At 45.5% G+C, this 69,142-nt stretch overlaps 7 protein-coding genes across 12 annotated transcripts in view; 5 read left to right on the forward strand and 2 right to left on the reverse strand.

The window, feature by feature from the left end:
- The window catches only part of kcnn2 (potassium calcium-activated channel subfamily N member 2), a 26,964-nt gene extending 17,356 nt beyond the window's left edge, over positions 1-9,608 (reverse strand). For both annotated transcript variants that reach the window (XM_028973953.1, XM_028973954.1), the window contains exons 1-2: positions 8,666-9,608; positions 8,420-8,515 (exon numbers count right to left, since the gene is read on the reverse strand). In XM_028973953.1, the coding sequence (XP_028829786.1) occupies positions 8,420-8,515; positions 8,666-9,415 (846 nt within the window). In that variant the 5' untranslated portion in view covers positions 9,416-9,608. The remainder of the gene's footprint in view (positions 1-8,419; positions 8,516-8,665) is intronic.
- A 4,530-nt stretch (positions 9,609-14,138) lies between these two features.
- Positions 14,139-25,704, forward strand: smarcad1b (SNF2 related chromatin remodeling ATPase with DExD box 1b). Of its 2 annotated transcripts, XM_028974699.1 has the most exons (23): positions 14,139-14,594; positions 15,335-15,470; positions 15,560-15,644; positions 17,391-17,427; positions 17,636-17,727; positions 18,093-18,191; positions 18,270-18,348; positions 18,757-19,196; positions 19,687-19,883; positions 20,220-20,310; positions 20,596-20,695; positions 20,946-21,005; positions 21,145-21,220; positions 21,574-21,709; positions 21,871-22,002; positions 22,330-22,425; positions 22,529-22,646; positions 23,320-23,435; positions 23,869-24,057; positions 24,170-24,288; positions 24,384-24,566; positions 24,648-24,757; positions 24,960-25,704. In XM_028974699.1, exons 1-23 carry the CDS (start codon positions 14,549-14,551, stop codon positions 25,019-25,021), a joined length of 2,799 nt encoding a protein of 932 aa, XP_028830532.1. In that variant the 5' UTR covers positions 14,139-14,548; the 3' UTR covers positions 25,022-25,704. The 2 variants fall into 2 exon arrangements, with proteins under 2 accessions (XP_028830532.1, XP_028830533.1); XM_028974700.1 differs by lacking the exon at positions 14,139-14,594 and having other exon boundaries at positions 15,334-15,470; positions 15,564-15,644.
- Positions 25,705-26,297: 593 nt separating this feature from the next.
- Positions 26,298-30,040, forward strand: ska1 (spindle and kinetochore associated complex subunit 1). Of its 2 annotated transcripts, none has more exons than XM_028971311.1 (7): positions 26,298-26,399; positions 27,756-27,847; positions 27,982-28,106; positions 28,200-28,297; positions 28,374-28,508; positions 28,775-28,944; positions 29,834-30,040. In XM_028971311.1, exons 2-7 carry the CDS (start codon positions 27,760-27,762, stop codon positions 29,980-29,982), a joined length of 765 nt encoding a protein of 254 aa, XP_028827144.1. In that variant the 5' UTR covers positions 26,298-26,399; positions 27,756-27,759; the 3' UTR covers positions 29,983-30,040. The 2 variants fall into 2 exon arrangements, with proteins under 2 accessions (XP_028827144.1, XP_028827145.1); XM_028971312.1 differs by having other exon boundaries at positions 26,343-26,403.
- An 898-nt stretch (positions 30,041-30,938) lies between these two features.
- LOC114785297 (solute carrier family 2, facilitated glucose transporter member 9-like) lies at positions 30,939-40,274 on the forward strand. The gene is made up of 11 exons (XM_028971309.1): positions 30,939-31,604; positions 31,712-31,810; positions 32,466-32,626; positions 33,039-33,163; positions 33,868-33,997; positions 35,223-35,371; positions 36,266-36,456; positions 36,598-36,708; positions 38,006-38,107; positions 39,256-39,331; positions 39,461-40,274. The coding sequence occupies exons 1-11, from the start codon at positions 31,581-31,583 to the stop codon at positions 39,790-39,792; spliced, it is 1,500 nt and encodes a 499-aa protein (XP_028827142.1). The 5' UTR covers positions 30,939-31,580; the 3' UTR covers positions 39,793-40,274.
- A 2,379-nt stretch (positions 40,275-42,653) lies between these two features.
- Positions 42,654-50,079, forward strand: LOC114785294 (solute carrier family 2, facilitated glucose transporter member 11-like). Of its 3 annotated transcripts, XM_028971306.1 has the most exons (12): positions 42,654-42,836; positions 42,922-43,020; positions 44,039-44,199; positions 45,274-45,398; positions 45,488-45,617; positions 46,420-46,568; positions 46,686-46,876; positions 47,493-47,603; positions 48,595-48,696; positions 49,200-49,275; positions 49,348-49,475; positions 49,572-50,079. In XM_028971306.1, exons 1-12 carry the CDS (start codon positions 42,813-42,815, stop codon positions 49,788-49,790), a joined length of 1,515 nt encoding a protein of 504 aa, XP_028827139.1. In that variant the 5' UTR covers positions 42,654-42,812; the 3' UTR covers positions 49,791-50,079. The 3 variants fall into 3 exon arrangements, with proteins under 3 accessions (XP_028827139.1, XP_028827138.1, XP_028827140.1); XM_028971305.1 differs by having other exon boundaries at positions 49,200-49,475; XM_028971307.1 differs by lacking the exon at positions 42,654-42,836 and having other exon boundaries at positions 42,937-43,024; positions 49,200-49,475.
- A 129-nt stretch (positions 50,080-50,208) lies between these two features.
- nt5c2l1 (5'-nucleotidase, cytosolic II, like 1) lies at positions 50,209-60,482 on the forward strand. Its single transcript, XM_028971308.1, has 18 exons — positions 50,209-50,402; positions 51,608-51,681; positions 51,760-51,877; positions 52,633-52,728; positions 52,813-52,904; positions 52,978-53,035; positions 53,316-53,409; positions 55,016-55,069; positions 56,004-56,087; positions 56,264-56,305; positions 56,804-56,911; positions 57,316-57,382; positions 58,098-58,268; positions 58,666-58,717; positions 58,790-58,850; positions 58,924-59,100; positions 59,254-59,328; positions 59,794-60,482. Exons 1-18 carry the CDS (start codon positions 50,347-50,349, stop codon positions 59,830-59,832), a joined length of 1,518 nt encoding a protein of 505 aa, XP_028827141.1. The 5' UTR covers positions 50,209-50,346; the 3' UTR covers positions 59,833-60,482.
- Positions 60,483-68,240: 7,758 nt separating this feature from the next.
- The window catches only part of sppl3 (signal peptide peptidase 3), a 17,780-nt gene continuing 16,878 nt past the window's right edge, over positions 68,241-69,142 (reverse strand). Inside the window, exon 10 of the mRNA XM_028974902.1 lies at positions 68,241-69,142. This exon is cut by the window's right edge and continues 1,526 nt beyond it. The gene's annotated coding sequence lies outside the window, so the exon portion shown is untranslated.

A 69,142-nucleotide genomic window follows, 5' to 3' on the forward strand; every position in this document is an offset into this window, starting at 1 on the left:
CCCCAGGTTTCTGACAACTGGCTGGAAGAGAGAAAAATCGGAACCTTTACGAGCTTCTTACTGACTTGAGTAGTTTGTGTAAAAACAACGTTTATCATTTTTCTTGTTGGTGAGAAAGTAAAAGCCAAAATGAGGTAAAGTTCAAAAATTTGCACTAAACAGGGCAAAAATATACCCGATTTAATTAAAAATGGATTTCTGAAACTGGTAAATCTCCTCCATATGCAGTGTGCGTGTTGAAGAATAAAAATTAAGACTAAGACTAAATGTGGTTTACAACATAAAAACTATACTATATATATTATAAATGTCATTTCATTTTGGTTGAGGAAAGTTTAATTGTGTTATTATTATTTTGCAGAATTTCTTTTTATTCCTGTGTCTGCCATCCAGTTGCACAAATGATGTCACTTCCTCAGTTTGCGGAATTATGTCGATTTCAGAACGCTTAGAGAGAATATTTAGGGAGAAAAAGACGAAGCGATGCAGAAAAAACATGGAACAAATCAGAGCATGTTCCATGTCTGGAATGGCTGAAGATCTTCTTGAGTCTATAAGGTAAAAATAATAACTGTGAAATGATTTTAACTAAAATAAAATTGTGTTTGTCTATTTTACCAGGTAATGGTACTATAGTGACTGGGTTAAATAGAATTACATTACAAAAAAAAAAAAAAAAAGACTAAAATACAATGAGTGAAATGTCATCAGTTTTTGTTGATAAAATCTAGACTAAAAGGGTCATGGATAATTCAGACTAAAATAAGACTAAAATGCTCAGACTTTTAGTCGGCTGAAACTTGACTCGAGGGTTCGTTTTCTCTCAAAAATGAAACCACAACGCAAACTTTTCTTTTTTTATATTTCCACTTGTCGTAATACTTAAAATGGGTACACAGATTATGTGGAACATCATCAAGTATTTAAAGAACTAAAGGTTTTGCAGATATTTAAAACATGGTTACCTCTTGTGTAAAATATTTACTAAATTCAAGACCAGTGACATTGTTGTCCCATGCATCACGTCCCGTGCATCACACCATCTTGGTCAATTTAGTTGCATATATTGGTATTGCATAAACATTTTTTATTGAAGTTTTAACACCCATTATACATTGAAATATTTCGTGCCATGACTTTTCTGAATGCTTGTCGAGTTCACAGAATTTTATTGTGGAAGTTCGATTAACAAGTAAGACTAATCACATGGCAAGTCTTCAAACTGCTTATATGGCTTTTGTCATAGTATGTCATTATATGGCTTTCTTGTTCATAGTTCTGACCACTACTTATCGGGATAAAGTAACTTGTGTGTTATCAAAATGTCCTGTGCATCTCATCGAGAATAGTCCTAGACTAAAATGAGTATGGACAAGACTAATAAAAACTAAATTGACAGACTCCTAGCAGAATTGCCCCCTTGTAAACGGTCATGCAACCCGGCTTTTATTACTATTATAAGTGAGAAAAGTCAAAATGGTCAAAATACATAACACATGAAGTTCTGCATGGGACTAACTAATTTAACCCAAAATCTCAGCTAGTATGCTAATATGTATATTTTATATATATTTTCATGCATTGACATTTGAGCACTTGAAGCAGGGCTCACAAAATTAACACGTTAATTGCTATATTCATTTTTTATATTTAACATAAAAATAAAAGGCCTTGCAGGGAAATTTAATTTGCTGGGAAAGATCATCGGCACTTTCTGCCTCAAGCACCACAAGCAACACACACTAGGACCCACAATCCAGTGCGGCGGCACGTGACATCACCCCCTTGAAAGTGAACGGGAAGGGCCTCGTGTGAACATTACGGCCGGAGCCACACTCGTGTGTGGGATTAATTAGTTATAGCTATAAAAAAATGACTGACAGCACTGCACTTTTCTAAACGCTGCCTTGCAAAGCGTAACAATACAGAATACAGACAGATTGTTGTTTTTGCATTCTGGATGCATTCTGCATTGCGCCCCAACCATGCTGATGTATATATATATATATATATATATACATCAATATCGACTGAAGAATAAATTAGCGTAATAGGAAGAATGGAACGGAAGCACCGCAGGTCGGCGAGACCCCTCCAGGTTAAATATGATTGACAGCTGGTGATGGGGGCTGACTTCGCTCCAGCTTGTCTCCAGGTTGCCCCAATTCGCCGCGTCTGTCGGTCAGTGGGAGTTGGTTACTGGTTTCGTTAGGGCCAATATAACTAATGGAGGGCAGCTCAATATTTAATCTGTGTAATGCGGAGATGGGAACATATATCTTGTCACTCGGAAAAGAAATCGCTCAATCTCATTAGTGAATTAGGTTGAGAGGTTCAGTGCAATTAGAAATTAATGCAATGGTTTATTTATGCTATCAAAGCGGGCCACTAAGAGGCCACTTTGCTGAGTAAATACCCCAGTTGTAGATTACATTTGCTTTCATAGGTTGGGAAGTGCGGGCGGGGTGACCACATGGTCACAGTGTCTGCACTTATGCTATCATGCTGCTGAGTTCCAGCAGATTAGGAGGAACGTTCAACGTGACGACCCAACATCTGTAACCCTGTCACATCGCGACTTCGTGCCGCGTTTAAAGAGAGGAAGAAGAAGAAGAAAAAATCAATGGGTCAATTTGCGAAGTCACCAAATACGGGGTTTTTCTGCAGAGTGACAATGCAGAGGCCATCGGTTCGGAGTGGATACGTGACACCTGTCTGGGTTCTCGGGTGGAAGGAAGATTTCACCTGGGGAGATGCAAAAACATCCCCTGCGGTTCACCGCGGCGAGTTTCACATCCCTGAGGCGTGTGTGTGTGTGTGTGTGTGTGTGTGTGTGTGTGTGCAGAAGAAAGTTGAAATCTCTTCCATCCAGCAGCTCACATGACAAAAACGATCTCTTATCACAGGACGCTGAACGTGGCGCTTTTCCCTTGAAAACTGCGGACTGAGACGAGTGAAAGGACGGATCAACTGATGTGAATTTACGGTGACGGATCTACGGGGAAAAGGGACTCTCTACAAAGGAGAAAATATTCATCTCATCAAACTGACCGACAGCTTTTTGGTTTTATGCCACAGAAAGTGACATTTTAAAGCAGGATCATCTTTGTCTTTGTCCAACGTGTCATTTCTGTCCCTCTCAAATGCATTTTTTGATGTCAATACCATTACAAATGACAAATACTCGACAAAACCGCAGCAGTCACAGTTTCATATGCAAATGAACATTGACAAAAGCAAGAATTATTTAGCGCTGTCTGAGGGCAGAAGAGGGACTTCTGTTGAGCGGCTATAGTCTTACAGAAGTGGACATGACAACCAAGCAGAACAGCAACCAGGAGAACGTAACTAAATCCTCACAGGAGCTGTTAATGGATTGCATCTTCAGCCACACTTTGTGGCTTCCCCGCCACGGTTTAGGAACTTCCTGTACCGTCATTTCCATCATCACCTGGATCCCAGAAGCACTGTCCATTGTAAAAACGTGGCGGAATCCTCACGCATATCCATCACTGTGAATAAAATCAGGGGCTTGGACCAGAGTTGCATGTCATTTATCAGCTCGCGCACCACGTTTTAACAGCGTGACTAGCGGCGAGCCATCTCAGCGGGGGTGCTCGCTCTAGTCACACCTTTGTTGTGACCCGTGTCCCTGTGAAAGCTGTGACAACTGCCATTCAGCAGAATAAAACATAATACGGCCAGGGCGTGCTCGAGCGTGTCGTTCATTAAACGGGTCCGTCTCCAGGTCTCAGCATTAATTGTATACAGGGGCTATTCTTCATAATGAAGTCCATGTGTAAAAAAAACCCATAATATCTGCAGCAACCAACTCCTCCCATAGGCCACGACATGTTGAGAAGGTCTGGGACGGTGGCAATAAAACCACAAGACTGTGCTTTCAGGCATCAAGAAGTTAGCAGCAGATCCTCTAAATCCACTATGGGTCTATGGGGATTGGAGATGCTTTTTTTCTCCTACAGACATGCGTTTCTCAACTGGACTGAGATCTGGGGAGTTAGAAGGCCAAGTGAAGTCAGCGTGTGGACCATGTGTATTATTTACCAGGGGATGAAGGTTCTCGCAGATGCAGAACACAGACCATCACGTTGACTTGTTCTACTGTAACTCTCTCCTGGCTGCAGCCTCTGCAGTCACCATAAAACCCACTCCAGATGATCCAAAATATGGCAGCCCGTCTCATCTTCAACCAGCCAAAATACACCCATGTTACACCTCTTCTTACCTCCCTCCACTGGCTCCTGGTAGCTGCTCGCATTGAGTTCAAATCCTTGATGCTGCCTACAGGGCTGTTAATGGAACTGCGCCCTCCTACATCAACACAATACTACCTAGCTACACCCCTGCACAGAAGCTACAATACTACCTCCTACATCAACACAATACTACCTAGCTACACTCCTGCACAGAAGCTACAATACTACCTCCTACATCAACACAATACTACCTAGCTACACCCCTGCACAGAAGCTACAATACTACCTCCTACATCAACACAATACTACCTAGCTACACTCCTGCACAGAAGCTACAATACTACCTCCTACATCAACACACTACTACCTAGCTACACTCCTGCACAGAAGCTACAATACTACCTCCTACATCAACACAATACTACCTAGCTACACTCCTGCACAGAAGCTACAATACTACCTCCTACATCAACACACTACTACCTAGCTACACTCCTGCACAGAAGCTACAATACTACCTCCTACATCAACACACTACTACCTAGCTACACCCCTGCACAGAAGCTACAATACTACCTCCTACCTCAACACAATACTACCTAGATACACTCCTGCACAGAAGCTACAATACTACCTCCTACATCAACACAATACTACCTAGCTACACTCCTGCACAGAAGCTACAATACTACCTCCTACATCAACACAATACTACCTAGCTACACTCCTGCACAGAAGCTACAATACTACCTCCTACATCAACACACTACTACCTAGCTACACTCCTGCACAGAAACTACAATACTACCTCCTACATCAACACAATACTACCTAGCTACACCCCTGCACAGAAGCTACAATACTACCTCCTACATCAACACACTACTACCTAGCTACACCCCTGCACAGAAGCTACAATACTACCTCCTACATCAACACAATACTACCTAGCTACACTCCTGCACAGAAGCTACAATACTACCTCCTACATCAACACACTACTACCTAGCTACACTCCTGCACAGAAGCTACAATACTACCTCCTACATCAACACACTACTACCTAGCTACACCCCTGCACAGAAGCTACAATACTACCTCCTACATCAACACACTACTACCTAGCTACACTCCTGCACAGAAGCTACAATACTACCTCCTACATCAACACAATACTACCTAGCTACACTCCTGCACAGAAGCTACAATACTACCTCCTACATCAACACAATACTACCTAGCTACACCCCTGCACAGAAGCTACAATACTACCTCCTACATCAACACACTACTACCTAGCTACACCCCTGCACAGAAGCTACAATACTACCTCCTACATCAACACACTACTACCTAGCTACACTCCTGCACGCTCTCTCAGATCAGCAAACGAAAGGAGACTAAAAATTCCTTCTTCACGGGGTCTCCGATTCCAATCATCTCTGTTCTCCGTTGTTGTCCCTGGCTGGTGGTACAACCTGCCCTCCTCCACACGACTACCACCGTGACTACCTTCAAGACTATCACCACTTTTAAGAAGCAGGTGAAAACCCTCTTGTTCAAAAAATATTACAGACAAATCTAACACTTACACACGCACATGCGTACACATTGCACAAACAATGCAAAAATGTAATTTTTCTTTTTTATAATTTTTCTTCGTCTAGCACCTAACAATCTCTGAGCATGCTCTTCATTGACAAGTCTGAGCCTTATCAGGGCTCTTAGTTTGTAAACTCAATATTCTATAGAAATCGAACGAGAATTGCTGGTAACTTCCTCTTGTAAGTCGCTTTGGATAAAAGCGTCTGCTAAATAAAGTAAAGGAAAGTAAAGTCATTTGACATATTTTGTATCAGGACAATCAACACACACATCCAGCCTCCACAGCATTTAAATGAATGAGTGAGTCTTCAGTGACCTTGGGGGCCCATGACCCTGTTTCGGGGTCACCAGTTGTCTGTTAACATCTGTTCTGAAGCAGTCATCAATATTCTTACTCGTTTCCATTTTTCCGACTTTGAACACAACTTCAAGCACTGTCACCTGAGAATGTCACCTAAGGTTGTGTCAGAGGTGATGGACAATAATCTGGAATAGGTTTTTCCAGGAAGTTCTCCAGTTTCCCAGAGCTTCCCCATCAAGAAACATTTGGGGGAAACGCCACTCCAAGCCCAACTCCGTCAAACAGTCCATATCACAGGAAGCTGTAGCCCATGTTCAGCATAATCAGAGACACAAGACCATAAAGACCAGCAGCTTGAGTTGACTGAAGGACAACAAGGTCTTGTGACTAATTCCCATCAGGCCTAGGATATAACAGAATTTATAAAGGCCCAGGATGGACCTCAAATCATCCAGACATCCACAGTTAATAACCTGGAGCAATAGTTAATCTGCTCAGAGCCTTAGTGCTCAGGAATGGATGGGCGTAAGGAAAGCCCATGAGGCCTGCAGCGTCCACACTTCATAAATCTCCCTCCTACTGCAGGGCAGCAACCACAGAAGCCACGCTGGGTTGGTTCCAAGCCATAAATGTGTTGTACTGGAGTACCCGGTTCAAAGACCTACACTCAAGAAATTTCCTCTTAGCCTGATGGGGTAAATAGGGCAAAGTTTCCAGTGACTGCTCCTCAAAGACAATGAAGGATCCTCACTATGGCAAATGATCAGATGAAGAAAATATCTCGGGTCCTTCAAATGCCTGTAGGGTCCTACCATGCTCTTCATTACGGGCATATTTCAAAGATTATGTCTTTGCAGTGTTTCCAAAGTACCCACAATCCTTTGCCAGTGTACAAGGGTACAAATGCACAGCTGCTTTCTTTCTCCTAAGGAACAAGCAGTCTTGGGACCTGTCTTGTATGGACATTTTACTCTTAAAAATTACTCTGAGAAGATGCAGAGCCCTATTGGCATTTGGCGTCCTACATTGTCTAGAGTCTACGTTTGGCACCTTGGTATACGAGGCCTTTGGTAGTAGCCTAGTGGGTAACACACTCGCCTATGAACCAGTAAAAATTAAAAGAAATCAATATCTCAGAAACCTATCAATATATCATATCACGCCATATCATGATCAGCTTTGAAGTGCCAGCTTCTTCACAGACATTCTTCCAGGAGACTTCACCCCCCAACCTATTTCCCTTTGAAAAATCCCATCCAGATCTCCTCTGTTCGGATCCGGCGATCTCCAGCGTCAGAGATGGAAATATTCCGCTGCTGCTTGGAAAGTGGCTTCAAACTCTGACACGTTTTTCCCTACGTTTATTCCTAAATGCCTGAGTATTTTTATTCCGTTTCCACCAGAAAGCCGACGTTCTGGTTTGATAAGGAGGGGACAATATGTGTAGAAGTACACTACACTACACTACACACCATCTACTGCATAACCCTGAACGTCTAAAGAAGCATCCGCGTAGCATCCATGGGCTTCAGGCGGGGCGGCGGGGGCCACTTCCTTAACCGCAAAATCCCGATCAGAGTCCCCACACGCTGCTCCCCGGCGCCTGTCATGGTGCCCACCGCTCACCAAGGCTGATGGTCAAATGCAGGGGACACGTTTCATCGTGTCACAGTCTGCTGTGCTGCTGTGTCTCACAACGACAAGCACTTCACTTTCAAGCCTAAAACTTCATGAGGAACTTTATGTAAAGCACAGAGACGGCCTCGGTACAGAGGAGGACGCGAGTGTCCCTACCGCACGCTGACCGCCACCTCCGGAACAGATTTCAGCCGCGTCACAGGGACGTAAACGCTGAATTGCACAAACACACCAACACAGAGAGAGAGAGAGAGAGAGAGAGAGAGAGAGAGCAGTGCAACGGCGCCCTGACGCAAGGTCATTAAAGTGACTTCTGTCCACGATCCGGAGAGACAGGCCGGGCGTACGGTTGACCCGTGAGAACCGGAAATCTGCATCACGCGCACGCACACGTAGGTCATAAAAACGGTCCTGGGAAGAAAACACGGCCTGAACCGGGAGGGGGGCGCCAACGCGGGAGGGGACACAAGGTAAGGCATAGAGCAAGCGGAGCAAGGTGACGATTACCACGCCGCTCCATTTCACATCGGGGGGGTCCCCTTACGTCATCAGATTCTCCGCAAAGTTTCCAAAGTTATCCGCTCCCACTTGGAAAATGAAAGGACAGAAAGAGACAGCGTTGGACACACAGGACGTGTAAAGAATAAAGGGAATTTACCTGGATCTCCCTGGCGTGATAAATGATAATCAGGCCGAGCAGGATGATTGTAGAAAGGCTTATCAGGCATTTTAGAGCTAATGAATACAAGGACTCCTGCAAGAGAAAGAAGACCCTCCTCATCATCCTCTTCAACACCCAGCAACTAAAACACAGCAACCATGCAAAACACACGTCGTCCAGAAGGAGCGTGGACTAGTCGTGACCTTGTGCCCCCCGGTCCCCGGTCCCCGTCCCGCTACGCACCTTTCCGTAGGCCCCCCACGAGAGTTCCGTCTCTATCACCATAACAACGATCCCAAACATCCCAAAAATCAGCGCGTAGTCGCTGAGCCGCTTCCTCTTCTCGAACAGGGCCCGCCGGTGGCCGAGCTTCTGGCCGATGTTCTGGTTCTTCTTCTTGCCCGATTTGCCCCCTCCGTCCCCCGCCGCGTACGGCATCAGGGTGGTGGAGTTGTTCTCCGGCTTGCGGGCCAGGCTGTCCGGCGCATCCGCAGTGGAGAGCGGCTGCAGCGGCTGCAGCGGCTGCGACTCGGAGTCGAACTCGTGCAGGTTCCTGCGGGACGAACTCAAGTTGCTGAGCGGCCGCATCACGCCGCCGTTATATCTGCAGCTGCTCATGGCCACTTCCCTGCAGGAGCTGGCGTCCGGGCTGCCCCGCTGCCGAGGGTGGCACTGCTGCTGCTGCTGCTGCTGGTGGTGCTGGTGGTGATGGAGGTCCTGGAGGTGCTGGTGGTGGTGATGGTGCTGGTGGTGCCTGGAGGAACTACCATGACTAGAGGGCGTGAGCTCGTAGCCGCTGAACTGGCAGCCTTGGCGCGAAGACGACACGGACGGGGACCTCCTCAAAGTTCCGAGCGGGGTGTCGGGCGACGTCCCGTCGGGCGCGCAGCAGTGCCGGTGCTCGGCGGGCGGGAACTGGCGCCGCTGCTGCCGCCGCTGCTGCTGCTGCTGCTGCTGGTATAAATCGTTCTGCAGCTGCAGCGGGGTTCCCATGTCAGCGCCGCCGGCTGGTGGCAGCGCCCGGCGCCTGGCGAGGGGGGCGGTGTGGCGAGCGCGGTGGCGGCGGCGGCGGCGGCGGCCGCGGAGGAGGGACCCGCGTCGGCTCCGGTAACAACTGGCGTGACGTCACGGGGGTTGCCAGGACCGCGCTTTTCGAGCGAGATTCCTTTATTAACGCCCCCCCCCAACACACACAGATATTTACATTTACATTTACAGCATTTATCAGACGCCCTTATCCAGAGCGACTTACAATCAGTAGTTACAGGGACAGTCCCCCTGGAGCAACTTAGGGTTAAGTGTCTTGCTCAGGGACACAATGGTAGTAAGTAGGATTCGAACCCGGGTCTTCTGGTTCATACGCGCAAGAAAATTGTATTACCTTGAAAAATAAATCGCATGGTCTGTTTATTAATACTGGTTTATAAGATTTTAGATTAAGATGATCAGATTTTCTATTTTTGCTGTTTTTTTTCAACAGATACAGAAATGTATTGTGGTCTACAATGGCGCAGTCAAAGACGTGCAGCTAAATTTCAATTTTCTGTAATATGGACGGGTAGTAGCCTAGTAGGTAACACACTCGCCTATGAACCAGAAGGTTCAAATCCCACTTACTACCTCCAGGGGGACTGTCCCTGTAACTAGTGGTTATAAGTCGCTCTGAATAAGGGCGTCTGGTAAATGTCGTAAATGTAAATGTCTTGACAGAACGTTGCCGACACGACCTGGCAACCCGGCGCAACGCCGTTTCGAACGTTGATCGGGCGCCGCTTAAGAAATTATAAGAGCGCCCGAAGGTGATCGATCGCGCTCGGCACTTCATTTTCACAACAGCCCGATCAATAAGGTTGTCGTGAGACAGTGTGAGGGGATTCCTGGGGAAAGCTGACTTCGCTCATTCCTAAAGGTCTCCGCTCGTCCCCATTCATAACGTTTTTGGATGGAAATAGACCAACATTCAAGCTAAAATATGAATGCCAAAATGTCCAAATGATAGTTTAACAATGCAATTTCCATCCACAAATAGTATAATCTATGGTCTATGTAAAACCCGTACTTTGGAACTTTATTTTTGGACATTTGTTTTAAGTGAATGTGAACTTTGGAATATGCATGAGCTGCATTCCAGAAACACTTCGATAACCAAGCACAAGAAACGAACCGGTCCGATCGAACGGAGCCGATAATCGAATCGCACGCCTCAGGAACGCATTTACCTAACACACACACAGCGGCATTATATAAGTGTGTGTGTGTGTGTGTGTGTGTGTGTGTGTGTGTGTGTGAGCTGCAGCAGGCTACCGCAGTCCCTCCCGCCGCGTCAGCACCATCTTCGTCGCCACCGTGACTCACGCCGACCTGGCGCCCGTTCCGAGGCTCGGACCCCCGTCAGCAGCCTCGTCACCGGACCCCCCCCCGGGTCCAGGGCGCCTGCAGGGACAGAGGACATGATATATTGTCGTGAAGAAAGTGCTCCACATGTGCAGCAGGGCGCTTTAATGGCGCGGCGATCAACTTCGTTTGCTGTGCAGCGAGACCAGAGTAGTACTGTAGTGGAAGCGCGTATCGTATCGATATTTCTCCCCTTCATGTCCCCTCGGCCACCTTCCAACCTGTTAGTGCCACTGTGGTTAAATCATCCAAATCTTAAAGTAAAAAAAGAACGTCCATCCCGGATATTTGACAGGGTGGGGAAATGATAAGAAATGAAATGTTCCTAAAGTCATTATTTTTTAGAACATTTACATTTACAGCATTTATCAGACGCGACTTACAATCAGTAGTTACAGGGACAGTCCCCCCCTGGAGCAACTCAGGGTTAAGTGTCTTGCTCAGGGACACGATGGTAGTAAGTGGGATTTGAACCTGGGTCTTCTGGTTCATAGGCGAGTGTGTTACCCGCTAGGCCACTACCACCCTAGTAGAACTCTAAATTGTGCAGCCAAAATAATTCTATAGATATTGAGCGTTAGTAAATGTTCAGGTGAGTTTGTGAGTGTATATATACAGTACAGGTCAAAAGTGTGGACACCTTCTCATTCAACGCGTTCTCTTTATCTTCATGACCATTTACGTTGGTAGATTCTCACTGAAGGCAGCAAAACTATGAATGAACACGTGTGGAGTTCTGTACTTAACAAAAAAAAGGTGAAATAAGTGAAAACATGTTTTATATCCTAGTTTCTTTGCTCTGGTTACTGCTTTACACACTCTTGGCATTCTCTCGATGAGCTTCAAGAGGTCGTCACCTGAAATGCTTCTCCAACAGTCTTGAAGGAGTTCCCAGAGGTGTTTAGCACTTGTTGGTCCAGCTCACCCCAAACCATCTGGATTGGGTTCAGGTCCGGTGACTGTGGAGGTCAGGTCTCCACTTTTTGTTAAGTACAGAACTCCACATGTGTTCATTCATAGTTTTGATGCCTTCAGTGAGAATCTACCAACGTAAATGTTCATGAAGATAAAGACAACACGTTGAATGAGAAGGTGTTTGTGTACAGAATCTACAACAGAGTGAATAAAAAGATTGTATTCATAGTTGGGGTCCTTGTGAACCGGAATTGATCTCTTCATCGATGGTAACATGGAAGCACGTTGTAAGTCGCTCTGGATAAGGGCGTCTGCCAAATGCCTTAAATGTAAATGTAAATGTGTCCAAACTTTTGGCCTGTATGTATATGTATGTGTGTGTGTATGTGTGTGTGTGTGTGTGTGTGTGTGTGTGTATATATATATATATATATTCATTCACTCATTCATTCATTTAATTAAACTATTCTGTTCCTTCTGGGAATAGTTAAAAACTTCCAACATTGCAGAAACTGCTTAGACATTGTGGAGATCTATGGAAGAATCTCTGGAGGAACGCTCCACTGTTTCAGCTTCTGTTATAAAGAACATCTGGAGGTTCCGTGGTGGAGTAATCACAAACATCGATCATGTAAATAAAGTAACGCAAACAGAGACGCGGCGCCTTACAACATCTCACACTCAGTCAGGGCCACACCTACAGGTATTCTGGAGATGACAATAATCAAAAGGGGTTCCCACTTTAGCAGACTTGAAATGGTCCTATACTGCTTAGTTCTTATACTGCCTGTCCGTCACAGCCTTGGAGTGAGTAACACGCCCACATGGGAGAGGATGTTATGAAGGAATTAAAGAGGTCATGGAAGAGAATCCTGGCTGTGGATAGTCCTGAAAATGTCACCAACATGATGGTCAGTCCGATTAGAAGGCTAATCATAAAAATCATTTTTTTTATATTTATGAATTATAATAAATATCCCTCTGTTTTAGGTCTTTAGTACTTTGTCTATTGTTTCTGCATCAAGCAACGAAACTATAGAAAGTTTTCACCAACTAACCTGTATATATTATCAACCCCCAGGAATTATGGAAAATCTTCCTAAACTTCTTCCCAATGTTTGCAGCGTTGTTGAAACCTTCACCAGAGTCATTTCACAGCTTTTGGTACATTTTGTAATATAAAATACATTTTTATGTTGGCTGTAATCTGGTGCAGTCAATTAGGTTCCTTACAACGTACAATCCGCACAAAAAGACTCCAAGGGACAGGGCACTTGGACACGTGAGTGGGACGACTGTTCCTCACCATGCATCGGCTCAGGAAGGAGATGGTAGACGCTCATGCCGACTGCCGTCTCCAAGCCCTTCGCAGCGTCTAGAATTCCGAAGAGGAAACAGTCAGACATGTCAGTCAAGATGATGCTGACCTGACCCTTCTGGAGGAACACAGTTGTGCGGGTTCTTCACCGGTTTGCTCGTGAACATTTGAAAGGTAAAGACGGGTTTTGGAAGTCTGCGCTTTGGTCTGATGAGACTAGACTGGACCTGTTTGAATGTGGCTTAGATTTGGGCGAGGAAAGGGAGAGGCCTGTGACCGCAGTGGGGACAGTGGTGGCCTAGCGGTTAAGGAAGCGGCCTCGTAATCAGAAGGTTGTCGTTTCGAATCCCGTTCCGCCAAGGTGCCACTGAGGTCCCCTTGATGAAGGTCCCGTCCCCACACGCTGCTCCCCGGGCACCTGTCATGGTGCCCACTGCTCACTCGGGGTGATGGTTAAATGCAGAGGACAAATTTCACTGTGTGCACCGTGTGCTGTGCTGCTGTGTATCACATGTGACAATCACTACACTGAAAAAGGAAAATTGCGTTGACCTTTTGAGGGAGAATCTGCAGAAATCTGCGCGGCTCACGTCATCGCCGGGTCTCCCAACAAGACAATGACCCAAAGCATACATGGAAATTAGGCCAACGGTTCCTCAAGGAAACCAGAACCACAGAGCGGGGACCTCCGTCCTACTGAGACTCAGAGTGATTGTCCGTGCTGGGAAAGCACGCAATTTGGACCAGCCAACCCACTAAAAGACTACTCCAAGAGATTGGCACCAGTAGTGGCTCAGAAAGGGTACACTATTGACTAGCAATGCCCAGGGGGCCAATAATTATAGACGTCTCATTTGTTTTTATCAATAAAATACCCTAAATGAAACAGCGTGGACGTCGTAACGTTCTAGAGTATTTGCTTCCAAAAGAGCGCGCACTTGATGTTAAAGTCTTCATGAGGAGGTCTGTAAGGGGGCAGCGGCGGCCTAGCGGGTCCCTCAACCAGAAGGTCGCTGGTTCGAATCCCGAACCGTCCCCACACACTGGTCACCAGGGCCGACGGGTTAAAAGCAGAGGACATATTCCACCTTCACTAATCATTTTGGCCTCAACTCTAAGTTTTTTTTTTGTTTGTTTTACATTTTTACAGTATATATCTCTAGATGGGATGAAGTGTACGGAGCAGCGGTGATAATACGGCCCAGTACGGCGCGCTGCGCTGCTTTGTTGGCCGGAACGTCCACCAGCCGCCGCCAGCCGGGGCTCCACCGACCGGCCCGGAAGTGCGGAGTACGCGGCGTTCGGCCGGAAGCCCTCGGCCGGCGGTCGCGGGACGCGGAAGACGCGGCGAGCGGCGGGGAGGAGATGGGGAGAAGATGGGGAGCCGGAGCCGGAGAGCTAGCCTGCTAGCCTGCTAGCGCCCCATTGTTAACTAGCCGCCGTGTCCCGGGCAGACATCGTTTCTGGGGCTTCTGCCCGACGCCTCTGTTGCTCTGAGGATGAGGAGAAGGACCCGGGACGTGGAAATACTCGGGGATTTGTCGGGTAGGCGGATGCCGTGGTTTTTTTTTTTTTTGCGCGTTGTTGTGCATTTCCACACAGCTCACAGCTTCCACACAGCTCGTTCTTTTCTTTTTATTTTACGTGGAACGCAGTTCTGTTCCTCCTTACTTTGAAACCCACGTCCACGGGGAGCCTTGAATGTCCTCTTTGCAAAGCTTTCGCAGGCTCCTGTCCCCAAACAGTCCACAGAATTCAGGTTCTTGCCACTTAATGTCCATTCCAGCCATCTTTGATGAAGAGGGCATTGAAGATATTTGGTCGGTGGAGGGAGATTTTCCAGTGGCCCACACGGCGTCTGGTCTCGGGCACCAGGCCACCCGGAGCGCTTCGGCCCGGTCTCAGGCCCGGGGGGCCCCGTTCCGAAGCACAATGGGGTCCTAACCTGGGCTCAGTGCCTGTATCTGCTTCTGCAACGAGTTCCCCGGTTACATAGAGAACCTAAGACCATTCAATAAGTGAACGCCCAAGAGAATTCTCTATCGGGCTGCATTGACGTCTGGCTCGCGCTACCTGGCTTGGTGGAGCACCGTACCGGCCAGGCTGTTAATGAGGTGATCATTAATACTCTTTAACATGGGCCGTGGCCTGTGGCAGGTGAAAGCACTGTGGTTTGGAGCAGAAATGTCCCGGCATTGTCTCATCCAGAGCGGTCCTTTTGTAAGGAACAGTGCCCTTCATAACATCTGATTGACTTTTTCTTTGTTGCTTCCCCCCCTCGATAGAGAGTGAAGTTCCTGAAACTCCTGAGTCAAAGCGTCCTGGAGGGCATCGTGCGCTAAAGGTGAAAACCTCCAACTGGTTAGTGCTGGACTCGGATTCCGACACCGAGCTGTCGGGCAGTTCCATGCTGAAGACCAAGTAAGTCATGTACTGTATTATTTCAGATTGGTTTATTGATTTGTGTCGGTCCGGCCGGAGTAGAATTGTTGTGGTCCTCTTTCCTGAAGCCAGGAAGAGACCAGGAAAGAGTCTGCGAGGGATGAAGATGTGATTTTACTCTCCGATGAAGAAAACAGTGGGGATGAAGTGAAGGTACGTCACCCTGAATAAATACATTTACATTTACAGCATTTATCAGACGCCCTTATCCAGAGCGACTTACAATCAGTAGTTACAGGGACAGTCTCCCTGGAGCAACTTAGGGTTAAGTGTCTTGCTCAGGGACACAATGGTAGTAAGTGGGATTCGAACCCGGGTCTTCTGGTTCATAGGCGAGTGTGTTACCCACTGGGCTACTACCACCATACGTCATACATGCTTCGTATGCTGAATGAAATAAGCGGTGTTTGCCTAGATGACGATGCAAAAGTAAAGGACTGTAAGAGATTGCATGTCACTCTGCCGCCTGGCAATCCATGCGGGTTCAGTATGTGTGTGCGCGCGCGTGCATTATTTACAACTATCTCATAACACGCTGCATTCATAACACCTCAGTAGGTTCGGAGCAGATCTGCCCACATCATGAAATCTTTATAGTCAGGGGGGCAACCTCTGTAAATAGAGGAGTCACCTGCGACTGGGGACCAAGAGCAAAGATGGACATTTTCTTCAGAGTAACATGTGTTTATGCTGAAGATATGTATATGAATTCTCTACTCTTAGCTACTTTTGCACCTTTTCATTAGCAAATGCATTTTGTCATTCAGCTTTATATAAAGGATTCATTACCATTCATGAGAATGTAAGACGCTCTGAATAAGAGCCTCTGCCAAATGCTGAAAAATGTAAAACCATTTATTAATTATGGTACTTTTTGTCAGCTGGTGTATGAAACGAAGCCTTATGGAAGAAGAATGATCATAGGAGGTTTTTAATACAAAAATGTATTCAATTCAGTACATTTTAAAAGGTTGAAGCTGTGAATAGATGAATTTAGTCCACCATCTAATCAGTAAAAATGAGTATGGTGTCCTCATGCCAGATCTATAGAACTGTACAGATCGATTGCCTATGTGTCTGGCGTGGAATTTAAGGATATTTGAAGTACATCGTCCAGTTCAGACAGCTACCCACTGGAAGTGATGTCTGATACAGAGGACTCGCTTTTTAGCCCATTCAGCCAGAGATCGAACCGTTTGATGTTTGTCACAAGATCTGCTCGTAGATCTGCTGATGTGAAGGTGCGTCAGAAAGATATTGTCCAAAAAGACAAAGGAAAATATTCTTTGCTGAAAAGGAACATTACAGCAAGACCACAGCTAGCTAGTTTATTTATAGGTAGCTGATAAGCGTATAGCCAATGACCAACCCGCCTGGAATAATGTATTCTGAGCAAAAACAAATCAAGAGACCAAGTTCAGCTTTTCAGGATTACAACTTCATTCCAACCATGAAGCATAGTGGAGGAAACTGACTTCTTCATTGCCTCAGGAGCTGGGAGGCTTGCAGTCTTGAATTCAACTAAGAATTCAGCGTCACATCAAAGAGTTCTTCAAGATGGTGTGAGCAATTTTAAGTACACTGGCATATCCGAGCATGAATGGAAAAATATGCAGGATGATGTAATGGCTGAACCCAAGATCTGCTCTGTACCCCATTAAAATCTTGTGAAATATCTGAAATGGCCAGTGCATGCAAGAAAACCGGCCCTCACCCGGCACCTGGTGGAATTTTACATGGTAGATTAATCCAGCATTTCTGCAGGCCGGTGTTAGAAACGCGTTTACACCTGCAAGATGCTGGACTCTCAAGTAGGTCAAACTGGTTCCTCACCTTCATCTGTGGATGCTCATATATCATATATATGATAAATTAAGCTGATGTCTACTGTTGTTTCAGGAGAAGCTAGATGCCAGAAGAGTGCCTAGAGTCATGGGTGAGGATCTAGTATTTTATATATAAATATAAAACCCTTTTTTGTTTTAGTTTGAACAACCCCATGGCAAAGTCACACTGATCAGCCGGGCTCCATCAATACCTCTGAATAGTGCCCCGTTGAATGGGCAGTCTCATGTGGTGCTGTTATCTCTCTGGCCTTGATTGATTCTAAGGGTCAAGCCTCCACGCGTTGTGTTCCATTTTAGATTCGGGACGTAAGAGTGGGGAGGAGGACCGCAAGGTGTCCCCGGAGGGAGCGGAGGCTCCTCAGACAAGGAAAAAAAGGAGGGACTCTGAGGTGAGCGCGCTCATTCATGTTTACTAAAAGGCTGCAGATAACCTCGTATCCGTCCCCCCCCCCCCCAAAGGTAAATTGACCGCCTTTTATCTCAACTCCAGAGCCATTTACTGGCACCTCCAACTTTATCTGTTTTTGCATGGTGTGTCCTGCCCAAGGGCAGACGCCCATAACACACAAAACACCCACACGCCTCGCTGGGAAATAAGCTACAGGTTAATCTTCTCCTCTCCACGATGATGTACTGCTCCACCACCAGTCCATTTGTTCTTGTCATGGACTAATACAGTGGGGAGCTGGACATACGTGGCCAGGGCAGTAGACTTGTCTGTGGTTAAAGTGTGTGGTCTCCCTGGCGGCCTCAGACAGATGACTCTGAGCAGGAGGGGCCAGAGCCCAGCTGGAAGGAGCAGGAGGACATGGTGAGGAAACTGCAGAGAAGGTTTCCCCAGTTGGACAAGGAGGTAAGGACCAGCCCCCCCCAGGGACAGGCCAGGGAATGAGAGCATCAAGACTGTTGATGTGTTTCTGGCTGCATGCAGGAACTTAGGGACGTGCTGCAGGAGCATGACTGGCTGTTTGAGGACACCCTTGAGGCTCTATGCATGTTTTCAGAGGAGGGTAAGTGTCCCGTATGGGTCTTGCATTTTTTACATCATAGAACAAAACTGAAGAGGCGGGACTATGAAATTAACACACGTGAGCTTAAAAAAACTGTGCGTCTCTCCAAATCAGGGTTTATTATGCCCAACACTTTCTTATCATTTACTCATGTTAAGGAGCATCTCATGAAGCAGCTTTTGATGACGACATACTTTGCTTCTTCCTGCCTGGGACTGGGACAGTATGGAAAAAGAATTTATATTTTTATATCAAAAAAAGAAACTTCCTCCCAGGCTGGCCAGTGTAATATGTCTGATAAGCAGAAAAAAAAGCAGGAAATATAATAACTAGCAGTGAGCTGAATTTTTAATAATAACATGATAACTGACATACAGTGTGGTGGTGTCGTGTCGTGTTCTTTTCCAGCTGATGTGTCTGTAATCCACGTCCAGGAACCCAAGGTGCCCAAATCCCCTGAACGCGCTAAACCCAACCCCCCCAGTGTCCCTACAACACGGACTATGCCGTCAGTGCCCCCTATTGCACACAAGCCTATAGAACCTTTGAGGACACAACCACAACAGAATGGGACCAAGGCTCAGGGCAAAGTGAAGAGGCGGCGGATAGTCACCCACGATTCGGACTCTGGTGGCGAGGACGTGACCAGCGACTTTGAGGCCACGTCCACTTGCTCTGACTTGGAGATTGCAAGTGCGGAGGGGGGCACTTTGTCCAAGCTGAAAATCCAGATCCTGACGTTCTTCCAGGAAGCGTCTTTAGATGAGCTGTCCCTCATTGCTGGCTGCTCATTGCGGAAGGCGCAGAAGATTGTGGAACTCCGGCCTTTCAAGAAGTGGGAGGATCTGGTGAGATGTGGCCTCTCTGTGGCGTAAAGGATAGATTGTTACTATGGGAACGGGAAATGTAGGTATCCAGCCAAGCAGTCGCTGTAAGCTGTCACTCCTGCAATATTTACATTTACAGTATTTATCAGACGCCCTTATCCAGAGCGACTTACAATCAGTAGTTACAGGGACAGTCGTCCCCTGGAGCAATTTTAGGGTTAAGTGTCTTGCTCAGGGACACAATGCTAGTAAGTGGGATTCAAACCCGGGTCTTCTGGTTCATAGGCGAGTGTGTTACCCACTAGGCTACTACCACCCTAGGGAGAGATGATGATGAATAGTAGATACCACTCCCCGTTTTTTAATAAAATGCTCCTTGAACTATTAAATGCCATATTTGGTGACATCGTCCTGACCATGTCTAGATGATCGGTAGGATGTAATGTCCCCAGCCTCTAGCTGCCACTCTAGCTGTCTGTGGATGTCATTGTATGGTGTGTTTCCTGCCCAGGACAAGGCTCTGCACCAGGGCAACGGCCTGACCGTGGAGCTCTTGTCAGGCTGCAAGGAGGTGCTCCGGGAGAGGGAGGTGGTGCAAGGGCTCATGGGCCGCTGTGAGGGCATTGCCAAGAAGATGAGCCACGATGTGAGCAGCCTGCTGGAGGGTGGCCCGGGCTCCATGGCACAGCCCCGCGTCCTCAGTACAGAGTGGGTGTCAATGTGCTAACGGCCACTCACGCTAAGATTTAAAGTGCTGCTGCACATTCCCGCTAAGATTTGACACGCTAATGCACTCTGGCGCTGTGGTTTTAGCTGCGGCTGAGTGCTGCGAGCGCATGGGTTGGCCTATGAGCAGTTCACAGAGTTGAAGTAATTGCTTGTTGGTACGGCTGCCTAATGCAATTGCATAGTTATTGAATGGCATCCGCATAATAAAAAAAAATAGAGGAAGCGGGCCATAAAGAACGCGTAGTTGTGTATTTGTACAAGCACAGATTGCATACGTTTAATGCGATGAATTTCTTTACTGCTGTGTGTGTTCAGGTTCGAGCTGAAGCCGTACCAGCTGGTGGGGTTGAAGTGGCTCTCTCTGTTGCATTGGAACAACCTCAGCGGTATCCTGGCGGATGAGATGGTGTGAATTACACCGTTCTGCACGTCCCTTCTTAATAATACAGATGCCACTATCTCTCTTTCTCTCTTTCTTTCTTTCTCAGCACTTAATTTTGTTGATGTAGAATCAGCTCCCCTGATTCCTTCCCCAATTTAGGCCAACATCATAGAAACATAAACTGACCTGAGCACAAAAAAGCCTGTGCTGCTATTACATTTTATATTGTTCCCAAATGGACCTGTTCTGGCAATATCTGATATTAGTGAAGCAGCTGAGTAAGCTTTTTCGGCCATCTCATCCTTGCAGGGTTTGGGTAAGACCATCCAGGCCATCTCCTTCCTAGCCAGCCTGTATCAGGAGGGTAATCGTGGGCCGCACCTTATCATCGTGCCCTCGTCTACTCTAGGTAAGTGGCTGAGGACCCGTCGTTGTTTTCTTTGGTTGGCATCCCTTGATGGATTTCCTGCGCCATTTTTGAGACCGTCCATCCTGAGTGCAGTCCTGCTGCAAACAGAGTTTAATCATCTTTTATCTCCCGTGTGTTTATCACAGTCTCTATTCACTCCTATAACCAGCAACTATTTCCAGAGCTGATAAAACTGCATGTCCTAAGAAACAGTTTGAAGTGCATCTTCATTTTCTTCTGGTCCTGACAGACAATTGGGTACGCGAGCTGAAGACATGGTGCCCCACTCTAGAAGTGCTGGTTTACCACGGTGAGAGAGACTGACACCCTGTCAGATGCTGCTCGTGTCATTTCCTGTCACAGCTCTGGTTACCTCCTCCAGTCTGGGTGTAGGAGGCAACTGTAAGCATTACCGGGGAACTCAATCTGAACTCTTGTATTGCCTGCAGGGTCGGCAGAAGACCGCAGGTACACCCGATACGAGATCCTCAACCAGATGGTGGACTATAACATTATTGTCACCACGTGAGTGTGCACAAGACCTCCACCCAAAGTCCCTTAAGCTTTCCCGTTTTTTTTTAGCATGACTTTAATGTGACCTTGAACATAAATCTTGCAGCCTGATGTCCGTGAGGTCCTGTTTTCCTCCGGCTTCTCCAAGTAATGACGTTGTGTTAGTGGTATAATACTTGTTATAAGACCAGACTAAAGAGGGTGGAGGGGGGTCCAGGTAAACTCAATACAATCCAGTCATTCATTATTCATGCTCATCAAGTGTGGTCATGCCTCCTGGGCCATAGCGTCAATGTTTGGCAACAGATTCAGTATGCTTCTTTCAGCTGTGTGTGTGTGTGTGTGTGTGTGTTTTGACCGGCCAGGTATAATCTGGCCATTGGCAATACAGGTGACCGGAGTCTATTCAGAAAGTTAAAGCTGGAGTACGCTGTGTTTGATGAGGGCCACATGCTGAAGAACATGAACTCTCTTCGCTACCGCCACCTAATGGCCATCAACGTGAGTGCACTTAGGACCAGGTTTCTTGGAAGGATGAAATTTACCAATGAGCTCCAAAAGCATATCATGACCTTGCATAATCTGTCTGTCTGTCTGTCTGTCTGTCTGTCTCTGTCTGTCTGTCTGTCTGTGGCCTCTTTCGGTTTTTCATCACTCATTAGGCCAAACATCGATTGTTACTCACTGGCACACCGCTGCAGAACAACTTGCTGGAGCTCATGTCCCTGCTCAACTTCATCATGCCCAGTATGTTCTCCAGCAGCACCAGCCAGATAGCCAAAATGTTCTCCATGGTGAGACTGTGGACCAGTATGTTTCTTTTAAATTATGAAAAGGCATGGCGCTCAAATAATTTTTACTCTGTATTCGCATGTCTGGAGAAACTGAGTGGAGCAGTAGTTCTGTTTTTTTTTTTTTTTTTTTTTTTTTTTTTTTTTTTTTTTTTTTGAGCAAGGTTTTGAGAAGTATTTATTGATTGAAATAAAGCAGATTGAACTTCCTATAGTATTTGAAATGTAAAAAGATATAAAACCAGTGACAAGATGTTGAAACACCAAAAGTTGGCCATTGAGACATGATGTATTAACAATATTAATGATACTGATTATGGTGTCATTCAGAACTCCTCAGAAGACCAAAGCAGCTTTGAGAAGGAGAGAATTGCTCACGCCAAACTCATCATGAAGCCCTTCATCCTCAGACGTGTCAAGAGTGAGGTAAATCAGAACTGGTCTTCAATAGTTCTTTATGGATGTATTACACAGTTAAAGTGAAACCTAGTGTTTGAGGGCCTAAACTGATGGGCTCTGTGCCCACCAGGTCCTGAAGCAGCTGCCAGCCAAAGAAGAGCGCGTGGACTTCTGTCCTATGACTGACAGGCAGCAGGAGCTCTATGACGCCCTCTTCAGGAAACTTAAAGGATCCGCCAGTGGCGAGAGTGAGTGGGAATGGGTGATGGAGGGGATTTATGAACCTTTAAATAAAATAAAAGTGAAGTGATTGTGATACACTGCAGCACAGCACACGGTGCACACAACGAAACGTGTCCTCTGCATTTAACCCATCACCCTTGGTGAGCAGTGGGCAGCCATGACAGGCGCCGGGGAGCAGTGTGTGGGGACGGTGCTTTGCTCAGTGGCACCTTGGCGAATCGGCAACCTTCTGATTACGGGGTCGCTAGGCCACCGCTGCCACACAATTCATACAGTACGCTGTATGCCTTCTGGGATCCATAGCATGACCTAGTAACATTAGTAGATCACATTAAACCATATTGTAATAACTATTTCTATTGAGGAAAGGACTGTAAGAAGACTACTTTTTCATATTATTTTAATGTTTGGCTAAAACCAAGCTGGGTATGTTATGTTAGCCTTGCTAACTTTATCTGTAACTGAGTGTTTCCTGTGGTCAGTCTTCGTTTCTGATTCCTTTGGTGAATTATTTAGTCCCCAGTGTAAGGTGCATGTTAGCGACGGGGTCTGTACGCTTTCATTTGACAACGTTCCTCATCACTTGACTTGACTTGAGGTCATCACTGAAAATGAGGTTGGAAGCGGGACTGAATGGGCACCATGACTGTGCATTTAAGATGTTATATTACCATGCAGAGCGGGAGTTGACAAATGTGATGATGCACTTGAGGAAGATGGCAAACCACCCACTGCTGCACAGGATGCACTACACAATGGAGCGCTTAGCTGCTATGAGCCAGCTCATGACGAAGGTAATGGTCTCAATTTTCAGTTGAAGTTGCGATCCCTAAATTAATATTTGGTGTGTGTGTATATGTTTATAGATCGATTGTAGGATGATCGGATGATTTTTATTTTTTCCAGGAGCGTAGCAAGTGCCAGCCCTTCAAATAACATGTTAGGTGTACAGTAATCAAAATGCAGCATTCATTTTTATGCCGTTTAGCAGACGGCCATATTCAAAGAGACTTGCAATTAGTAGTTATAGGATCAGTCCCCCCTTGCTCAGGGACACAATGGGGTCTGTGACTGTCATTGTCTGGTTCATGGGCCAGTGTGTGACCCACTTGGTTCCTTCACTTCAGTGTCGTTGAGTGGATTGCCTTACAGCTAATTTGCAGATGAGCAATGTAGCAGCTCCCTCGTGTGGTGCTTCCTTATCTGGTTTAATCTCCACCTTTCCAGGAGACGAGCCACCGTGATTCAGATCCCACCCTTGTTAAGGAAGACATGGCGGTTCTTTCGGACTTTGAGCTGCACAAGCTGTGTCTGCAGTATCCGGTCCTCGGGGACTTTAAACTCACGTCTGAACTGCTGTTGGACTCTGGGAAACTGTGTCTGCTCACAAAGCTGCTGAAGTCCCTCAAAGAGGAGGTACAGCTACGAACAGACAGACAGGCTGAAGAAAGGAGAACAGGAAATTCTATTCCATGTGATTGTATACATGTATATCTACTATATAACTCATTCTTCCTGTTTCATCCAGGGAAGTCGAGTTGTGCTGTTCAGTCAGTTCACTACCATGCTGGACATCTTGGAAATTTTTCTGAAGCATTTCAATCACCATTACATTCGCTTGGATGGATCCACGCCCATGGCTGACAGGTGGTTCTAATACGGTGCTCGAATTCACAAGAATAATGACTGTACCCTGCGTTTTTATTAGAAAGGACTGATTCCCTTTTTTCCCCCCTCTCCAGAATTGGGCTAATTGATCAGTTCAACACAGACAAGGACATCTTTGTGTTCCTTCTATCCACCAAAGCGGGGGGGCTGGGGATTAACCTGACCTCAGCCAATGTGGTAATCCTTCATGATATCGACTGCAACCCGTACAACGATAAGCAGGCAGAGGACCGATGTCACCGTTTGGGACAGACCAGGTGTGTGTGTTTGACATTGGGAAGAGTTGGCTATACAAACAGATATTTTATACATAATGTTTGTTTGTCCTCCTCTTCCAGAACTGTGCAAGTGATCCGATTGATTAGTAAGAACACTATAGAGGATGACATGCTCCGCATTGGGCAGAAGAAACTCAAACTGGAGCAGGACATGACTGCCACTACAGAAGGTAATACGGCCCACTGGTCTCATGAAATTTACATTAGATTTACTTAGGAAGGTGTCTTATATACATTTACCTGAAGCACATGCCCACTTTATATGACTGTAAGAACCTGCAGTCATGCAAATTAAATCAATGTGAGTACGTTTGCTTTTAAAGAAATGACCAGTTATAATTTAATAATTATAATTGAATCCTCCCTTCCCAGGTGATGATGATGTCATACCTGATGACATGGCGTCACTGCTAAAAGCCTCTCTTGGACTTTAAAAGTTCACATCGTCCCAGACTGAGCCGTGTTTGGACCGTTACCTTGGTGTTGTCTGGTCTGTTGTGTATATGAGAATGGATTCCGTTATTTGAATATATTCTTTTTTTTTTTTTTTTTTTTATTATAAATAATAAATGTTCATTCCTTTGTGTCCTGTTTTTTTCCCCACATAAATCCTCACAGAGTTGGATATAAAATGAATGTCTCTTTTCTAGTTATATATATTTTTAGGGCCAACTTTAACTTGTATGTGTGTGAACTTTAGGTCCAGATCTGGACCTAAATTGTCATTAGTTTACTTGAGCTCAAATGCAGTTTTAAGGTGCCATTATCAGTAAATGTCATGATTTGACCTTTTTGTGATGAAAGGGTCTGAATGAGATTCTCGAACCATTGGGAGCGCATTGCAAGGCGATGTGATGCTCTGTGGACCTTTTATTACTTGAGGGTGTTTCTATGAATGTGTTGATGGGTTTTTTGTATTAATGTCAATAATATGTAGAATGCAGCTTTAAAACTTGTGGGATGAGGTGTTTATAGCTTCTTGGGTTTTTACATAAATGTGTGTGTTTGGAGTTACAGAGAATTGGTAAGGTGGACGATGACCAATCAAACATATTTCAAAATGCAGTGAGGTGTAAAGTTTGACGTAAGAAGTGTAAAATACAAGTACATTTTGAAATCTTGCTGCCATGGTCTGAGATTCATTCAGAAACATTTACATCACACCCAACCTACTTGTCAAATGTACTGTATTAGAATCGAAGTGTTTTAGTGTTCTTAGTTCTCTTTGTCTGCAAACATTGTTAATATTCTCTTGACTGGCCAGGACCTGCCTGCCTGTCCTGTACACTGGAGTATAAACCTGGGCCACCTACACAGCACATGATTTAAAACGACATTCAGTAATGGTGCCAAAGTCATTAGGCTGAGAAAATAAACTTTTTTTAATGTGAAAAGTCCAATAACGCATTCATTCCAGTTGTTACGTAGTATCAGCAAAATGTTCCTTCTGAAAAGTTCTTTAGGTGTAAAGGCATTTTTACGTGTTTTTGTTATTAATTGTTCCTGGGCATTTGAATGCTGGGCATGTGAATAAATAATATTCTTCCTTTTCATTGGCTGCTCATTTCTTTGCTATTTAGGCTCTTGCAGCCTGTTAAGACGCTGTGTCACGTAGCGAATCTGCGTTTCGGAAATTCATTGAGGAACCGTGTTGCGAATCTGCGTCTGGAGTTCTCACGCTGGATTCGCTCCCCTCCGGTGCGTTTGAAAGTACGCGGTCTGTTGCCTGCTGCGGTCCTTTCTACCGACAATTCTGCTGCATTTCCTGCTAATATAAGCGCGAGTGTTTTCTTGGCAAAGCACTGTTACTCCGTGAGTAAGACATACTTTTATATATATATATATTTACGGTTTTATTTACGCGCCACCTCGGGAAAAATAAAAGTGCTTTCCTGTAAATGGTTGTCGCGCTGATTCCGTAACGTCAGGATTTCATCGTCATAAATAGAAAGAGGTTCCAGAGAAAATGCGCGCAACAGAGATCATGTCCATCCCTTGTTCATTTGATAACTGTGTTTTAACTGTAGGGTGGTAGTATCCTAGTGGGTAACACACTCGACTATGAACCAGAACGCCCAGGTTCAAACCCCACTTACTACCACCGTGTCCCTGAGCAAGACACTTAACCCTGAGTGTCTCCAGGGGGGGACTGTCCCCTGTAACTACTGATTGTAAGTCGCTCTGGATAAGGGCGTCTGATAAATGCTGTAAATGTAAATGTGTTTTAAAATGAAGTGTGACGTCACGTCCAGAGGGGATCCTTACGATGAACGTTTTATAAAACTCACTCTTCCTTATTTCATTTTTTTTACTTTCCTTATTGCACCACTTCACAGATTTCCAGTTGGATTAAGACCTTGACCAGGCTGTTTAAGTTTAAAGACTTTACTGTCAGTGCAGTCATACTGACAGTCCTGCCCACAACCCCAGTTCAAAATGCCATAAAAGAAGATGTAAATATGTAATAAACACAAATCTGTGCAGACGTGTGCAAAACATGTATGAATTGTTGGCCAGTGGTGGCCTAGCGGTTAAGGAAGCTGCCCCGTAATCAGAAGTGTCCATATGCACACCCAGGAACTTAAAACTGGTCACCCTCTCCACACCCGCCCCGCTGATATAGAAAAGGGGTTTTTCTCCGGCTGAAAGATGGAAATTCAGATGCTTTAACTTGATGGATATTTTGAGCTGTTCATGTCTCCATCTAGTTTAACTGAAGAGCCGCTTCAAGCAGAATAGAGAGCTTCACAACACCACAGTTTAGATATGGGCCACGGTTGTCAAGTCTGCAGTGACACTGATGTGGTAGTCGGTTAGATGGCATCGAGTGATCAATTTGTGGCTAAAAGTTGCTTTACATAAATGCTCTGTGGTTTATATGCTTATATGCTTGTCTGATAAATGCCATAAATGTAAAATAATATCATCTGCAGATTTACATTTGTCACTGGGCAGATGCCCGTGTCCAGAGCGACTTACAACGTGCTGTCAGGTTACGTCATTGTTCGGGTTCACGAGGACATGAATTAGGTTAGATGGGGCAGTGGGTAAGGAAACGGACTTGTAATTCGAATCCCGAACTGCTGCAGAGTGTGAGTAGATAAATAAATGTAAATATGTGTAGTATGAAGAGTATTTTTAAACCGTTGGTCCATTTCTTGTCCCAAGGAACATGAGTCACTGTGAGCTGGAGAAGTTAACTACACACGTCAACAGCAAACTCTCCGCCAACAGAACCGTTCTGGAGCTACGGAGCATTGGTGAGGTGGATTAGCTGGGCGGTGTCTTACTGTTGGCCCTACTTTTTAAACCTTGCGATGGATTTATTCCTTTTTTTAAAATTCAATTGAACTGTTTATTACTTGTTACTTTATTAAAATTTCTTGTCTCATAGCTAAAGACTCGGATAAAAGGAAAATCCTTCAGAAAATAGGGCAAGATATCAGAGAGATCGACGAGCTTCTGGATCAGTTTCAGAAGAATGTTGCGACGCAGAGAGACATGCTGAAGCACCTAAAGGTGTGTCTTCTTACGACTGTCTGTGGGGTAGATTGCCTGTCGGAAGATTTAATAAGTCGAATAAATGACATGCCATTTTGGATTTGTCTGCAGGACCTCGATGACTTTTTCCAGGAGGCCGTGCAGGATGGAAAACACATGAAGGTCAACGTGCCGTCACATATGCCCAGGAGAGGGCAACCTGTAGCCCAGTAAGAAAACGGGAAAAGACGGAGAGAGGTTAATTGTTGGCAGTGCATTGCTCTGAATCTTGGATCCTCTGTGAAGGAGCTCTGTGGTCCCAGGCCAGGCAGAGAGCCAGGCACCTGTGCAGGAACAGGAAGCTCCCAAGAAGCCTCAGGCCCGCAAACACATCAAAGAACTGACCTACGTCACTGTGCAGGAGTTTGAGGGCGTCCCACCGTCAGTATCCCACTCTATCCGTGTTCATGTTATTTGCATAATTTATTCATGCCTTTATTATTTAGTCATGCTACAGTGATACCATCAGCCATTTGTCTTTTTCATATGCCAAGTGTGTGTGTTTAGATGGGCAGAAAAGTGGCACAACTTCTGTTCAACTTTCACTGTCCTGTTGATAAATGGTCTAATTCACATTTTATGACAGGAGCCTCAGTCACACCCTCATTTATTCATCTGGCCCCTTTCCCTCATGCTCTTGACCGCAGCTACATGAAAGGCCGCGTGACGTACGACCAGCTGAACGGCGCCGTGGAGAGCATCAACAAGGCAGTGACTGGCAAGTACAAGATCCTGCATCAGCCGACCAAGTCTCTGAACAACGCCTCACGCAGACTTCACCAGCGCTTCAAAGACCAGGAGACCAAAGACACTAGAGGTGAGCATCTCACACTGCTTCCAGTAATGACCAGGACGATGTGAGAATAGCGAGCCAATCTGAATCCTGATCTCTAACGTATGTAATGTAATGGATATACTTGTATCAAGTTATATAGTCACCAATTACAACTCTTTTTCACGTGTCTCTGGTGTCCTACAATTACATCAAGTTAATTACTGACCTCCTGATATGGGTGCTGTCCCTGTCTTGCTATATGTCAGGATACATGGTTGAAGGTAAAAGTGCAAGTTAGTGACATGTGTATGTGAGGTACGTATGCTAATGATGGTGGAGTTAAATGCCAGAAATCAAATTTATATTGGAAAGCCGCCACAGTATGTAACTCCCTGGTGAAGTGCACAGAATGTTATGCTGAACATTGTTCAGTAAGACAAGTGAATTTCCACAGGTGTGACTCTATATGATGCTATATGATACGATATGAAACTACCACAGTGCTACGATGCTGCACGTATTGGCATTAGATGCTGAAAAAGGTTGTAAGTTAATTAAAGCTAAATTGTAAGTTATTATCCATGTATTATTACAATTATTATTAAGTATTATTACGTTGTTATTATAATTGTAAGTTCTAATTTTGTATTATTATCCATGTATTATTACGAGTAACAAGTAAGTATTATTACAAGTTACCGCACTTGATTCTATCCGGTCCATTTTCCACTGGTAATCGACACACTTCCCCAAGATGAATTATGCAGCAGGAATACGGACTCATGCCCTGTGCCAGTGGTCAGTGTGGACGTCTTTGCTCTGACCTGATTTCTTATTTAGTCTTATTTGGCCCTTCTTCCTGTGAAGCGTTTGAAGGGACACAGAGGGACCAGCAGTCAGGAAGAGTAAAATACGCACATGTCTCCTTCAGGTCAGTTTTTCATTGTGGAGGCCGACATCCAGGAGTTCTCCAAGACGAAGGTGGACAAGCGCTTTGTGGGAATGCTCAACATGCTGCGCCACTGCCAAAGGCTGAAGGAGCTGCGAGGAGGCGGCCTGACCCGCTACCTTCTGCTGTGAGCGCTGCTCCGCTCTCAGATTTAGAATTTTTTTTATCTCTTTATTAAAAAGGTGAAGACTGACCGACTGTAGCTGAGGGTTCATACTGCTAATGCTGTCCCCGTGGCTGCCCCTCTGTCACACAGGTCCATGGTGTTTAAATGAGTGATCAGGCATGAAGTATTTATTGTATTAGTTCCTTTGTAATAAATAGCATTTTTCCTGCTATTGACAGTTCGTCTGTTCTTGTTATGGTTTTTAGTCAGAGGGACATTTCCTTGGAAAAACTGAAGGACACTATTACGCATACCAATACAAAATGCTTCAAATCTCTATTATGCTTGGGGGAATGCAAGTGAATAAAAAGTCATTGATATATCTTCAGGAGACATATGATACAATATGCAAAATCAGAGCAATTGATCAGGTTCTGATCTAGTTCTGGAGATATTACACATGATCATGGTGTAAAAAGACGTAAATGTAATCCAGCGTGGAAGGGAAGGATGCATTGACATGTATCTGATGTTACCTGGACATACAGAGGGATGGCACAATAGAAATGACAGGAATTAAGTTTATTAACACAGATTAGCAGTACACTTACAGGGAAATATTGTATGTAAAATTGTACCGTTTTACCTGAACACCTACTTCAAAATGGACATTTGGCTCCTCGTCCAAGCAGAACCCCTGATTACAGGTTTTCATGAATACAGTGGCCATCCACCCCTACAGGACTCCCTTCCTGGCACCTGAGGTCATTTGTGATTGTAAAGTGATTGTCACTTGTGATGCACAGCACACAGTGCACACAGTGACATTTGTCCTCTGCATTTAACCCATTACCCTTGGTGAGCAGTGGGCAGCCATGACAGGCGCCCGGGGACCAGTGTGTGGGGACGGTGCTTTGCTCAGTGGCACTTTGGTGGATTGGGATTCAAACCGGAAACCTTCTGATTACGGGGCCACGTCCTTAACCGCTGCCTTGTTCCATATTCCAGAAACATGGACCTGGCATTTCCCATCTTACAATAGACACAATATGATGGTTATTGACAGTATATCCCAAAATCTATGCACGGAATGCAACTGTATCACTTGCTAGATGAAATTCCAAAGTAGGCAAATCCTGGTCTCCAGACGGTGTTGGGAGGAATAACATCTAAGACACATGAACTGCATGAAAACTTGTTGACATTTCCAATGGACGTTGAGTGCTTGTTGAGTTCGTCTTATAGCTCCTGTCCTCCATTGTAGCGTCTTTGCTACAACTGTCCACTGTGGTTCCTGTTGCAAACATGGCTTTAAGAGAATAATTTAATAGAATTTTTTTTTACACATTAGCACATCCCTATATAGTATTTTTTTTATCACAGAATGATGAAATCATTCAAACATTCACAGACCCTGCTCACATAAGATTCAATAATTTATAAAACAGAGAAAATGTGTCTGAGCCCACTGGGTTTAAAGGTTGACACTTCGTCCCTGCTGGTTAGATATTTGGACTGGTTTGATATTTGGGGACATTCTGACTTGCCCGTTTCCTTGGTGTCAGGAGTGTGCATTGCAATAAGCAGATTTTAGCTCTGAAGATCCGGTCTTGGTCTTTTGCCATGACGTTTCCTCTGGCCTTGCTGGTAAGTGCCAATATCTCATCTTACTTTGCCACTTCTAGGTCGCGGTGATTGATGTTTTCTAGACGCTTCGATTAATTGACTTTCCTCTTCTTTCTTTTTTCTGCAAGCTGGACTGCCCTCTGCTCATAGTTACTGTTTTCATTGCTGGAATTGGGGGAAGCTTCCATTATGGATTCCATATTTCAGTGCTGAACTCTCCGTCCAATGTAGGTATTTGTTGTGTGTTGTTAAGAAAATCAATACACTATCTAAATAATAAAGCTTTTCTTTGCCAAAATGAAAGATAATGCTCTGACAGCTTCATATATATGAATTTGATCTTGTTTCGCTTCCAGTTTAAATTAAACATCCATTTTATATTTGAAAGCATAGACATAAAAAAAAATGTGTGTGTGTGTGTGTGTGTGTATGTATATATATGTGTATATATATGTGTGTGTGTGTGTGTGTGTGTGTATATATATATATATATATATATATATATTTATTTTTTTTACATTTATGGCATTTGACCGACACACTTATCAAGAGCAACTTGCATGCTTTCATGTTACCATCAATAAAGTAGTCAGTTCTGGTTTACTACGTCCCCGACTGTAAATGCAAATCCTTTTATTCGTTCGCTTGTGGTTTTTCTTACTGTCACACTATAAGAAAGTTACAAGTTCATCTAAGTATTCAAGTTCATCAGAGAGCCAGGGAGCTGGGGGGAGAAGTCATTTTGGGTTTGGAAGAGAGAGGACAGAGATCAATAGAAAGGGACAGTGAGGAGTGGAGAGAGTGTGTGTCCATTTCCAGTGGTCAGGTATTTGTGTGTGTGTACAGATATGTATAGAGAGAGAAATAAATTTGAATGTCCAGTATATACAGGAGCTGGTGAACCAAACATGTGAGCAGCGCTATGGCCTGGTCCTGGAACCCTGGCAGCTATCTCTCATCTGGTCCTTCATCGTCTCCATATTCTGCATAGGTGGTCTGATAGGCTCCCTGAGTGCTGGACACCTGGTTGGTGCATATGGGAGGTAAGATCCTGGTTCACACAGTTAACATCTAAATACCTGAAAGATATGTAGGTGTCCATCACCGAAGGTCAATGATATTGGTTTCTCTTGGTTTCGTACAATGAATAAGTTAATATTCCTATGTCAATTCTCTGTGAGTGACATAGCTTTTGCTGTACCAGGGAACTGAATAAATGTCAAGAAAATCCTGCCAGCGCAGCCAAACTCCAGAAAGGATGTATTTGTGTGTGTGATAATACTAATCTATTCACTTAAGATGTTCTGTAACTGTGCAAATCAATCAGCGAGCAGTTCAATAAGATCGGTTTACTTTATCTTAGTATTCTGCTAACTGACTTGAATCAAGTGCTGATGCAGTTAAATGGAGTCACTGTAACACGGGTGGCGACTGCTTGGTTTTCTACACACACAGGAAGAGATGCCTGATCTTCAACAACGCTGCCTCCATCACCGGAGCGCTGCTGATGCTGCTGAGCAAACCTGCCATGTCGTTTGAAATGATCATGATTGCCCGACTGCTCTGTGGTTTTAATGCAGGTTGGTTTGACGCAGCTGAACCTCAGCTAATAAAGGAGCATTTGGGCAACATATGAAGCAACACCTGGAGTCTTTATTGGGGCAGTGGTGAAAAGTGAAATCCAAAGTGAAACACTGCAGCACAGCACACGGTGCACACAACTAAATGTGTCCTCTGCTTTTTACCCATCACCTACAGTGAGCAGTGGGCAGCCATGAAAGGTGCACAGGGAGCAATGTGTGGGGAAGGTGCTTTGCTCAGTGGCACCAAGGTGATGGGTTAAATGCAGAAGACACATTTAGTTTTATATGCAGTGTGTGCTGTGCATGTGTTTCACAATGACAATCCATTCACTTTCGTTTTTTCATCCTGTGCAACCCATACCTCTGCTATAACCGTACGTTGTGCATTTGTGGTTTATGAGAATGAGTGTTTTACACTCCTTCAGGCCAAATGATCAGGTGTATATTTCTTCTTTTATTTGCAACACGGGTAACACAGAACATCAGACCTTGTGTATAACATGGCGGGTTTTTTTTAACAATTAACTGGCCTTCCTTTTCCATCATTCTCTATTACATCACTGTATGTCTTTTTACGCCCCCTTCTGGCTGGCGAGAAAATATACAAATTATGTTTCCCGTAGCAATAACTTTTGTATACATGAGCAGTATAACTCAAATAAAACCATACAAGAACACATGAGCTCTGTTTTTTTCTATAGGCATAAGTCTAACAGCTCACACCATGTATGTTCTTGAGTGTTCACCCAAGAAGTTACGTGGGATGGTGGGCGTGTCGGTTGCCACTTTTGTCTCCATGGGGAAGTTCTTTGGCCAGCTGCTGGGAATCAGGTGAGCTCTTCTAAGTCCAGGCCATCATAGTGGCACCTATTTCTTCCCCTTCAGGTGGGCCATGAACTGTGCCCTGATGCACTCTGACATCCATCCTACTGTTATAAATAATCAATTAGCATCACAGATTAATGAGAGCACACCCGTTTGACACAGTTTGCTGAGACAAACGTTACATCATAACTGATGAATAACAGAGATATATATCATGGTAACTAAATACACCTGTTGTTTGTGTATTTATGAGATTACAGAGTATCACAATTTTAAACTAGATATTTGTATCTCTCTGAATAAAGAAATGTAATAAACAAATGGAAAAAGAATAACTTGCACCCTGTTTGTGGTACGGGTCATGCCGGGATGTGAAGTGTTTGACAATCCAACCACGTTAGCATCAGCAAGGCTTTCATCTCACAAAACCAGCTTCTTCTCCTTGCATCATGTCCTTCATCTGCTTTGATCTGCAGAGGGACAGATGTGGGGTAGGAACACCAGACATCGCAGCAGATGTTAGCTTGTGCCGCCCCTCTCTGGCCAAACCTTGTTACTGCAGCACAATAATTACTGCTAGATGATCGGCCACGACATTGAAAACCATTGACAACTGATAGACTATTGATTACGTTAATAATCAAGTGAACTGATGAAAGCTGCAAAAAGATGTGAGTGACTTTAATGTGGGATGACTGTAGGTCGTTGGTGGTGTGCAGTTAACTCAACCTGCAAGCCTAAAGGTTCAGGGCACCCGAGGTTTCAAGTGTAGCCCATCTAGTCCGATTCTGTAGTTATCGCTGTCGTACCCCAGATTACTGCGTATGGGGCTGCTTAACCAGTAATCATAATCCGAGCCCTTCAAGACCCCTACACTTCTAGATTAACTTCTTGCTGACATTAATGGGACTCAATATGACAAGTTTGATGATGTCATTATTTATGTTCCTTTCGGGTCAGAGGTCGCTTAGCGGGTAAGGAAGCGGACTTCGAATCCTGAACTGCCAAAGGGCCATGAGGTCCCCTTGATCAAGGTACCATCTCTGGGTGCCTTTCATCACTGCTCACAACATGATGTCTGGTTAAATGCAGAGGAAACATTTCTTTGTGTGCTGCGCTCTGCTGCGTATCACAATGGCAATCACGTCATTTTCACTGTTATGCTGAATCATTAGTAAATGAGTTTAGCAGTAAATGTGCCTGCATGTGTAATGGGGTATTTTTTTGTCAGCGAGCTGCTGGGGACGCCTGACCGGTGGCCGTGGCTGCTGGGCTTCAGTGGCTTTACCGGCCTCCTCCAGCTGGTCACGTTGCCCTTCCTGCCCGAGTCCCCCCGGTTCCTGTTGCTGGACCGTGCCGACCGCTTGGGCTGTCAGGCAGGTCAGTGTCCCGCAGTGTTATTTATGTGTGAATCTGCCTCAATGGTACCAGTTGCAGGGCATCTGCCGAACGGAAATGTACCAGTGGTGGCTGGTGACATCAGTTTTTTTCAGATGCACTCTAACCACATATCACCGCTACGCCATTCTTATTCATCAATGCCTGTGTGTTCAGCCATTTATTATCTCCTTCAAACACGCAGATTTTTAGATGAATCAGTCTGGTATGTTTTACAAAAAACAGCATAAAAAACGCCTATTTCACCTTCCTTTTCTTCTTCTTTGGTGAAATGGTTCATTTTTAGGGATGCAACTGAATTCCTTTCCTCCATGTTTACTCCACAAACTGCAAACAAGTGAAATTCCTGAGCGGAGCTTTGACCTCGGAATGTGGGAATTCTGCATCCTCTACTTTGTAATAAAGGGGTTCCAGCGCGCATGCAACAGTTCTAGTGTGTAAAGATTCCTGCACCCCAAAGAATCAGCAAATATGTCACACAACATCTCAGTGGTGGTGAATGAGAGAGACACTTGAACGCAGACGATGCGCAGGACTCACAGTCTGTACAATGTGCAGGTGGATTATTTTCATTTTCACGTTTCCCATAAATTATTTTATGTGATCTTCTCCTTCATGTGAGACTGTTGGGCTACCTGGACCAGTCATGCCTTGTTCATGCCTTGTTCATGCCTTGTTCATGCCTTGTTCATGCCTTGTTCATGCCTTGTTCACGCCTTGTTCACGCCTTGTTCACGCCTTGTTCACGCCTTGTTCACGCCTTGTTCACGCCTTGTTCACGCCTTGTTCACGTCTTGTTCACGCCTTGTTCACGCCTTGTTCATGCCTTGTTCATGCCTTGTTCATGCCTTGCCCGCGCTCCCTCTGCTCCTGTAGCCGCCCGCAGGCTGTGGAGCAGTAAGGTGGACCACGCGTCTGAGATGGAGGAGATGCAGGCCGAGCACGCCGCGCTGCGTGGGGTGCGGATTCACAGCGTGAAGGAGCTCTTCCTGGAGCGCAGCGTTCGCTGGCAGCTGACTGCCATCTTTGTCACGTTCACCACCCTGCAGCTCTGTGGCATCAACGCCGTGAGTTCCAAAACTGGATCAGTTCAGAGGAACTTCTGTACGGGGCAACGTATGCCGCACATGAATACCTGAGCATCTGTGGGAGTCCAGAACGGCGCTGCATGTCCCTGCATGTCCCTGCATGTCCCTGTGTTGCTGCAGGTCTACCTGTATTCATTCGAGGTGTTCACAGCAGCAGGAATCCCGTCTCATCAGCTGCGCTACGCTGCTCTGGGGACAGGCCTGTGCGAGGTGTCCACCTCCGTTGCCTGTGTGAGTACAGACACACACGCACAGTGAACACTTTCATTGCGAATGTTGTACGTATTTCCTGATGCCGGTCCCAAACCCGGGGAAATGGGGAGGCCGACCAGAACTGTTGGTCCGCTGTGACGAGCCCCCACGGATGAAGCCCAAAGGAGGCAACAAATCAATCAAAAAATGAGTTTAAATCAAAAATATTTCAGAATAAATAAGAAACAGCCATCGCCAAAATGAGGTCAAACCCACACTGGCTGTTGGATTGGACACTCAGCTGGTCTGGATTTTGCCAGTTTTATTTCTTCTTGAATGAGTGTAATAATAATAAATGAAGTCTAATTGTCTACATGAATGCAGCTATTTCCAGCTGCCTTAATAATGTTTGGACAGGATTTTTGATCAGTTTACTGGACAAACTTTAATATCTATTCCTGTTTCTGAGATGAATGCAGGAACATTTGCCTTGCGTTATACCAGCTTGGTCTGCTGCTTGCTTCGTTGTAGGGTTGTTATCCATTTGAATTGCATTACCTGCGAGCTGCTTTCAGCTCTTTCCGGAATGCTTCCTTGTTTCGTCCCCAGATGTTAACTATCCTGCCATTTGTGCCCTAACAAGACTGCTCATGTAGTAAATGGGCGAGAAGAGAAAATATGGCAGCCCATCAAGATCAACAAAGTGAAGTGATTGTCACATGTGATACACAGCAGCACAGCATTTGATTATTAAGTGATTACAGCACACGTGCACACAATTAAATGTGTCCTCTGCTTTTAACCCATCACCCTGAGTGAGCAGTGGGCACCATGACAGGCGCCCGGGGAGCAGTGTGTGGGGACGGTGCTTTGCTCAGTTGCACCTTGGTGGATTGAACCGGATTCGAACCTGCAACCTTCTGGTTACGGGGCCTCCTTTGTAACCACCAGGTCACCACTGCCCCGATCAGCACTTCGGAAGGCAAACAGATTATAACTGTTACTTTTGCCATATATAACGTATGATATATTTGTTCAGTGTTTTAAACTTTTGGACCTCAATGGTCTTAGACAGTGCTGATCAAGGAAGGGAGAAATATAGATCGTAGAACATCAGAGCATCAGCTATATGGGGATGCTAACAGCCCTTTTTGCTGGTATGTAATCTTTAATAAAGCAACTTTCTCACAGTGAATTATTGCAGCGCTTCACAATGACAATCACTTCACTTTCACTTATTTAAACCTGCGTCCATCAGTAACGACCAGTTCAAAGCTCCAGTTCAAAAGCAGTGGACTCAGCGCCCATACTGTGTTGTGGTCTTTATTTGCAACAGGTTTTGGTGATTGAGAGCACAGGGAGGAGAAACTTGCTATTCAGAGGCTACATGGGGATGGCGGCCACTCTGGCCCTCCTCACGCTCACACTGTACCTGCAGGTTGGTGACCGAGCGAACTCACGCGCATACACGCATGCACACTCACGCATGCACACCCACGCACACACACTCACTCACGCACTCACATGCGCACTCACGCACACGCACGCACATGCACACCCACGCACACGCACTCACATGCGCACTCACGCACACGCACGCATGCACGCACACGCACACACATGCACACCCACGCATGCACACCCACACACACGCACTCACATGCGCACTCAGTCACGCGCATGCACGCACACGCACGCACGCACGCACGCACGCACATGCACACCCACGCACGCACATGCACACCCACGCACACGCACTCACATGCGCGCACGCACACGCACGCACGCACATGCACACCCACGCACGCACACGCATGCACACTCACGCACGCGCATGCACGCACACGCACGCACATGCACGCACACGCACGCACGCACATGCACGCACGCACATGCACACGCACGCACATGCACACCCACGCACACACACTCACATGCGCACACGCACACGCACGCACGCACATGCACACCCACGCACTCACATGCGCACACGCACGCACATGCACACCCACGCACGCACGCACACACACCCACGCACGCACGCACATGCACACCCACGCACTCACATGCGCACTCACTCACGCACGCACGCACACCCACGCACGCACACCCACGCATGCACACCCACGCACACGCACTCACATGCGCACTCACGCACACGCATGCACGCACACGCACGCACACACATGCGCACTCACGCACGCACACGCACGCACATGCACACCCACGCACTCACATGCGCACTCACGCACACGCACGCATGCACGCACACCCACGCACGCACACCCACGCACGCATGCACACCCACGCACACGCACTCACATGCGCACTCACGCACACGCACGCACGCGCACACCCACGCACTCACATGCGCACTCACGCACACGCATGCACGCGCGCACACACATGCGCACTCACGCACACCCACGCACGCATGCACACCCACGCACACGCATGCACACCCACGCACATAGGCAGGAAAATCAGTATAGAGACGACCTACAGACGACCATGCACACATTTCTGAATGCTTTATCACCCATTACAGCCATAGCTTTCTTCACTATTCTATCACTGTGTTTGAAGGGACACATCTTCTGGATGCCCTACTGCAGCATGGTCCTCATCTTTCTCTACATTTTCTTGTTCTCCACTGGACCAGGTAAAGAAATAGCACCTGAAGACAGTTTAGAAGAACTGAAAAGTATAATTTCCTTGTAAATGGATGTCTACAGTATGTTGTCCTGTTCTGGTTGTATGTAAATACCCTTTTGTGTCTGGTTTGGTGCAGCTGGAGTGACAGTGTCCCTCCCTGGTGAATTTTTCACACAGTCCTTCAAGTCCCCAGCATTCACTGTTGGCACCACCATCAACTGGGCTGGGCTCTTCATCATAGGGATGGTCTTCCCTCTCATAGTGACAAACCTGGAGTACTTCTGCTTCCTGATCTTCTTCGTCTTTTGCTTCTTCTCTGGGTTGTTTGTGTGGTACAGAGTGCCTGAAACCAAAAACCACACAGTGCTGGAGATCACAGCTGCATTCAACCAAATGGGTCGCAAACAGGATCCCATTAAAGAGGCAAAACTGGACGGCGTCCAGTACAATAAAACCACCAAACTCTGAGACAATGAAAGTCTGTCCAGTGCTGTATGGTCCCATTGGCATGGTGTGAAGTATTTGTTTATGCCCCCTTGTTCAGAAAGGGCCATTGTGTTATCTCTCACCTCTTATAACTGAACTTTGGTGGCAGTGGGTTGCCGGTTCGAATCCCGAGCCGCCGAGGTGCCACTGAGCAAAGTGCCACGTAACAGACACTGCTCCCCCACTGCTCACGAAGGGTGATGGTTAAAAGCAGAGGACACATTTTGTTGTATCACCATGTGCTGTGCTGTAGTGTTTCACAATCACTTCACTTTCACTTTTATCATTTTATTTAGTGAAGGTTACATTTGGTGCCTTCAGCTGCCTTGAGGAGATGTTTATATGTTGATCCTGTAGCCTGTGTGAATATGACTGAGGAATTATATCAGAATTGGAAACAAAAAGCTACCTGACAGAGTTGCTAGTTGCTGTGCACATTTCTAATAAACAGTTCATGTGGCTAACGCTGTTTTTCTTTTATATTTTTGATGCTCAAAATGTCAAATGAAAGTAGATAATTTCATTACGTCCACATTTTGTTCTATCAAACACGCATTTATCTGAGCAAGCTGACTCATAACGAATTTCATAATTCATTATGTGCAATGTAAATTGGTTCAGCCTTACTGAATACTAGTAGCCTAGTGGGTAACACACTCGCCTATGAACCAGAAGACCCAGGTTCAAACCCCACTAACTACCATCGTGTCCCTGAGCAAGACATTTAACCCTGAGTGTCTCCAGGGGGGGACTGTCCCTGGAACTACTGACTGTAAGTCGCTCTGGATAAGGGCGTCTGGTAAATGGCGTAAATGTAAGTTTATGTACTGAAGAAAGAAGAAAGTGAAGAAAGTATCACTTGTGATGCACAGCACAAGGTGCACACAGTGCAATTTGTCCTCTGCATTTAACCCATCACCCTGAGTGAGCAGTGGGCACCATGACAGGCGCCCGGGGAGCAGTGTGTGGGGACGGTGCTTTGCTCAGTGGCACCTTGACGGGTCGGGATTCGAACCGGCAACCTTCTGATTACGGGGCCGCTTCCTTAACCGCTAGGTCACCACTGCCACTGAAGAAGGTCTCTGAAGGAGCAATATACTATACCTTTCAGGGAACAGGAAGCTCCCACAAGCACATGAAACAACTGACCAACATGAGCCGTACTCTCAACAAAGTTCCTCTTCAGCTGTACTTATATCAATATAATATTGCATTATTTGGTCATTCAGCTTTGAATCCCTTCTTGACTTTTTGATCAGGTGACCAGGTGTGTGTGACACTGTTTGACATGAACCGCTTTGACAGCGCCGTTGATTAATGATCTAATTCACATGATGGGAGCATCAGGCACACACTCATGTTTTTATTCATTCGGTCTCTCGCCCCTCAGTGCTCTTCAACTCAGATATAAGAAACTTTAATGACCAAGGACATTAAAGGTAATCCTCTTTTACCACTCCGATCTGCCTAGGGTCAAAATGGAGAGAAACAGACATTTATAGTTTAATGTGTACTGGCAATCAAGACATAATCTCATCAATCACACCTGCAATTAGCACCATGTTCATGTTTTCACCAATTAAATAGCGGTTAAGGAAGCGGCCCCGTAATCAGAAGGTTGTCGGTTCGAATCCCGATCCGCCAAGGTGCCACTGAGGTGCCACTGAGCAAAGCACCGTCCCCACACACTGCTCCCCGGGCGCCTGTCATGGCTGCCCACTGCTCACCAAGGGTGATGGGTAAAATGCAGATGACACATTTCACCGTGTGCTGTGCTCTGTATCATAATGACAATAACTTCACTTTAAATTTAATTTAGTTCCAGTTTCAATTAATCCTTCAATAGTCTTTCAACTTTTAGGCACAAAAAAACCATTTATCTTAGAATTGGACGTGTCTCTCCTTTGCTAGAAGGGAGAGGGGTATTAGGAATAATTTGAAAAGGATGAGGACAAGGTGTTTTCAGTCAAATATTGCTGAAATAATGTTTTTCGTCAAGCAATTTGGCAAGTTTCATATGACATCACTTGAACTGACAATTCGCTGTCAGTAAAAACAGAGCTGATCATTATTATAAAAGACCGGTACACGAAATTCATATAATTCATGCAGGACAATAGGTCCACTTGAACACAGAATCAGGTAAAGGTGCAGGCTAGTCAGCTGGTAACATGGCCGGTATGTACTTCATAATGACAATGGGGCGCTAGTGGGGTTACATCCAGGAAATAAAATATCATTTTTTCAGTGCAGTGATATGAAAAAATAACAGTTCAAAATACTAGCCACAAAGTGGACTAACATCAACCACCTACATGGAGCTTTTCACTTCTTTGCTCTTTTTTGTTCTCCATTTGACCCCAACTCAGATAAGGGAAGGGAAGATCTGTCTGAAGATTGAGATATGAACCACACGCATCCCCAAATTGTGAGAGCAAGATGACCTCCTGTATGAACAAAAGGGTCTTGCTGAGGGACACGGTGACAGTTACTGCATAACACAATCAGTTTAATTTAATATTTATTTATAAAATAATTTTAATATAAAATTGGTACGTTTAACTTCTCAATATTGAAATATTAAATATCCGTTTTCAGCTAAGACTGAGGTATGACTATTTGAAAGAACGTTTAAATTTTGCAAATGGATTTATTCTTGTCTGATCATATGATGATTTTTTTTGTTGGATAATTTAAGGCATTCATTCATTCATTCATTCACAGAGGTCACTTCCACGGGTTCAATAATTTATAAATCCGAGGGATCTGGTGGCACTGGGTTTGTGAAGCCGTAAAGAATGTGCTTAAAGGGTTACACTTCACACCGCGGTTAGATATTTAGACCTAGTCACGCTGACTCAGGGCTGTGACTCCATTTGTAGGATTTAGGATTTCATTAGGGTTGTTATTTATTATATTTGCTTTCTGGAAACGCCCCTTGGAGTTCTGTATTTCATGTAGAAGCATTGCCCTTGGCAGCAATAAGGCTCATTCCTTTTATCATGGCGCTTCCTCTGGTCTTGCTGGTAAGTTTTAATATCCCTCCCATTATTTGTTCATCATTCAGGCTAATGGACTTTTTAAACTTAAATCTTTCTGTATTTCCACAAGTTGGACAGCCCTCTCCTCATTGCTGTTATTTTTATTGCGGGAATTGGCGGAAGCTTCCAGTATGGTCTCCATGTCTCAATGCTGACCTCACCATCCTCTGTAGGTATTTGCATTAAATATTTTAATGCAAAAATTACACTTTGTTTAAATCATCCATTTGTTTATAATTTAAACTGTATTAGTTACTAACTGTATTAATTTGATTTATGTATAGTCCGGGAAAACATTTGCTGCTGATTTTGTAAGTTTGCCATCTTACATGATCAGCTCATAATTTCAAAAGTTTATTTGAACAGTGAGAGACGGAACAAAAACTATTTCAATGAAGGAAGTTTTTGACCACTTTTGCAAAACGTGCTTTAGTACTAGGTGGCAAAACCTCTGTTGACAATCACTGAGGTCAGATGTTTCATAAGGTTTGTCCATATTTGGTCCCACTCATCTCTAGGCCATTTTCAATGCCCTGAAAATGGGGAAAGGAGGTTCTCACCCAACATTTGACCTTCATCGAGTCCTCCTCTGAATCATTTAGATGTTCTGTGCCAAACCTGTACATGTGCTTCCTTGAGAAGGGGGACCTTGCGGTCACTGCAGGATTTCAGTCCTTCACAGCGTAATGTGTTACCAACTATTTTCTTGGGGACTATGGACCCATGGCACCCAGCTGCTTTGAGATCATTGACAAGTTCCTTGTGAGTAGCTCTGGGATGGTTCCACACCATTTTCATTATCACTGAACTCCACAAGGTGGCATCTTGTATGGAACTCCAGACTGAGGGAGTATTTTATGGTTCTACATCAGATTCTTGCTGACTGATAGGGGATCAACTATTTCATTCATGAAAATGACAATTCATTCGAAATTCGTTATTTGATTTTTTGTTGTTGTTCTGTCACAGTTTAAAGAAACCTACAGTTTAGATTTAATGATTTAAATGAATGATCATTTTTTGTTAGTGGGCAAACATACTAAGTCAGCAGTGGTTCAAACAGTTTTCCCCCTGACTGTATTTACACGTCTATTTCTGGCTTGAACTTTTGTTCATTTTTGCATTATAATTTTATATGAATAATATTAAATTGCCACTGAACAGAATACCTCCACTTGAATGCATAGTTCATCAAGGAGCTGGTGAACCACACATGTGAGCAGCGCTATGGCCTGGTCCTGAACGCTTGGCAGCTCTCGCGCATCTGGTCCTTCATCGTCTCCATCTTCAGCATTGGTGGTCTGATCGGCTCCCTTTGTGCTGGACACCTGGTAGCGACATACGGGAGGTGCGCATTAAACACACTGCTGACCCTTTCCAGCCCAGACTGACCTTGAGGTGCCGCATGCTTCTGATTGTCTTGGACGTTTGTCCCCACACGCTGCTCCACGGGCGCCTGTCATGGTGCCCACTGCTCACTCAGGGTGATGGTTAAATGCAGAGGACACGTTTCACTGTGTCACCCTGTGCTGTGCTGCAGTGTTTCACCATGACAGTCACTTCACTTAAATGAGGCAGAAGGTGAGCTGAGGACGAGAAATTAGACTTTGAGTAACAAATAGACCACGTCAAGCTGTCCTTAGGTGTAGAATGTTCTGTAGAAATGAATCATTTGATACTTGACGTTCATCTAGAACACAATCGATGTGGCGCCAAGGCAGTCCTGCACTCGCCAGGTGTTGTTTGGCACGGGGGATCAGAACCCGTCCTGTGTTGATAGTAACGTGTCCTGTTTCGCTGCATTTCTGTTCTGTTCTTTTTCTGTCCATTGTGCCTTTGCTCTTTTTTTATTTATTAAAATTTGTCATTTGTCACGACGTCAAGCGGTTGTGCCTCCACCCTTCTGTGTTATGTACTGTGTACACAAACTCTACTCCCAGAAATAAAACACACACATACGATAATACTATAATAATGTAAGAAATAAACTTAAAAGGTGGATCACAAAAACGCAAGAGACAGAGAAAAGTACACAAGTACACATATGGAGCACCCTGCCCGAGTCAGATCATTACTTCCTTCTAATCTTAATGTTTTCTCCCCATGGAGAGAAGATGAGGACTTCTGTTTATTTCCCTTAGTAATTTGAATACGTGTGTTAAAAGATAACATTTTAAATTCGTAATAAGGTACTAAAAATGAGACAGACCCAGACTGTCCGATATGCAGCTTTTTATTTTATTGTAAAAAAGGTTTAAAGAGACGAGAGTTTCAGGCAGGTACCAGCCAGGTCATGTGATTACGTCATGAATCCAACCACTCATTCTTTCAGCATCTTCAGCTACGCCGATGTGTTCTGCTAACGGACTTAAAAAGTCATGGGAGCACGGGTGCGAGTAGCCCACTGCTTGCTTCCCCACAGGAGGAGATGCCTGATGGTGAACAATGCCGTGGCCATCGGCGGAGCGCTGCTGATGCTGCTGAGCAAATCTACCATGTCGTTTGAGATGATCATAATCGCCCGGCTGCTATACGGTTTGAACTCAGGTTTGACCCGTACGAGTGTGTGTGAATGTCATGTGGTTTTCAGGGTGAGGGAACAACCTGTGTCTTATGATGGACCCTGTCTCCTACAGGTATAGGTCTAACAGCTCACGCCTTGTATGTACTCGAGTGCGCCCCCAAGAGGTTACGTGGGATGCTGGGGGTGTCGCTCTCCACGTTCGCCTCTATGGGGAAGTTCTTCGGCCAGCTGCTGGGAATCAGGTGAGCTCTTCTTTCCGAGACACTGCATGCGCGTCCCAATGTCACAAACATTTCAGCAATGGGCCTCAAATTGTGCTCTGATGGACACCACTGGCTGTCCTGCTCTTACAAGTGAAAGGGGTTCATCTGATTTAAATAGTTCTGAAGATAATAATTAGACTTTATCCCTAAAGATGAGTGATACTGAATGCCATCAGTGGTACGTGCTGCATCGTTGGTGACCTGCTGTGTTCCTATAACAGTCCCACTGAGTTCTGGGGGAAAAACACACATCCGTCCTGGTCGGTCCATACTGTCCCCTCCTACTGGTGGGACCTGACAAACACCTTTGCCATTGGCCACACAGCTGGTGGTGTGCAGACAGAACGGGGACATGACAAAGTGCTTCAGGGGATCAGGTCCTCCATGTATTTGTCTCCTTGTGTCTGGACATTTGGCAAAGTATGAAATTCTTGCCGACATAAATGTCATTGCTAACCTTTTTTGGAAGTGAAGTGATTGACATTGTAAAACACAGCAGCACAGCACACGGTGCACACAGTGAAATGTGTCCTCTGCATTTAACCACGGGGCCGCTTCCTTAACCGCCAGGCCACCGCTGCCCCATTATTTTTTGGCTGACTTATTGGAATAAGGCCTCAGGTGACAATGACAAGGTGTATAGCTTGTACCTAAATATATAATACTATATTAATCATGATCATACTATTATATTAGAGAGAGAGAGAGAGAGAGAGAGAGAGGGTATTAGACGTTTTGTGGCTCTGCTAGTGGTTAATGTGACTGTGTGGGTGATTCCCAGCGAGCTGCTGGGGACGACTGACCGGTGGCCGTGGCTGCTGGGCTTCAGTGGCTTTACCGGCCTTCTGCAGATGCTGACTCTGCCCATCCTTCCTGAGTCGCCCCGGTTCCTGCTGCTCGACCGCAACGACCGCGCCGGCTGTGAGGCAGGTCAGTGCCCCGCTGGTCCGTGTCTGAATCCAACTTGTATTATTACTGACCAATGTCCTTTTCACAAAAGACAGTAAATAGTGGTGACTAAAGAAAGAAGTGACGTGTCTCCTGCAGCCGCCCGCAGGCTGTGGAGCAGTAAGGTGGACCACGCGTCTGAGATGGAGGACATGCAGGCCGAGCACGCCGCGCTGCGTGGGGTGCGGATTCACAGCGTGAAGGAGCTCTTCCTGGAGCGCAGCGTTCGCTGGCAGCTCATCACCACTTTAGTCACGTTCACCACCGTGCAGCTCTGCGGCATCAACGCTGTGAGTCGTGCTGCTCAGACCGAGTACCGTGACCTGCAAGGCCACTTTCTTCTTGCATGATCGGGTCCTGGATATTTCTGCATTAGGGGGTGGTAGCGGCCTAGTGGGTAACACACTCGTCCATATGAACCAGAAGACCACAAATGTTCAAACCTGTCACAAGGCTGGACTGGCGGTGCACTAGAGTAACTGAATGGCGGCGTGGGACATTGGGAAGAAGCACTGGGACTGGGACTGGGCCAGGAAAGGAGTGGCATGCTGGGACTTCCTGGATCGGGATCACTGTAGAGGTGGTGTAATGAGTTCAAGGTGGCCTTTTGTACTCGCTGTTGTCCTGGGTTTGATCTTCTTCCGGGTCGGTGGTTCTGGGTGTGGTCGTGCGCCCCCTGGGGGTCCGGTGGTGGAACGGCAGCAGTGACAAAAACCCACCATCGCTACCATTGTGTCCCTAAGCGAGACTCTTAACCCTGAGTTGGTCCAGGGCGACTGTTCCCTGTATATTCTGATTGTAAGGAAATCTGCATAAGGGCGTCTGCTAAATGCAGTAAATGTAAATGTATTCTGAACTGGACTTGAATGGCACTGCATGTCCCTGCATGTCCCTGTGTTGCTGCAGGTCTACCTGTATTCATTCGAGGTGTTCACAGCAGCAGGAATCCCGTCTCATCAGCTGCGCTACGCTGCTCTGGGGACAGGCCTGTGCGAGGTGTCCACCTCCGTTGCCTGTGTGAGTACAGACATGCAATATACTAAACAGAGAAATGTCCCGTTCTCCACGGTTTGAAGAAATGCACGTACACACGCATTACATGCTGCCAGGAAGATGACCCTCAAACTGTAGGATTGTACACTGAAGGTGCATGCTGGTAACAGGACACAAACAGATAAAACAATCGGAATAATGAAAAATCTCATCGACAATATTCACTCTGTCGTCAACATGAGTGCGGTTTGTAGGTTTAATGTGAGGAATTTTAGTAACTGCACACACCCATGATATGGCAGGACGGGGCTTGAGGAATCTGTGCCCGTTTCATCATTTTAATTGAGTTAACTGAGAGCTGCATCATCGCTTTGACACTGAGTGCTGATAACTGTCCTGCCCATTTACATACAGTAAAAGGAGCCGAACACGATAAGAATTTAGCTAAACTGCATTAGTAGAATTCTTGCTTTTGCTCCATAATTGGTTTAGTACTCTGGTTTCTCTGTTATTTTTTGGAATAAACCATGATCTTAGTATAACTAGACACTATCCTCCTGAGACCTGATCTTTTGTTTGGAGAGAACTTTTTATTTCCTTTATCTGTTTGGGACTAGCAGGACATCATAAACCAAAAAAAATACTATTTGTAGTAAATAAAAATAAAACACAATAAAATCATAGTTGTGAAACAATACTATTACTAAAATTGGTAAAATTCTTATACCATTTAAAACAACAAACACATTTAAGTGAAAAAAAAAGGACATTTGTACTTTATCTACTTTTCTTTCTGAAGGCACCATAGAAGAATGCTGCTGATATTGCTGCCTTCTGGATTTCTTTATGTTTTGTGTGCGGTGCTTCTCTGACCCCTAGAGGGCAAAGCAAAGGTCCCTGGATGAGGACAACGGGCTTAAATTGAACAGAATAAAATATTATGGATTATAATGGAAGACAATGTAATGTCCCCATATGAGGATGCAAGGACAGTCGTTTCTGCTCAATGAAACAGGTTTTGGTGATTGAGAGCACGGGGAGGAGAGTCCTGCTGTTCCGAGGCTACATGGGCATGGCGGCCACGCTGGCCCTCCTCACGCTCACGCTGTACCTGCAGGTTGGTGACCGGGCACGTGCACGTCACAAATATCCTCGCTATCTATAGCCACACCATCCAGATCAGGGTTGTGGCTTCCGGCGCAGGGCGGGGACTCGCCCGAGGTGGGGCTCCAGCTCACCGCAGGCTTTTAAATGCACAGAGATAGAGATACAAATAATGGAAAAAAAGGCAGAAATAGATTTTCCCGGACAAATCATGCTTTTTGACATGTAACGCGTTTATCACATAATGAAACTGGGTGGTCGTAGCCTAGCGGGTAACACACCCGCCTATGGTCCAGAAGACCCAGGTTCAAACCCCACTTACTACCATCGTGTCCCTGAGCAGGACACTTAACCCTGAGTGTCTCCAGGGGACGACTGTCCCTGTAACTACTGATTGTAAGTCGTTCTGGATAAGGACGTCTGGTAAATGCTGTAAATGTAAATAATGGAAGGTCTTGATGACCAGTGTGTTTTTATGAATGTTTTGGCTATTCAGTGTTGTCACTGTGTTTGAAGGCACATGTGTCCTGGATGCCCTACTGCAGCATGGTCCTCATCTTCGTCTTCATCTTCTTCTTCTCCAGTGGGCCATGTAAGGAACCTTTATTAAATCCATATGTTAACGTGTGTTATCATGCTTATTTATCAGTGTACTTATGTGCAGCTGGAGTGACAACATCCCTCCCCGGTGAAATTTACACCCAGTCCTTCAAGTCCCCAGCCTTCACTGCTGGCACCACCATCAACTGGGCTGGGCTTTTCATCTTAGGGATGGTCTTCCCTCTCATAGTGGTGAGAACTGTGCTGTTACAAACACGGGCATCTTCTTTTTTTTTTGCCAAATGACCTTCTCTCTCTTTCTCCTTCACGAACTTCTCCACCCTCCAGGAAAACCTGGAATACTTCTGCTTCCTCATCTTCTTCTTCTTTTGCTTCTTCTCGGCGGTCTTTGTGTGGTACGTAGTGCCCGAGACCAAGAACCGCACGGTGCTGGAGATCGCTGTTGCGTTTAAACAAATGCACCACAAGCGAAGAGCCATGGAGGAGGTCAAGGAGGACGAACTGACGTCTGACTGCGTCCTCTGCAACAAAGCCACCAAACTCTGAACCTGGAAGTGTCACATCCTGCACATCCTGCACAGAGGCCTGAGGACAGAGGACAGAGAACTGAGGACTGAGGTTGAGGCAAAATGTTCCAGTACTGCACAACAAACAGGAGGGTCTGGACTTTGAAATGCTGATGACCATGGGTCTGGTGTACAGTGCAGCAAGGGTGCCAAAAACCTATGACCTTTATTGACTTAGCTGGCCCTTGTGGGTCAAAGGGTGTGACCTGCATGCTCCTGTTGAGGAAGCCCTGGGTTCCACCACCCTGTTAGTTCTCACCCCCAGCTTGTCCCATTCAATCATTCAGCTACTCTTTACTTTATATTGTGTCTAACCTGTGTGAGCATGACTGCCAATAAAAACGCGGCCGCGGTCAAGAGCTTCGCGTGTGCGTGGAGTGGAGCGCGTGTGCGTGGCGCTGATAACACAATCTACGTGACCAAACCCGGCAGCGTTACGCTCTCCGCACGCCAGGACCCCTCTCGCGGTGCGTAAAACTCGCCACTCCCGCGAGGAGCTGCTCACGGCCCAACACCCGCGGCCCTGCGGCGCCAAGATGGGCAGCGTTACGGGCGAAGAGACGCGCAAAGACCAGAAGGACCACAGGCACAGGTAAAAAGGGCCCCACGTCCAACTTCTTCTGGGGCACAGAGGGCCACTTCTTGTTATTTTTTGGTTAAGTACCGTGTGGAAGGTTCTAGTACTTTGGAATTCGGTGACAGCAATTACTGCCACTCCATACTAGTGAATTAATCATTCATTCACATAATTACTTCATTATCCACATTATTAGGCTGGTCAGAAGTCAATAATGTAATGAATTATGGCGCTGTGAGAATTCATCATTTGTTAGGCCGGCTCCAGGGACATTTAAGATGGACAGATCAAGATCGAGATCCCTGTTAAACCGAAGGAAAAGTACAACAGCGTGATGGTTGAATGATACCGTTTCACACCGATTTGATTGAATGATATGGAAATTATGTTGAAATACATTTCGTATTTCTTAATGGTATTTTTATATGTTTTTTTATCCTTTAGGTATAAAAGAGGTGTAGAGCAATAGTAATGAATTATAATAATATACCGATATATTAATATTAGGAAGAATAAAAAAGACCTCTTTCAGTTGGGGTTGTTATTCAGCACGTTTTCGGCATCGGTGAGCAGCAGTATGACGTCACGCGGCGCCGAGTCATGATTAACGCTGGCATGTGATTAAAGCAAAGCCGCGGCCAGACGTACAGTGGCGGCCATCGTCCCATCATCCTCGTATTTCAGCCGAGAGGAAGAAGTAAGCTGCAGCTCGGTGTCCATGCGGCTGCAGCTCGGTGTCCATGCGGCTGCAGCTCGGTGTCCATGCGGCTGCAGCTCGGTGTCCATGCGGCTGCAGCTCGGTGTGAGGGGCTGATAAGACGCGCTGACGTGACTGCGCAGGCCTGATATACGGAACGGGCCCGCAGTTCATCACCATCATCACACTCATTATTTCACTAAAAAAACTTGCTTTGCTATATTTGGCCAGAACTGTGCTTAATAGGAATATTTATTCGTGAGCCTCAGCAGATCGATGCTCCATCCTCCAGGGATCACTTCGTGGCCAGAAGGGCACTCTTAACATTATTGATCATGTTTCTGTTGTCCTGGAAGAGATTTAATCGCTTTTATCTCGCTGGAACTCATCATGCGACGGACTGGGAAAATCGACACTTTTCTTTTCAAGATTCCGATCCCTTATTTCATTAGCAGTACCGTATTGATCCAGTTCAGGCCAGCGGGGTGGCTGCTGGTAATCTGCTGCTCACCTCCGCTTTCAGGGTGCTTGTCAACCGGAGTCTGACTCTGGAAAACATCAAGTGCTACGGCTTCGACATGGACTACACGCTGGCGGGTAAGTGGTGTATCTCAATTAAAACGATGAGTTAATGGGCCCGTCTTTTTATTTCATGCTCTTTTTAATTTGCTGCAGTGTATAAATCCCCCGAGTATGAGGCTCTGGGGTTTGAATTGCTGAGGGACAGACTGGTTTCGATAGGATACCCACACGAACTGCTGCGCTACAACTACGACCCGTCATTCCCGACACGGTGGGTACACGCCCTGATCAGCTCGTCTTGTTGGGCTGCTGACTCGGACTTTTCCTCCACTTTTCACGTTACTGGGCTCCTCACCAATGTTAAAATTGACATTCGATTTCCTTTATGTCATCTGTATGCTCCAGACCCAATTAAAATATAAGAAAAACAATAAAAATACTATTACGAAAGTGAAGTGATTTTCACTTGTGATACACAGCAGCACAGCACACGGTGCACACGGTGAAATTTGTCCTCTGCATTTAACCCATCACCCTGAGTGAGCAGTGGGCAGCCATGACAGGCGCCCGGGGAGCAGTGTGTGGGGACGGTGCTTTGCTCAGTGGCACCTCAGTGGTACCTTGGCGGGTCGGGATTCGAACTGGCAACCTTCTGATTACGGGGCCGCTTCCTTAACCGCTAGGTCACCACTGTTAGCAATGATAATAATAATAATGTCATGTTTGGATTAAAAAAACACAATAGCTCATGTCCTAAAGTAATTAACTCAAATTTGAAAGAATTTTAGAATGTTTTATATTTCTACACAGATGTGACATAAAAGACAGATTTGTATGTGAGACATACAGTACAGAACATCACATTTCACCAGATTTATTTCATTTATGTGCCCCACGGCTGCCATGTACCCTGGGAGAGCTGGCACCACTGAATGGCCCGTAGGGGGTGTGTGCACCCTGTGGTGGGCTGGCACCTTGTCCTCTAATCCCACCCGTTCCCCACTTCTGTGTTCTGTTCATATGCAGAGGTCTGGTGTACGACACCACGTACGGGAACCTGGTGAAGGTGGACACCCACGGCAACATCCTGGTGTGCTGTCACGGGTTTAAACACCTGAGGGGGTGAGTGTGTGTCAGGCCGTTTCCCGGCCGCTCGTGGCTGATGGAGCAGCGGACAACACGTGTCGTGTGATTTCACGCCTCCAGAGACGAAGCCAGCGTCTTCTACCCGAACGGCTTCATCCAGAGGGACAACACGGACCGCTTCTACATCCTCAACACCATGTTCAACCTCTCCGGTAAGCAGGGCCTCCCCGCTCACGCGGGCCGCGCCGTGGACGCTGCTCTTCACCAACGTTTCTCCTCCCGCAGAATCCTACCTGTACGCCTGCCTGGTCGACTTCTTCACCATGTGCAGCCGATACAAGAAGTGAGTGATGAGATCTTCTGCCCTCCTTCTCTTTATACAGATCATCTGGATATGGGATTTACACACCAATAATAAAATGATATTTCATTAGATCAGAACGTCCCCTTAAAAAAAGTCCCAGGAAAAATACCGCTTCTCATGTCCTAAACGAACGAAAAGACGATTGTTCTTGACTTCCAACGAAATGTCTTCATCACACATGAGATATTTGGTGTGTATAGACTGGATTAGGACGCTTTTCTACTCTTTTCTGGTGTTTTTATCTCCTTCCTCCTTATAGCTTCGAGACTGGCTTTCAGCACGGAGACCTTTTCATGTCCTACAGAAGCATGTTTCAGGACGTGAGGGACGCCATGGATTACGTTCATGACACGGTACGGTGTTCATCAGGGGTTAGCAGTGGCTTCATAATCGCTCACTAACAGGTAAAAAACCCCAAACCCACTACAACAGAATACAGATATATGATGCAGCACCAGGGAATGGCGTGTTGGCGAGGAGTCGTGGTGTGTGCGTCGTCTGTGGTCCCTGTTTGTCCCCAGTCCCTTTATGTCCCATGCGAGAGAGTGAGAGAGAGAGAGACATATGGTGGCCTAGCGGTTAAGGAAGAGGCCCCGTAATCAGAAGGTTGCCACTGAGGTCCCCTTGATGAAGGTACCGTCCCAACACTGTCCCCCCAGGCGCCTGTCATGGTGCCCACTGTCACCAAGGGTGACGGTTAAATACAGAGGACACGTTTCGCTGTGTCACTGTGTGCTGTGCTGCAGTGTTTCACAATGACAGTCACTTCACTTCACTAGTTTCAGGTGGGGCAGCTATTCGCCCCGCCCGTCTTCCCCTGGCGTTGGGGCAGGGGCTCTGCCAGCGGAGAGTCATCGCTCACCTTGGTGCCGAACCGTTTCTCGCGATCGTCCGTCACGCTGTCAGAGCTTTGACGTGGGTGCGCGTTGTGACAGTGTACACACACACACACACACACACACACACACAAAATGAATAGGGTTCAGGTAATGTACGTGTAGCGGTTCTTCTTCTGCGTTGTGTAATTTTTTGATTTCTTTTCTTGAACCGTAATAGACGAGCCGACACCCAAGAAATTTTCCGTGCAAACTGTATTCTGTACAAAAGCGAGGTCACATTATCGCGTCACACTCGCGTCTCTCTGCACCTCTCTCTCTCACAGCTCATGCCATGTGTCCAAGAGGACTAAACATTAACATAAAGTATTTACAATATTGCATACCTGTATAAAATCGAGGTCACGCCAGAACATCGCGTCACAACTCGCGTCTCTCTGCACCTCTCTCTCTCACAGCTCATGCCATGTGTCCAAGAGGACTAAACATTAACATAAAGTATTTACAATATTGCATACCTGTATAAAATCGAGGTCACGCCAGAACATCGCGTCACAACTCGCGTCTCTCTGCACCTCTCTCTACAATATACAGTAATAACAGAACATAAAAAAAATATTCACAAAATAACACACATGCAAAATATTCCGAATATGTAAATAAATTAAAATAGAAGAAATAACTTTTTACACACAGACCCCACGCACCTCTCACAGCTCATGCCATGTGTCCAAGAGAACTAAACCGGGTCTCCAACCCACTAACCCAAGGGCACGGCCGCATCCAACCACTTTTCGAGGGTGATCAAAGTTTTAGAACCCACATAACTTTTTATAATAATCATAAATTGAACAAACAAAAATACAGAAACATATTTGACATAACCAGAAACATTAACACATTTTAACATTCTACAATTAAACAAACACCCGGATTATCATTATAATTCCCTTACCCACATCAGAATACAGGTGAACAAAATAAAAGTCTTTAGAAAATAAGAAAATAAAAGACACAAGAAAAGAAGAAATACATTTATAAATCTAGTGTAACCATTTAACTCCGGCACATACACATGGCTGTAATCTACCCATGACGCACTTTCTGCTTCTGTGTTTTGCAGGGCAGTCTGAAGGAGAGGACTCTGAAGGACTTGGACAAGTATGTGGTCAAAGATGTGAGTGACAGGAGCTCTTGGCTGTGTCCCAACCGAAAAATAAACCCCAGATCTCAGTTACCTTACAAATCAAATCGCTTTTACTGTCACGTCACATGACACCGGTACACAGGTACAGTGCTTGTGAGTGAAATGATTGTCACACAGCAGTGGTGACAAAAACTAGAAACACAGATATAAGGAAATAAATAGCATGTTCAAGCATTAACAATAAACCTATACACAGAAATATACATATGGTTATGTAAAAACATGAAACAGTCTTCTGTGCAAATTGAGTTTTGTGGTTACGAGTCGTGTGGTGCAGGTTTGAGGTCAGAGTTCAACAGTCTGAAGGCCCAAGGTAAGAAACTGTCCCCGTCCGGAGGCTGCAGTACCATCTGCATGACGGCAGCAGTTGGAAGATTTGATGTCTTTCTTGGTGTAGATGTCCTGTAGTAGAGCGCGTTGTGGACAGTGCTGTTTTCAGGACAGTTATAGAAGGTCCAGAGAAAGAAGAGACGCCTTCTTCACTGTGTTGTCTTTGTGGACTGTCCAAGTCAGGTATCTCTGTGATGTGCACGCCCAGGCTCTCTCCACCACAGCATTGTTGAGAATGGGGTGGTAGTAGCCTAGAGGGTAACACCCAGGTTCGAACCCCACTTACTACCATTGTGTCCCTGAGCAGGACACTTAACCCTGAGTGTCTCCAGGGGACGACTGTCCCTGTAACTACTGACTGTAAGTCGCTCAGGATAAGGGCGTGTGGTAAATGCTGTAAATGTAAAAATGGACGGTGATGGGGTGTGTTCTCCCTCCTCTTCTTCCTGAAGTCCACTATCAGTGGACTATCGTTGAGGACGAGGTTGAGGTTGAGTCGGGGTTCTGGCGTCCTCCCCGTACGCCATTATTATTATTTCTGGCTGCTGATATCTTCTCTACTTTCCTCTCGAAGCCCCGCATTCCTGTGCTATTAAGCCGAATAAAGGAGGAGGCCAAAGTGTTCCTGGCCACCAACAGTGACTATGCGTACACAGAAGTAAGTGCGCCACCTAGTGCACACAGTCTGCAGGCTGTTGACACAAACCGGTTCATTTTTGTGCACAGCATAGAATGTGCTGGTAATTCATTCTGTGTTTAAATCCCGTTTTTATTGCATGTTGATATTCATATTTTCATCTGTGTTGACCTCACTACATGTTTTTCTCCCGCAAGGCTATCATGAAGTACCTGTTAGAAACACCTCAAGGTTCAAAGGTCAGCTCCTTCAAATATTACACAAATGATTGGGGGAGGGGTGCTAATACAGGGGTGGCCTAGCGGGTAAGGGTTCAAACCCCGAACCACGAGGTGCCACTGAGCAAAGCACCGTCCCCACACACTGCTCCCCGGGCACCTGTCATGGTGCCCACTGCTCACTCAGGGTGATGGTTAAATACAGAGGACACATTTCACTGTGTGCACCGTGTGCTGTGCTGCTGTGTTTCACAATGACAATCACGTCACTTTCACAATTTCAGATGCTATGAATTTCATCACCACCAGAAATCAATTCTCTGCATGACTATTTTATTTCCAGAAGAAATATCTTTATTGTCATTGTAACAAGTCCCTGAGCAGAAGAGGTATCATAAAAAAGAAGACATATACCAACATAATACAAATATAACACAAAATATTATACAGAATATAAAATTAAAGGGTGAGGTAGAAGAATTTTATTTTAATAAACTCTCTCTTTCACCCATTATATAGGCAACCAACCCTAAACAGTCGTGGCGTTCATTTTTTGACCTGGTTGTCGTGGACACCAAGAAGCCCTTGTTCTTTGCCGAGGGGACGGTGTTGAGACAGGTGGACACGGTAAGTGCGTGTGTAACGTTTGTGGGCTTTGGTGCATTGGGTGCTTAGTTCTGGTGTTGAATCCTGGAAGCTAAATGAATATTTCTTCCCCCTCGCCATGTCCCTCCTGAAGAGCTGGAACTGTCACACTTCAACATGGCGCACTGCACTTTATGTACTCGGTATATAGGATTTCGATTTCTGCCTATTTATTCATAGACCTGTGTACATTCTTACATATATTTATTTATACTCAGTAGATATATTATTAATAAACAGTATAAACTTGTACAGTAACACGTACACACGTCCTGCACGTTGTTCTTGTTGTTTTTCGCCGTCAACCGGAATCTTGTTCCTGGTATGTGCTGCACTTACTTGGCCAATAAATACGATTCTGATTCTGATTCAGATTTTACTCCCAGCACACAGGAAAGCTGCGCATTGGGACGTACACGGGAGACTTACAGCACGGGACAGTGTATTCTGGAGGTAAACAGGCAGCCTTTTCATTTCTAGATTTAAATCATTCAAGGAAGTTCAGCTAGTAGCGGGTAACACACTCGTCTATGAACCAGGAGACCCAGGTTCAAACCCCACTTACTACCATCGTGTCCCTGAGCAGGACACTTAACCCTGAGTGTCTCCAGGGGGGGGGACTGTCCCTGTAACTACTGACTATGAACCAGAAGACCCAGGTTCAAACCCCACTTACTACCATCGTGTCCCTGAGCAGGACACTTAACCCTGAGTGTCCCCAGGAGGGGACTGTCCCTGTAACTACTGACTATGAACCAGAAGACCCAGGTTCAAACCCCACTTACTACCATCGTGTCCCTGAGCAGGACACTTAACCCTGAGTGTCTCCAGGGGGACTGTCCCTGTAACTACTGACTATGAACCAGAAGACCCAGGTTCAAACCCCACTTACTACCATCGTGTCCCTGAGCAGGACACTTAACCCTGAGTGTCTCCAGGGGGGGGGACTGTCCCTGTAAATACTGACTATGAACCAGAAGACCCAGGTTCAAACCCCACTTACTACCATCGTGTCCCTGAGCAGGACACTTAACCCTGAGTGTCTCCACAGGGGGGCGGTCCCTGTAACTACTGGTTGTAGTCGCTCTGGATAAGGACGTCTGGTAAATGCTGTAAATGTAATAATTTGGTTTGCTTGGTGAATCCAGAAGTTGTTTTCCTTGTCCAGGATCTTCAGACATCGTGTGTGACCTGCTGGATGTGAGAGGGAAGCAGATTCTCTACGTTGGAGACCACATCTTTGGAGACATCCTCAAGTCCAAGAAGCGCCAGGGCTGGATGACCTTCTTGGTTGTGCCTGACCTTGCCAAAGAGCTCCAAGTGTGGACAGACAAGATCCGTATGTGTCACAGACAACTGAACTTTATAGGGACAGCAAACCATCAACCCGCCCCTTTTACAATAAATCTAGAGGAACCAAAACGTCTTTAGCCATTAATTAGCAGTTTGAATATTGTATGTTAATTTAAAGAACAGTTTAACGCACCATAAAAATTGTTTTACCAAAAAAAAGTTTTACCATTATCAAAAAAAAACTATGTAGGAGTTTCTTTTTTCCGAAGGTTGAAAAGACGAAAATATGTTAAAAGACAGTTGAGACGTTTTTTGAGAAGGTCAGCGTCTGTTCAAGCTGGTTTCAGCGCAATATTCAGGTTTTAAAATGAGTTTCGTGTAAAGTCGGATCACACAGGCTGGCGTAGGACACAATTGTCCTAACGTCCTCTTTGTTTGTCCAGACATGTTCGAGGAGCTGAAGAATTTGGACATTTTCCTGGCTGACCTGTACAGGTGATCTATAACAGACGTATTAATACCTGGCTGGAATGCATGGCGGGTCGCTTCATTCTGACTTCTTATCAGGCACCTGGACAGCAGCAACAGGGAGTCTCCAGACATCACTTCCATAAAGAGGAAGATGAAGGTGAGAGGTGTTTACAGGCCGCCTGCGTTCTGCCGCTCTTTATTACACACGTCGCCGCCCCGTTGCGCCGCAGACGGTGACCTTCGGCATGGAGATGTGCTACGGGAAGATGGGCAGCCTGCTGCGCTGCGGCTCCACCAAAACCCTGTTCGCCAGCCAGCTGCTGCGCTACGCTGACCTGTACGCGGCGTCCTGCCTCAATCTGCTCAACTACCCCTTCAGCTACCTGTTCAGAGCCCCGCCCATCCTGGTAGGCCACGCCCAGTCCAGCTTTATTAAGTCTTTATGTTTACTTCCACCCGTCACGTTAATTCACCTAAAATATTACATTACATTGACATTTTTCAGCAATTTCCTTGGGGATTAATAAGGTTTTCTGATGCTGATTCTAATTTTTCCACAGATGCCCCATGAGTCTTTTGTCGAAAGTCCTCCCCTCGACTGCTTCGATTTTTCTGTGACCAACCATGTGCTCAGGGTGAGTTTTATATTAAATTTGATTTATAATTACAGAACCAGCTGTAGTTGCAAAGAAAAAATGGTCACAGTCTAAAGGGGCTAACAATTATATTTAATCTTTTAATCTTTTTTAATTACTAATGAATTATTTTGTCTTCATTCTTAAACATCAGTGTCTTTTCAGTAAAATAGTATTCTGTTTCGGTTCGTATTTCTCTTATTTATAAAGTGAAAAAAATGACTTGATATAATATACAGAAATTTAAGGACTTTTCTTAATATTTTAGTATTTATTTAATCAGATACATTTTCTATATTGTTTCATAACCATTTAAAAAACTAAAATAACGCTGCCATTATTATTTCTATATTACCTATATTTGGATTATGAAACTAATACATCAGAAATTTCCCATAATGGTGTAATAAACATCCTGTTAATAAATACTTTTTATTGATATCTATCATGTTTCTTTGTCCACAGAAACCCCAACAAGATGCAGCAACAGTAAACAAGATATGATGATATCACTTCTGTTTTTTGGGGGGGTTTTTTGGGCGTGTCTCCTCAAACTGAGAATTGTGCAGCTGTTTGGTTGGCAGGAATAATCTTTTTAAAAAGCCTGATCATTCAGTCCAGTAGTCTTGTCCACTTCTTTATATGATTTTAGATCGCGCATTTCAGCAATTATCACAGTGAGCAAATGCACAAAAGAGAACAAAGCAACAAACATTGATTATATAGAAATTGTGTTCTTTGTAGGTGAAGAAAATGGTAAATCAACCCGCCAGGTAAAATATATAAATAATATATGTGTGTGTGTGTGTGTGTGTGTGTGTGTGTGTATGATTATTGATTGTTGGTGATAAAAGTGTGGATTCTGGATCCCTGCTTTGATGAGGGGGTTCATGAGGAATTTATACTGCGCACGGCGCCCTCTACTGGACCCAGCAGCATAACAGATTTTGGTTTCGATCTTTCGATATTATAATCTTTTTTGGGTTTTTTTACGATTGCAAATGTGCTTAATTACTGTCCACATAGAAACAAAACATAATTTAAGTTCGGATGAAAGAAATTGCAGATTTTAAACATTCCAGCAATTTTCTACGCAGAACGGATGAAGAAAGATAATGATCTATAATTATGTAAAATAAACCAGTAATGAGAAACTTTCCTGTTTTGTTGCAGATATATTAACATTTTTACATCCTGCTGGCTATTAAAAATGTTTTAGTGTATTTTTGTAACGTCGAGGACACAATAAATACAATAAATAAATTCTTATTTCTAAAGAACTCTACAACTTGTCAGAGTTTGTTGAAAATAACGAATGAAAATTTGAACTCGGAACAGAAAAATTTAGGGAACTCTCGCCAAGCACTATTCTGGCCACAAGGTGGCGCTAGATAACAATTTACTTCTACACAAACGTCCTTTTACAACTCCTCTGACTTTTAATGCTGGCTTTTTAGGAGACACTATGCAATTAAACAATATGCTTATTTTAAAAGCTGAATTTAATGAATGCAGAAGATTAGGAAACATGGGGTGCACATTAATAACCATCACATGAACTGGAAACGTCAGGCCTGGATCTTAGTCCATCACCGAGGCTCCTGTTCCCACTAATTCATCATCTCAGCCCGAAGTATATTCAGAATATTCCACACAAATAAACTATATACCATAAAAACCAGAAACTTTACATGCCACGAAGTGATGTCGGCAGCGGACCTGCAGCGTGATAGAAGGTCCCGCCCCTCGCCGGGCTCATTACGCACCATTAATAAGGCGAGCGGGGACGATCAATAAAAACGCAGGGACGTTCTCCCCAGAACAGGCCGTTACGGCACCAGACCGGCCAGTTTTCAGTTACGCCGGGGTTACATCTGGGGGACAGGAGGACAAGGGGCCGCCTCCATTCCACACATTCCACCATTTCCCAGCAAGCCTTGCGAAGCGGGCCTCAACAAGTCGCATTCTTCTTCTGGATGAACCCGGGGTGCATGCTGGGTAATCTCCGCCTCGGACCCCCATCCCCCCGCATTCCGGCGAGTCGGACCCACCTTTACCACGATACCCGACCCCCACCCGAGACGAGGCCCAGGCCACACCCGCCGCCATTTACTCACGTGGTCGGGCTGTAAAGACCGGCGGTGCGTCCAACATGGCGAGTTAAAGGCGGAGGCCGGATGCCATGACAATATTATTGCACTGCTAGAATGGACGGTACAGTAGTGCAACATCGTCAAAGCAGCTGACCTCAGCACATCCGCAGCACGCGGACCCGGGGACAGCAGTCTTCTGTCCCACGTCCCCCCACACCAGCACACGGGCGGCTGAAGGCGTCTGGTCCCTCCGCCAATGCCCTTTTAATATTGCACTGCTTTTACACAACAGTCCAGTAGTACAACAGAAAAAGGGCAGTGGACAACAGCACCGCAACAGCACCCCACCCATCCAAATCACACCCATCCAGACCCCACCCAACTAAACCAAACCCATACAAACCACAGCCAGCCAGACCCCACCCACCAAAACCCCACCCAGCCAGACCCCACCCAACTAAACCAAACCCATACAAACCACAGCCAGCCAGACCTCACCCACCAAAACCCAACCCACCGAAACCCAACCCATCCAGACCCCACCCAACTAAACCAAACCCATACAAACCACACCCAGCCAGACCCCACCCACCAAAACCCAACCCATTCAGACCCCACCCAACTAAACCAAACCCATAAACCACACCCAGCCAGACCCCACCCACCAAAACCCAACCCATCCAGACCCCACCCAACTAAACCAAACCCATAAACCACACCCAGCCAGACCCCACCCACTGAAACCCAACCCATCCAGACCCCACCCACCAAAACCCAACCCATCCAGACCCCACCCAACTAAACCAAACCCATACAAACCACAGCCAGCCAGACCCCACCCACCAAAACCCAACCCAGCCAGACCCCACCCACCAAAACCCAACCCATCCAGACCCCACCTAACTAAACCCAACCCAGCCAGACCTCACCTAACTAAACCAAACCCATACAAACCACAGCCAACCAGACCCCACCCACCAAAACCCAACCCAGCCAGACCCCACCCACCAAAACCCAACCCATACAAACAACACCCAGCCAGACCCCACCCACCAAAGCCCAACCAAGCCAGACCTCACCCACCCAAACTCATCCCAGCCAGACCCCACCCGACTAAACCCAACCCACCCAGACAGACAGACTCCATCCACCCAAACCACACAGAGCCAGACCTGGTGGAAGGATCATAAACAATGAACCAACCAAGGCAAAACAACAGACTTTAATGTGATGGGCTTTTTAGGTTGTAATTAATTTCTATAACGAAGAAAGTTCATTTAAAATTACCAACAAAAAAAACTAAAACAATTTCTTCATAATTCCAACCGGAGAATACTATATACATTTAATATGCAGTAAATCCATTTTCTATTCACGGCTCGAATAACCTGATTGGTTTATTTTCACGCAGGTGAACGGAGGGCGTGACGCTGCGTGGGCCGAATTAAAACGATTCTCGTATAAATCAGCGCTAATAATTGCAAAACCCAATTAAGTTGACTTTCGCTCAAGTTGCGGCCGCTTCCCGCACGCACGCACGCACGCACGCACGCGACGCGACGCGACCAATTAAAGCGAAGGCCGTTCTAGACAGAACCCGACGCTTTTATATCGAAATTAAGCAAAATAAGCAAATTAAATCAAGACCAAATTGTTTGTGGAGGATTTCCAGGAATACAGAGCATTCCGCTAAAATAATACATGAGGTTTAAAAAATAAACGTTGTATATAGATATAGATATATATAAATATAAGGCAGCATTTTTCAGGGAAAATAGTCCTCGGCGGCGGAGGATGAACGGAAGCTGCCGCGGATCCTGCCCCGACCAGCCCTCCGACGCGCGGCCGTCATGCGGAGTGGGGAGGACGGGGAGACCCGACCAGCCTCGCCGCGGTCTCCGGGTCACCCCCTTCCCTGTGATCGCCCCGAGCTCCCGCCATTTCAGCTCCCCGGGTTTCATGAATGGTACCTGGCCGCGGGAGGGAGGGACACTCCGGCTCAACCGAACGCAAACAAATAGAAAAGACTGCGAGGGGAGGAGAAAGTTCGTCCAAATGAAAAGCCAACAAAGCAAAAAAAAAAACAAAAAAAAGCCCCGGAATGCAGGAAAAAGGACCGCGTGGAATTCCCACGTCTCCGCTGGCGGACGCTGCACGCCGGACTCCATCTTTGACTAGTTGACATTCAGATCCTGCCGGAGCGGACGCCTCATTTGCATGCCGCCCGCTGATTGGCCCGCCGCTGCGCTAGTCTGTGCGATGCGCCTCGCCATTGGCCGAGCGCGGCGCTCCGCGAGCTTCTTAGCGGCCCCGCGATTGGCCAGCGGCCGCGAGGCGCCACGGCGCACTCCAATCGAACAAGAAGTAACGCGACGAACTCGCGTCCATTCACAAATTCTTCATCAGACACCCGCGACGTGGTCTGATGAGGAGGTTTACGCTGAATTTATTATTATTATTAATAATAAGAATGACGTTTCTCATCATTTTCCTTAATAATGTTAAAAGATTTGAGCAACCAGCATTGACGCCGCCTCACTGGTAGGATTTATGAGAAAGGGCGCAACATCTAAAAACGACTTATAATAATAATAATAATAATAATAATAATAATAATTCAGTGTGACTTGCTATAGAAAGTTTATTGGGCAGGACAGGAACGGAAGGGGCGGTCCGAGGGGCGCCTGATTGACGTCTGGAGGAGGGCAGCAGGCTGTGAAATCTGGCATTCCTGGCCAAGGGAGCTGAAATAATGGCATTGTCTGGTGGGAAAGGGTCCACTTTTCACTGTCCCCCTGTCCCCGACGCTCAGGGGACCTGATTGTGCGCTTAATGACTGAAAAGTGTTTGATGTGAAGCAACGGCATAAACTGAATAGGTTGTAAAGAGCAAGGGGACGGATGTTCTCTCCTTCCCTCTCTCCCAGTGACACTTCATCTTTCCTTCCTTCTTCTTTTCACACCCCTCAGTTTTTAAGAAGGTAAGATTTTATGCAATTGATCCACTTCTCGTCTTATAGTCACAGTCATTTTCTGCAATAGAAAGGACACTTGACAGGACCCATGGGGTCCGAAAAGGACATCTTCTTAACAACAAAACAAAAGTTGAATATGCTGCAGGAGGTGCTAGAAATAATTCCAACATCTTAAAAAGGTTCCAGGCACCAGCAAATGTAGTAACTGCTGAGTTATTATTATTTTTAGGTATTTATTGTCTTGTGAAAAGTGAAGCACTTTTCTCCGAAATAAAAACTGCAGAGAAAATATTTCAGGACTGTGGCAATAAAAACGTGTGATTTAGGCTGTAATAATTAAGTTTAAAAAAAGATAAAAATGAGAGATCAACCTTTCCATTAACTGAAAAGATTTCTCATTTTTATTCATTAAACATTTTTATTCATAACGTTAAATACAGTTTAAAAAAATGTGTGAGTACAAAATGGTGTGCAAACAGCATATAAACAAAAAAAATTACAGGCAAGAAATGAATTTAAATTAATTTAACAAATTCCAAAGAAACGTTCAAAAATGTTGTTCACAGTGAAATAATCACTCAGTTTATCTGAACAACATATTTTGACTATACGTTTATTTATTGCAACTTTCTATTTTCATTGCTGTTAAATAGGTTTTGGAGAGTGAATTTGGAGAAAAATATTTTTTCTTTAACATGGAAAAAAGTCTGGAGTAATAATAAAAAAAAAAAGACAAATTATTTTATGTGTAGGCAATAATGTAATGATTATAAGCATATAATAGGTTTTTAGAATAATTACGCAGGCTGATTTTTAAAATATATATTTCCAAAAAATATCACTGTTAGGTGTGTAATTAGATTGTAATAAAAAATGTTGTAATAAATTAAATACTTTTGAGATTAACAATTTAAACATTTAGACAAGAAAAGATAACTAAACAAATTAAAAGTATTTAATATTTTGAAATGCAATTTAACTTCCAAATAAATGAAGCTGAAACATTGTTTCTCTAAACACATTTTAAAAACGACTTATTCACACAATCAGAATCCCAGTAGATGTCAATGTAAAATAAACGCGTTTCGCTTCATCCAAATCAATTTAGTCAAGATGAAAAGACAGAATAAGAAGAGAGTTGCGGCGAGAACTCACAGGTGAGCAGAAACCGTGACCCTGGCAGCGAAAAGCGGTGCTGGAAACAGGCACAAGTGCTCAAATTGGCCTGAAAGATTCTTTTTGAGACCTGGTAGAGAGTTTTTTTTTTTTTGGCCCCTGCCCCCATTCCCTTCCTCCAAAATGTTCCTCCCTTCTTCCTCTGCCCTTTAACCTCCGCCTACCCCACCCCTTCCCCCCATCTCCTGCTTTTTCAGTTTCTCCCTCATTAAAACCAGGAAGGAGGAGAGAAAGCGCACACGTCCATACTTCCCACAAGCTCTGTGTGTAGATGAGGTGAAGATCCACATCCAAAAAGCAGGTCTACACGCGTGACATTCCTCTGTGTGGGTGGCACGGGCTCCATGTGACAAACATCCCAGACCTGCTGCAGCTCCACACGCCGACATGTCACAAATCACAGAAAATCATTTCTAATAAACTAATAAATGCCATGCGATTTGTAGGTCTGTGAGGATTGTGTTTGATGTTATTGTCATTCTTCATACCAAATAAGGATTTGAAGCATATGATGAAGTTGAACAGGTTGTGTAAATTTGGTCTTAACCAGAAATAAATGTTGCTGTTTGTTTATGATAAAACTGAATGTTATTATTTTAGGTGATTTGTTCATTTGAAAATGTATTTCTGGACTATTTAAAAATGCCAAAAATACAACGGCAATGACGCGCTTGTCTCCGTGTCCTTGGGAGAGGAAAAAGGGAGTGGATTTCAAAAACCTATTAATTTGCACTTCAGAAGCATTCCTCACTTCACCTTGTAGCCTACATGTGGAATGTGCTCAGGGGGTCAAAGGGCAACAGGCTAGAAGGGGACCCACCCCATACAGGGGCAAACAGGCCCTTCCTCAAACAAGCCTGGAATTCCAGAAGACGAAAAGAAGGGACCTCGCCAATCAGGGAAGAGAGGCCGTAATTGCCCCCCATTACCAGACAGTCACCAGGAACCCCATTCATCACCTGCCGCGACGTAAAATAAACCGGAGAGATGGATTTAATATCTAAATATTTAACAGCAAAATATAACTTTTTATGAGAAAAAAAATCAAATCCATAAACTCTTCAGACCCCGATAAAGTGTTCCAAAGTGATAAATGTCAGGAACCATATCCTGACTGAGTACACTTATTGTCTAGAATTTGTATTTTGGTAACAGTCGCATAAATACGAAATGCAGAATCATTAAAAAAAAAAAAAGTAAAAATGGACGCTTTCGTTCATCCTCTTCTTTTCTGTCCCCAGTCCCCCGAGGAATCCTGTCCACCCTGTCCTGAGAAGGAGACTTTTTGGATGCTCATGCCAGTAAGTTCAGAAATTCCACAGCCCCCCGCCCCGTCCCGCGTCTTGCTCACTGACTTGACCTGGGTGACCCCCCTCCTCGGCCTTTATGCTGTCCCCTTTCTCATCTCCATCTGCCGCGGGAAAGTCGCTGGACATGTTGAATATTTTATTATTAATTCAAATGATTAAGTGGACGGTGCAATAAGCCAGACGATTCAGGACTGCGTTGGGCCCTTAATAGAGTACAAGCGAAGACGCCCGGCTTGACCGAGGGAAGAGATTCCGGCCTCAGCGGTGAGACTCGGCCTGGCGGTGACACCCTACATCGATGTCGCCTGGTCCTCCATTGCCAGCAGCCGGCGGCCATTTTCCTGGTGGCCGGAAGGGCCCGTCGTTCTGCGGGGCTCTGGCGCCCCCCAGTGGCCGCGGGGCAGCACGGCGCCCCTCATGCAGGGAGGCTCGAACAGGACAAGGCGCCCAGTTGTCACCAGCGACGTGTCGGGGACAGAATAAAAGTGTTTGAATTACGCGGTTCGACTGCACGATTTCATTTTTAGAGAAACGTTTAAAGTTGGATCGAGCCGCCTGAGCAGCAAGTTCGACCAGATTCTGTGTTTAAAAGCAGGTTTTGCAGCCGCTGCCAGTTTGAGATTGTCGATCACTTAGTTTGACCAGATTTGGGTCCTTTTACACATTTGCAGTATTTACCAGACGTCCTTATCCAGAGCGACTTAGTCAGTAGTTACAGGGACAGTCCCCCCCGGGAGACACTCAGGGTTAAGAGTCCTGCTCAGGGACACGGTGGTAGTAAGTGGGGTTTGAACCTGGGTCTCCTGGTCCGTAGTCAGTAGTTACAGGGACAGTCCCCCCCGGGAGACACTCAGGGTTAAGAGTCCTGCTCAGGGACATGATGGTAGTAAGTGGGGTTTGAACCTGGGTCTCCTGGTCCGTAGTTACAGGGACAGTCCCCCCCGGGAGACACTCAGGGTTAAGAGTCCTGCTCAGGGACATGATGGTAGTACGTGGGGTTTGAACCTGGGTCTCCTGGTCCGTAGTTACAGAGACAGTCCCCCCCGAGAGACACTCAGGGTTAAGAGTCCTGCTCAGGGACACGATGGTAGTAAGTGGGGTTTGAACCTGGGTCTCCTGGTCCGTAGTCAGTAGTTACAGGGACAGTCCCCCCCGGGAGACACTCAGGGTTAAGAGTCCTGCTCAGGGACATGATGGTAGTAAGTGGGGTTTGGACCTGGGTCTCCTGGTTCGTAGGCAAGTGTGGTGGGACACATTCCGTTGCGCAGCGACAGTCCGCTCCGGGACTCCGGGACCAGGATTATTCAGTCGTGGACGCGGCGTGGGGCGTGTAAATAATCCAGCACGGAGGCAGAACGGTACAGTTAGATTCATGTTTATTTACAGCACAATCTTGACTGACTGGGGCAGGAGAGGAACAAATGTGAACGTCTGGGTTAAAGGAGATGAAATGTTTCATGTACAGCCCACCAGGATCCGTATTTCACACGACACGACTCTTCACGTGTTTATTTGATGGTCGCCTGGTTACACAACAGAATCCATTCGGCTGTGACATTGATAACACCAACAAAGCTGGCTCCCTCTGGTGGTGGGAGGAACAAAACATCAAAATAAAAAATCATACAAAACAAGCGGGGGTAAATCAAAAGCAGTGATCTTCCATAAAAAAAAATTAACATTTTTTAATAAACCACTTTTATAATGTCTTAAAGTTGTACCTTTGTTTGAGTGTGTTTTTCATAACGTCCATAGGGGGAAATGCAGTAGGGTCTGTCTATATACGGTTAACATCACGATATTCCTCATGTTAACAGTGTCCTGTGGTTGTGGGCAGGTTAGTCGTGTAACCCAAACAATGTTCATACAACAATCAGGTAAAATCTGGCAACAATGTCAACTTGAACACTGCCCCTTTCAAACAAGAAATCACACACACACACACACACACACACACACACACACACACACACACACACACACACAAAGGATCTGCAGATCTGAATGTCCAGAGTCCTGCCCTGCCGACCATTAAGGTCCATTTCATAAACTTTTTTGTATGGATTATATTTTTTGTGCCACCATTCTGGTTGTCAACCCTGTTATCTGATTTTGGGCGGATGGGTGAGCAAAAAATATATATATATATATTATCAGGAATGGCGAAAACTGTACATTTCACATGCAAGGCCATGGAACTAAGAGGTCTTATAAAACTGGAAAAAAATTAGCGTTAAAAAAAATTGCATTCTGACTTTTTT

Source organism: Denticeps clupeoides, chromosome 3 (assembly GCF_900700375.1).
Source record: "Denticeps clupeoides chromosome 3, fDenClu1.1, whole genome shotgun sequence".
Taxonomy (NCBI): Eukaryota; Metazoa; Chordata; class Actinopteri; order Clupeiformes; family Denticipitidae; genus Denticeps; species Denticeps clupeoides.

Excerpts from the sequence above, each read along its gene's own strand:
- smarcad1b (XM_028974699.1), top strand. The coding sequence starts at position 14,549 with ATGAGGAGAAGGACCCGGGACGTGGAAATACTCGGGGATTTGTCGG. Across the intron at positions 20,696-20,945 it reads CGTGCCCTCGTCTACTCTAG|ACAATTGGGTACGCGAGCTG; the intron begins GTAAGTGGCTGA and ends TGGTCCTGACAG. Across the intron at positions 23,436-23,868 it reads TGAGCCAGCTCATGACGAAG|GAGACGAGCCACCGTGATTC; the intron begins GTAATGGTCTCA and ends CCACCTTTCCAG.
- ska1 (XM_028971311.1), top strand. The coding sequence starts at position 27,760 with ATGAGTCACTGTGAGCTGGAGAAGTTAACTACACACGTCAACAGCAAA. Across the intron at positions 27,848-27,981 it reads TCTGGAGCTACGGAGCATTG|CTAAAGACTCGGATAAAAGG; the intron begins GTGAGGTGGATT and ends CTTGTCTCATAG. Across the intron at positions 28,945-29,833 it reads GGAGACCAAAGACACTAGAG|GTCAGTTTTTCATTGTGGAG; the intron begins GTGAGCATCTCA and ends TGTCTCCTTCAG.
- LOC114785297 (XM_028971309.1), top strand. The coding sequence starts at position 31,581 with ATGACGTTTCCTCTGGCCTTGCTG. Across the intron at positions 32,627-33,038 it reads CTGGTTGGTGCATATGGGAG|GAAGAGATGCCTGATCTTCA; the intron begins GTAAGATCCTGG and ends CTACACACACAG. Across the intron at positions 33,998-35,222 it reads GGCCAGCTGCTGGGAATCAG|CGAGCTGCTGGGGACGCCTG; the intron begins GTGAGCTCTTCT and ends TTTTTTTGTCAG.
- LOC114785294 (XM_028971305.1), top strand. The coding sequence starts at position 42,813 with ATGGCGCTTCCTCTGGTCTTGCTG. Across the intron at positions 48,697-49,199 it reads CGCTCACGCTGTACCTGCAG|GCACATGTGTCCTGGATGCC; the intron begins GTTGGTGACCGG and ends CTGTGTTTGAAG. Across the intron at positions 49,476-49,571 it reads TGGTCTTCCCTCTCATAGTG|GAAAACCTGGAATACTTCTG; the intron begins GTGAGAACTGTG and ends TCCACCCTCCAG.
- nt5c2l1 (XM_028971308.1), top strand. The coding sequence starts at position 50,347 with ATGGGCAGCGTTACGGGCGAAGAGACGCGCAAAGACCAGAAGGACCAC. Across the intron at positions 56,088-56,263 it reads GTGACTATGCGTACACAGAA|GCTATCATGAAGTACCTGTT; the intron begins GTAAGTGCGCCA and ends TTCTCCCGCAAG. Across the intron at positions 58,269-58,665 it reads AGTGTGGACAGACAAGATCC|ACATGTTCGAGGAGCTGAAG; the intron begins GTATGTGTCACA and ends TTGTTTGTCCAG.